The sequence below is a fragment of the Amphiura filiformis genome, unplaced genomic scaffold (assembly GCF_039555335.1).
Source record: "Amphiura filiformis unplaced genomic scaffold, Afil_fr2py scaffold_28, whole genome shotgun sequence".
Lineage (NCBI taxonomy): Eukaryota > Metazoa > Echinodermata > Ophiuroidea > Amphilepidida > Amphiuridae > Amphiura > Amphiura filiformis.
The window spans coordinates 1,161,737-1,233,825 of NW_027305492.1; positions in this window are offsets into that span (position 1 = coordinate 1,161,737).

Genomic DNA, 72,089 nt, shown 5'->3' on the forward strand with positions numbered 1-72,089 from the left:
GGACACAATAGAACAATAGACCATTCAGTGCGTTGTATATAACCATAAGTAAACAATAGCCTATTATGCTTACATAAATATTATCATGATTAATATCGGAAATCTATCCCCGCGGACGACAGTTGATGCTCTTTGTCGAAGGTGGCATATTACACTCCGAGTTCTAGGCCTAGAATTCATATACATGCGCGTATATTGAGGGGTGGGATGGGGGCTTTGTTTGTATGAAACATAAACGATGCATGGAGATTATTTGAATATGAATTAGTTTATTATTCCCGGTATGTACAACCCATACCTCTTACCTAGGCCCCCTCTCCCCTACCTATATAACCACCTCTTCCCTAAGTCTTCTCCCCCCTCTTCGCCTCCCCTACATTCGATATCTCCTCTTTCTTGAGCTCTCCTCCCAATTCCCTTTTCACTTCTGTAGATGCCCATGGGCTCCACAGACTGATGCCTAATTGATGCTGTAGATAGTTACCAAAATCCACCGATTTATACTCCTTTTCTAATTGCTGGCTTAAAATAACTCACTCAGACATGTCAGAAGCTTCTCTAATTTCTTGTATACTGTATTCTGGGTTCATATTACAAGACATGTCCATAATACAGTAGAAAACGGTTAAAACTTGTGTCAGATCCAGTAACTCAGCATGCCAAATTTAACACCGAAGGGACAATACATCGATCAATGTCAAAACAAACCTGAATATCGATAGATTGACAGTCAAAACAAAGTGCAAAACTTTCTGAACGCCGGAGGGCAGTATAACCACAAAATGAATAGTGAAAGCTCAAATTTGGCATTAACAACTTCCAATGCTCTCTCCCATCTGTTTCTCTTTCTCCCTGCCCTTACCTCCCCCCACACACTCTCTCTCTCTCTTTTCCCCAAACATACTCTGCTTCCCCCTCTATCTTCTTTTTTTCCAGTAAAAATTGCTTCAGTAAAAGTCATTTTGAACAAAGGGCAGTGAATGGGTTCCGCCATTAAATTGGTCACTGATCCATATTAACGCTTTACCAAGGGGGTGACACTAAATTCACGGTTGTTCTATTAGCAACGCAAAATCTATGAAAAATTCAGCTGGTTTACTAGCTAGAAAGTGAGGCCAGTTATCGATCCGTTATAGCTCGTTATGAATAATTCATGTTCGACCCCTTGGATCATGTTAATTGAGTTTGGCAAATAACAACGTTGTTAGTTTTGCGAACTTTGCCTGTTCAATGAGAGTATAGCGCGCCCCAATACATCTGGGCACAAAACAGGCGAAAACGATCCAGTTTAATGAAATGGCAGACGGGTATTCCCATCAGGCACCAGTGATATGTTTTTCAAAGAAAGTCTACTAATTTGATATGAAATGACATTTTGCAATAGCAAAGTCAAAATTAGGACTTGCTGTCAATAATATGAAGGAAATATGTGACAGAGGCAAGGTGGGAAATACAAGTAGTATTTAAGTTATAATAACCTTTGATACCCGACCTGACCTTCCATCATGGCGCCTTATTCGTCTTTATGTATTTCTATTATGCTCTCAAGTAAAATAAAATACCAATCTGCTCTGAGCAGAGACAATGTTACTTGGCTCCCAGCATGAATTATTGATTGTATACGGAAGTAAAGAAATGCACAGTGTATGTGCATGATGTGCAAGCATACTCCAAATATTTACGGTAAATCTGAATAGTGGTCACATGTCAACATATCATGTGTTCGGGAAATCACGTGGCAACATTTTAAGATTTCAGGCTTGTTTACTAGTTAATTGCCATTTGTACTCTTTATTATTTATCTTTGTTAATTAACATATATTTTAAATGCTGATAAATCGTGGTTGGCTACCCACGATATCTGTTAAATTCAATGTTTTATGAATATAATTCTACCACGCAGAGGGGGTCACGAAGCAGAATTTCACATCACCTGACTTAACTACATTTCGAAGCTCTGCTCTTCAAATTCATGTAAATTTCAAAGTTTATACATTTAATATATTTAATATGATACTAATTTTTTGTTATAACCAACTGGTACACAAAATATACTAGCTTATTACCTATACAGAAAGGTGATTATCAGCCTTCACTCAGCAAATTGACATGCCCGGCATATGCAGCCATTCTCCGTCTGGATAACATGACTGTCGCCCTCAATACGTCTGGGCGCAAATTTAAATAACAATACGCTATTTACATATCAATGCGGCCTCATGCTAATTAAAGCTGCCCCATCCAGGAGTTCATCTATGGTTTTACCCAACAGGCGAGTATAAATAAGTGACCACAATACAGTCATGTGTAAGGCACCTAGGTTTCATTATCATTGAGTTATAAGACTTTTTATTTTCTCGGAGAAGAGCAGGTAGGGCAAGTACTTGATTATATTTCTACATGTTCATACTACATACTCTGAAAATAATTTTAGAAAATTCGCACGGGTCAGTATTTTTAAAATCACATTTTTGTTCCTAAAATGGGGGTTATAGCTCCCTCAACGGGCACTCTCTCCACAGGGCTACATGTAAAGACCAGTTATAGACAAATGACCCTAAAATAAAACGGACTCGTTAATTTTTCCTCAAATTTTGCATATGATGCAGATTAAAATCTGGAATGTAATACAAGTGGTGTCGTTACTGCTCTTCTAAATTCATTTTTAAAATGTCCGCCCCAGACCAAGGTGAAGGGCAGTCATGTGTAAAGTGGTACCATTGTACTCACGTATCCCAAATGTGCGCTTGTGCGGGTCTGAAGTCTATAATGGAGGCTTTAGTTGTCGATATAATCTTTTTTATCACCCACCTGACTTTAGACGCTTCATTTAAATAAATTGAATGCCCCTGCTGATCGACTTCACATCAGAATGTATTAGCTGCCAGGTTCACATTTCTATAGTATTCTATAATGGTAATCGCTGCGTATACATGTGAGTGTAAAAAGGTTTTTGTCACAAATGTCCATTTATCTTTTATTTTAAGAAGAAGATTGGCATAGAAATAGCGGCGGTGAAAGGGGGTGGGGAAGATTCTCCCCTGTGAGAAGTCTTGAGAGGGGACTGGAGGAAAAGGGGTAGGGATATGGAGAATTAGGGGGCCTACAGGAAGGAGAAAGAGAATAAATAAAGAGAAAGAAATAATGGGAAGTAAATAAAATAATAGAAAGATAAGGACATATTTATATTGGAATGACAGGGAGAGTGAGAGAGGACAAAAAGAAAAGAAAGACGGGGAAGAAGGCAAGAGAGAGAGAAGGATAGCGAGGGAGTGATAAAGTTAGTGTAGGCCTAGGAAAGAATAAATACAGAGAAAGAAAAGAAAGGCAAATATATGTAATAATTATTATTATAAAATTTAACACATAACAGCACTAAGCAGCCATTCGATGACATCAATGCCGTTGTGCGTTACGTAATTAATGAGCCCAGTCAGATGTATTTCGCACCTGCCAAGCACAAGTCACCCAATTTCGAAAACTGGACGTTGAATGTACACTCTCATGAATATTGATTGGCAACATTTTCCAATATGTCAGCGCTCTAATCAGAAACAATAGACCCTGCAGAGCGTTGGGATTAAGGACATGAATCGATTTTGTTTATAACACCTACAATTACAATAGTCGCCCCTTTTGTAATGTCGAATGCAAATATTTCGATGGCCTATATTTTTTTAGAAATATCCCTAGCTTATTGGGTTTTCTAAACCACGTTTTTCAATGTAGATCGACATACTCGATTTCTCTCCTCGTGAATATTGCACTGCGAAATTGAAACATTTCTTTTGTATACTTAGATCAGGTAACTTCTAACCAAATGATTTCTTCTTCACACCATTATATAAGAAACTGAAATGAAAACCGAATCTCCGTGATACAAATGTTTTTAACAAAAGGTAGAAACAAAGGTATCAATATCTTGTGAGTCAAGAGGTTAGGCAGGATAATAGGATACCACGTGACCAAAACTAAAACTCAATATTTGAAATGAGGCATTGTCTGCAAAAGCGATCGTTTATAAATTCAGCTTAAGATTCAGAAAATGTGTAGTTTTACCTATCTATGATGTACCATTTGTGAGTTATTACCAAAAAGGTCAAAGGTCAAGGGCTGACCTCTAGATGGTCAACATTTTTAAGTTACTCCGATTGTGATGAAACTGGTGTCAAAATCTTCGTTTTGATAAATGATCTGAAAGAATGCTAGTTAGCAATATGTTTGATGTTTTGTAACTTTCAATGACCATAGAAACCCATTGAACTTGAAATGTTTTGACGTGTACATAGGTAATGAATCATCCTACATATTGCTAATTAGCATTATTCAAGATCGTTTATCAAAACGTTTTGAACAGGAACGGTACACCCTAGATAGTTAAAACTATACATTTTCTGAATTCTTATGACCAGAGGTAATTTTTTCAACACAATTTGATGAAATTTGACCCCATGTAAAGTTGAATGACCTTTCCACCACCCATGGGGCAATATTTTGTTTTGGGAACAACCAAATTTGTGTACTAGGGACTTTAAGGATTACGAAGGAATATGTTAGAAAAATACATCATTCACCCAGCAAACACAAAACATTTTTGACATCATTGGCTAAAGATTAGAAAAGGTTGCCAGAAAACGTTTAAATGTCGGGTTAGATAAAGGGTATATAAAGGGTATAAAACGTTTTCATAACATTCAAAAACGTTTTGTGATAACTTACTGCAAATATTCTAACAAAAAATGTTTGCAAAAATTATTTTACGATAACATTCTGAAAACATTTTAAAAATATTTTGGTTGCGTGTTTTCATACAATACGTTTTAAAACGTTTCTTGACCTTTATTTAACCCGACATTTAATGTTATTAAAACGTTTTTACCAAAACCAAAAATCCAAAATATAACCTGTTAAAAATGTTTTTTAAACGTTTTGTGTTTGCTGGGCAGGTGCATGGGAAGCCACCATTTTCACTAGACTAACTATTGTTATGCAATATGACAGATTTGAACCAATCGTCTTTCATTTTCATGCGGAGAATGATTAAAGTACTTTCCAAAGTATGTAACCAGCTCAATGTCGTGAGGAAATAAGCCAAGGTCATCTGTGCACTGAATAAGTTTGTGTAAAATTAGAAATTTTCTAATTAGATAGGGTGAAGTAAATTAAATAAATAATAAATAAATGTCGGTGTTTTATATAGCGCCCTTTCCCAGATCTCAGAGGGATCAAAGCGCTGTAATTTCGCTGCCATGGTGAATCATCACAATCAGATCGCATTAACTAGGCTGGTTGCAGCCGAACCTGGTGCAAACCTATCCGGACTTATATTGTAACATGGTTAACATGGGTATTTGTCGATGTCCAAACCTGGAAGTGCTCGTGTTGTTACGCAATTTGCACATAAACGTTGGTAAATATGATTGAAATTGTCCAATTTTAGCGATATATTTCTTCAATTTTTATTTCATTTTCAACCATGGTAAATACGTGTGAGGCGGCCGAGTGTTATTCTAATACAGATAAGCTTAAAAAGAATTGCGTTCAAGCGAAGCTAATTGATTCTATTCATTGCCGTAAATAATTGCTTTAGGGAAGATTGCCAAACTCGAATCTATTTTAAATATATATTATTTGTCAGTCAATGACAAAGCTGATTAAAGATTACAAGTATTTTACACCCCAGTGGGCACGTCAGCAAAATGACGTCAATACAACGTCGGAACGTTATATAACGGTTGTAGGATGGTTGTATATGAAAGTGTTTTGACGTAAATTGGTTGGTTTAAGGGCGTACTACACCCATGTATTGGTTTGATTGGTCTAAAAAATATTTTTCCATTTATAGCAAGGCGATATATGCACGGATCATGTGAAATAAAAAGATTATGAAAACACATCGTGAAAGTGTAATTTTTCACCTATTTGTCTTAAAGTTGACAGGTTGTTAAGGACGCTTATTTTTGTAGCGATCCACGTAGTCTTCTTCACAACCGGTTTCTGCCGTTACTCACACGTATTAGACTCGCTCCCAGTCCTATAATACGTCTATGTCAATCTTCATAGGGATGGGCGATACCAGCTTTTGTTACCGATTGTCGATCCAGAGCAGTCAGGGAGTGGGCCCGAATTTTAGAAAAATAAAATAAAATGAAAAAAGAATGGCCGCGAAAGAAAAGAACGGAGCGCTTGCGCGACGCAGGGGTTGTCTGAGGGGGATGAGGTAAGAAACTTGTGCAAAATGAAGATCTAATTGAAGCGATTTGGTGGACAATTTTAGCAATTGTTTTAAACATAAATCGGCGAAAGCCCCCTTTCTCTTCTCTTCGGGCCAGTCGGCGCTCCCCCTGAATCCGTGCCTGAAATGAGTCGGGATGCGCTTGTTCAGGGGATGCGGGGTACGTGTGGCTGTAGGCCTACCACATTAACGAACTAACTTACTCTTCGTGGGATTACGAATCGTAAACACAAACAACACAGGTGATAATAAAACCAGTATAGCAAACATCACTTTAATCAACTAGATGCAACAAGTTTACAACTTTCTTTTTAATTAAAGCCTTCATGTACGATCGTTTTAAATTTTTAGATTTTTCTTTTTTCTTCCAAAATGATAAAATAGTTAAAAGGCCCATTCAGTGATTTGCTCATCCAGACGATCGTAAAAATCATCAAAATTCAGATTTCGGTACCTTTGTCATTGTCATAGGCCTAGATGTGCGAAACATAGCCTATGCGAGTGGTTCAGCCGAAAGACATTTTACACGAATCTGTAATTTAGATACTGATAGTATCTAAATTAGCTGCTGTGTATTTGAATGGGGCTTCAACCAGTGGCGTAGCTGGGATTTTTTTCCAGGGGGGGGGGGGGCAAGCCTGTATGGGCCGGGGGCCCAAATCCACCAAACAAAAATTTAGCCGCCCTTCCTCAACAGCCCGAAAAGGTTGACCCAATTTTTTCCGGTGGTTTGAGAAAGTGAAGAGAGGGAGAGAGAGAGAAAAAAGAGATTATAGGTGCTAGCGCCCTAAAAGCAACACATTTTGATATTATATAGTACCATTCTCCCCCACTCCTCTCCTTTTTTCCTCTCTCTCTCTCTCTCTCTCTCTCTCCTTTTCCTCTTTTTCCTTGAGCTAGGAGGCGAGGGCCCAAATAGCGCCAAGGGGCGGGGGCCCAAACAGAAACAGGCAATTTTGGCAGCTACGCCACTGGCTTCAACTTCGTCAGTACTGCTGGGTTTTTTTCCGTTTTTTTGCCAAATTTGTCATTTCAAAAATACCAAATGACAATTTGAATGACTTATCCTTCAAACAATTTTAATTTTTTTACACTTGCGCTGGGATCACTGAATGGGTCTTTAATATGCAATCATTATGAAAGTTCCCAATACATTTGGAGGCGAAAAACATTGGGAATTTGCAAAAAAACAACATCATAAACTTCACCTCTATCACTCGAAATATCTCGCACATATCACGCATGGTATGCCGCTGAGTATATCCCATAGACAATCCTGGGACAATCCATTGGAATTAAATCACTACACCACACAATTTATTCGCTACCTGAAGTCCCGGGGGTGGGGGGGCACTTCAATATGAAATGGTATATAGGTGTAGGGCTGGCACTTTCGCACTAAGGGGCATTCGGTGAGAGCAAAATGTAAAAAATATGGGGTCATTGGGTGAGAACATGACCTTATTTTTAAATGGAATATTTGGGTGAGAGCCGAAACAGCGCTGCAAAAACCTCGAAAATCGAATTTCTAGTCCTAAATGGCTTCAAATTTCATTGGTTTTTTTCTTCAAAATAAGTAACAAAATCAGTGATAAATGAAAGTTGCTGTTCAAATTGAACTTGTAAGGGTCTTTGGGTGACAGATCAAATGGAAAAATCAGGTGGTGGTCGCATTGCATTCTCTAAATTCAGTAAATTTTCATCTTCAACCGTGTAATTGAATGGGATTATTTTGAAATTTTAAAACGATTGAAATATCACAAACAAATAGGCCTATGTTAATAAATAATATAAATACAAGCTAAACCGGTGGGGTTCGATAATGAACCCCACAAAACTAACCAAGTAGTGGTAGGCCTATATGGAAAATGCCATACGGCCGGGCGGTTTCACAAGTTGCCGGCTCGATCATGCCATTCGCCGCCTGGGGGAAATAGGGGGTCTTCGGGTGACAGAGCATGTGTTTGTAAAAAATATGGGGTCTTTGGGTGACAGCGATGCTGAAAAAGGGGTCTTATCCAGCCCTACATACGCGTCACCTCCAAAGTTGCCGAGTGCCCCCCCCCCCCACGGCGTGAAGTCGAGAATGAAAGATTAGAATATTTGCTTATAATTATTTGTTTTCAATTTTCGAATATTTTTGTTTTCAATACGTTTCATAATAATACATTTTATTTTTTCTATATTCTGTCAAAAGTAGCCTACCGGTATCGTATGGCCGATACCAATTAATCGTATCGACCCACAGTACCGATCGGCGGTATCAAAGTATCACGTATCGCCCAACCCCAAAATACAAAATTTTAATGGCGACCTCCACAAACTCGGAAATATCATCTGGCCGGAATTGTTTCAAGTTAAATAGACAGGATTGTCTTCTCTGATGTAAGTAAAAATGGTGGCATATTAATTATGCTCCAACATACATTGTGAACGTTCCCACTTTAGTTGATTTTGTGCAACACGTTGCGACAAATTAACATTTTGGTGCCAAACACATGTACTTGTGATAGCGTTTACATTGTATTCAGTGTTTGTCTTTTATTGAGATGGCGACCGTAAAAATCGCCTAGAACTAAAAAACAAGCATTATCTTATCATTAAGAATTTACTGTTTCAAACCTGAAACAGATGTGCTGGCTAGCGAACACAAATTTTGCATATCATTGTCAACTGGAAGGGGAAAAAAGAAGTTTATTTTCTTTAATAATGATAAGTGATGCCAAGCATGTGTTTTCAAAGCTGTGCATAATTAATGCATTTCCAAAAAATATATATTTTGGTACTTTTAGGGTCTGACATTAATGCTTAATTTGTGCGTGTGACTGGTTTCACGGTAGCAATTCTGAAATTTTAGATATACTCCAATTTGTAAAAGTGCCCCATGTACCACTTTTGGGCATGTCCCTTTAAAAGCATGTAAGCTACATCGATACCGATGCCACCAATAGAACGAGAAGATTTGCCCCTTCATTTTGCATACCACTTTGACCATTTTTTTTTTCTCATTTCTTCACAAAATGCAAAAAACCCGCAAAAAAATGCGATGGGTGTAGTACCCCCTTAACGTTGTGATAACATCATTTTACGACCATGTACAAATTTTGTTATTACAACGTTAAACCAACAAAAATTTGCCCACGGTCAACCATTATACAACATTCCGACGTTGTATTGACGTCATTTTGCTGACGTGCCCACTAGGTTGGAATCACCGAGGGAAGCCGGTGAAACCAAGCTGTACCACTGCCATCACATGTACATCAGCGATCGCACGGGGACCAACAGAATATGTCGACGGCTCTTTCAGGCATATCGCTATGTCAATAGATGGCACAATTTATTTACCGAGAATTAAAACCAGAGAACCTGGACTCCCTATACCGCCACGTACAGTAGCACCGTCACCTATGGGGGGAACTTATTGGGGGTAATCGGATTCTTGGAAAAGGTGCGCGGAAATGAACAATGCAGGGTGCATCAAGTGCGTCTCTCAAATGCGTCTAGAATGTGATGTCGCGCTCACATGACAATGATTAGCGCATTAAGAGGGAAACCGAATACCCCCAATTTTTGCTCCATGCGATGCGGGTATCAAGATGGTGGTTGAGTCTGGATTCTCTGGTTATAATTATGTGATATTTCCAGTCATGTTTAACGTCTACCGAGGGATTGATGACACAAAATCAACTGTTTCGCATCAAAAAAACATTTGTCAGAATATATATTTAAATTGAAATATGTTGAATAAATAATACTGTATGAACGAATATTTAACATCGAATACATGTATGAATCAGCCTTAAGCTATATAACTGTAAATTTTTGTTCTATTGTTTCCAAACAACACACATGTATTTGCTATCTTAAATGGCAGTTGAAACCCTAGTGATAAGACTTTGCAATAGATTATGGGAAGTTGTTTAATCATCCTTTCTTCCAACAATAATGGGTTTCTTTCATGTGAAAGATATAAATGTCAAATTAAGGTTCAGTGCAACCAATGACCCTAGAAAAAAGCGTCATCTCTATTTGGCCATTTTAAGAAAAAGACGATTGAAGATTTACTCACACTATATAACCACATGATCCATCATTATGCTAAGTATGAACCCTGAGGGCGCTGTAGTTCTTGAGCTAGAGAGCTACACATATTGCCCCTACAGCCCATGACCTTTGACCTCTGGGTTGGGGATACCCTAGGATGATGCTAGGGTTCATGAGCCATCACTATACCAAGTTTGGGCCCCGAGGCTACTTTGGTTCTTGAGCTAGAGGAGTGCAAAAAAGTGGTCTTGAGAAGAAGGAGAAGATTAAACGCAACAAATACAATATCTATGCCACGTTGCACGGACATAGATAAAGATGAACAAAGAAGTCACTTGGTACCCGGGTCCCCCGGGATTCGAAACTTAGATCCCCTCGGGTGCCAACCACACGATCACTGGTCGGTAGAGCATATAGCACTTAGGGTCATCGCAACACGTAGGTTCATGTAATAGAATGTCTCCGGTAAAAACACATGTGGCATTCATGATGGCCACGGGGTGATTGTACAGTTTAGCCTAATATCGATATTTGCACAAACATGATTTTGAGATGTTTGGTATTTTTATTTCAGGCTGTATTTTAGAATTGATTTGTCATTAGCAACCACCAGTGATCCGTCTGGTGTCATGGACAAATCCAATGGACAATGTAATCCTCTGACTATGCATTGTCGGAATTCCGCTGTGGGACTGTATCTGTGAATGTGACCTGTGTCAGATACACCTTTAAGACCACCTTTATATTGTGTACCTATCAACATTGCAACATAAATGTCATCATTGTCATCACACACTATCCCAAGTGGTATTATAAGCTGACTACCTGTCACATCCTCATCTATCTTGGGTGTGAAGCTAAACACCTCATTTCCGGAGTAATCTATTGCTACTACCTTACTGTACTGTACTGAATCTGATGTATAGTAATGAATCAGGATTTGATTCTTGCTATTGACAACCATACTTGGATTATGGCCTGTTGAATATTTGATCTTATTGACTACCCGACCATCTGGACATGTATGAATTGTGATCATCTCCCTTTCACCCACAAATAAATGCCCTTCTCTATCTATAGCAAGACACTTCCACTTGGAAGACGTGTTGGAATCATCATCGGGTGTGAAGCAGTGGAGGTATTTCCCTTCTACAGTAAACACATGAACAAATCTACAGAAGACACTTACAACAAAAATGTATCCTAGCGGTGATACACATATGTTACAAACGTGGCTTATTTGTCTGTCAGAGTCCGTTTCAGTTGACCTCAGTTGCATTTTGCAATTCCCATCACCATCAAGCAGATAGAGTTTTTCCAAATCAGACACGACCATATCCCCATTTGGACAGCAGGCAATGCGATGACAAACGAGTTGTTTCCCTTGATGTTCAAGATGGATTTCTCTCTCCAGTGACCAGCAGCAAGCATCTAATGCTAGGGAAAGTGAAAGATTAAGTTTAGCTGTTTTCTTAAATTAGGATCAATTAAGTCATCTTTTTCTTTCAAATTAATTCTTTTTCCCTTGTAGTAGTAGTAGTAGTAGTAGTAGTAGTAGTAGTAGTTGTAGTAGTAGTAGTAGTAGTAGTAGTAGTAGTAGTAGTAGTAGTAGTAGTAGTAGTAGTAGTAGTAGTAGTAGTAGTAGTAGTAGTAGTAGTAGTAGTAGTAGGGCAAGGATCAATTACTACACTGAAATCTCAGAGACTCAAGACAAGCGGTTCCGTATATATGATAGGAAATGAGGTACATCCTAGCGGTACCTTATTTCGTATCATAAATGACGAACCGCTTGCCTTGGGTCACTGAAATTCCAGTGTAGCAATTGGATTCCTTGCCCCAATAATATACCTTTTGTTAACAGTGTGTGATTAGTTTTTGAGAAAAATGCAAAAATAGACACAAATTTATCGAGGGGTGTAGTACCCCCTTAAAGAGGAAACAACTAGCCAGGGAGGTAGCAGTATACAAATGTTAACTGTCTATGAGTGTGATGGTCGAAATATAATAATATTTGTTTTATAAATTCTATTACTAAAATACTATTTAAGGTAGGAAATACATTTTTTTCATCAACATAACACCATGTTTTGCCGTGATATACTTCACATTTTGGGTCCACCCCATAACTAAATCGGCGAGTCCAAGAGTCAGCGCACTATGATGGTATACAAATATTAACTGTCTATGAGTGTGATGGTCGAAATATAATCACGAGGTGAAAGATGGATTGTTCCATTCCACGAGCCGGAACGGCGAGTGGAATGGAACAATCCATCTTTCACCGAGTGATGATTATATTTCGACCATTACACGAATTTAAGACAGTTAATATTTGTTTTATATCACTCATGCATAAATTCTATTACTAAAATACTATTTAAGGTAGGAAATACATTTTTTCATCAACATAAGACCATGTTTTGCCGTGATATACTTCACATTTTGGGGTCCATCCCATAATTAAATCGGCGAGTCCAGAGCGAGCGCACGGCTTGGCGCAGGCGCACTACGGCAGAGCACTGTGATAGTAAAGACTATCACACGGAGAGGGTGATGGTAAAAATGATAAATGGTAATCAACCAATGAACTGTCTAGAATTTATGTATGAGTGATATAATAAAGACTATCACACGGAGAGGGTGATGGTAAAAATGATAAATGGTAATCAACCAATGAACTGTCTAGAATTTATGCATGAGTGATATATTATCAATTACTAAATGATTATACTAGGATTTAGGCAGGTGACCTTGTCCTTATACATATCATAATGTTCTTTTACAATGGTCTTGCCCTTGGCAAGTTGGAAACTTCAATAATTTTAATATTGATTATGTTTCCCCCACAGAGTACTGTGGTTCCCCATAAAATGTTGACCTTGTTATAACATTTCATGAATAAATCTTTAAGGTTACGGAATATCATGATTGTTATTAGTACCTCTCTTTTTGTTTCTTGCAAATCACCTAATGGACTCAAATTATAAAATATCTCTACAAAGTGTTCTTGAACCACCTTAGTATATCATTTTGCCATATATTTTTTGGTTTATTGTTACTAAGGAATTATATGAATATTTGAGCCAGGCATACCAACTTGCTACTTGCTTTCAAGAACTTGCTTTAATTGAGTTAAGACACCGCTTATCTTGTGAAACGGTATTGGTAAATCAAGCCAACACATAATATTATTTTTAGGTAATTCCCATTTCATTTTCCTACCCAGATCGCGTAGTACTCCTTTAAATTTCATTTCTACATTACGTCATTTAATGGGCGCTTCTGCCCATGTGCTATTCAATTAATTATCACCGTCAGCCAATCAGCGCGCCGTACGTGCTAGCCGGCTGGGCTCCCACATGTCATTCTCGTCTTTTGCTGCAGGTAATTATACACAGCTTTTCTTAGTCGTATTTTTAAATTCATTATTTTTAGAGTATTAAAATTGTTTCGGAATTAAATCGTTCCAAATTACGTCAGGATATCGTGTATAGAACGCGTAGAGGTGGTTTTGAGATCGTGAAATCAATTTTAAAATGTGTTTTGGACGATTTTCATCATACGGAAGTTTAGTGATTTGGTCATGTTGTTTCGCACGTGTATACGGCATGCATAGCGCCTGCATCCAAATTTCTTGTCGTTTATGTGTTCAAATGCACCTCCAAAATCATGATTTCTCATTATAGTATTTTATAATCGTAGGTCCTAAACCAGGCAGCATACCTTTGCCCTTACTATGGTGTGCAATTCAGCTTTCTAGGTAAAGTGGGAAGTGAGAAAGAGCTGGATTAGTTTGGTGTTGTGAATTATTTTATTTGTGTAATTAAATATGGTTTCCATTACGGTGTGCTTGCTTACTCGGCGACATGGCGTACGTGCAGGTTTATGTCTTCGAGGTCAAAGGTGCGTGTACAGTACGGGTACATTACTGGGAGTGCATATACAATGTACATGTGCTAATTGCATCAATACGGGGTTTCCCCGTTTTATATTTCGGATCTTAGATTTAATTAATCATTTTAGACGTGGCATGTTGTGCATAATTAATAGGGATCATTATATTTTCGCGTTGTATTATTTTCGTTTGGAAAATAATACTCACACTCTCTCTCTCTCACTTTTCACAAATTATTATGTGTTTGCAATGTTGCCTGACCTTTGACATTATTCATGATTATTATCTAATATGCAATACGGCCTCAACCAAAAGTAGTCTTGTAACGAAATTACAATTTGTTTCAAATCATAGAGGCTTTAACATTTAGATCATAGTTTTTATGTACAAGTCACACCCAAATGCTACTTCAAGATTTTATTATGAGATTGTCATGTACAAGGCCTATGATCTTATTTAGGCCTATGCATTGTGTGAAAAAGTATATTTAAATATTCATATATATTTAAGTCAATATTAAGCGTTCATGGAAAGATGTGCTAAGTTGATATGGTATTTTTTTTGTTATTAGTTATATTATTTTTGATTCCAACAGACATGTGTTATGGTCCCGTGCACGTGATGTTTGTTTTTCAGTGCTTCAGCAGGTTTCCTACGTATATAAAAAGATGTTCCCCGGGGGAACCATTAGTGAGGAAAAAGACATACAAAAGGATTGCGGAGTAAAGGGGTAACATCGCGTGGGGCGATCTTATGCCTAAAAGACATACCAAAGGATTGCGGAGTAAAGGGGTAATATCGCGTGGGGCGATCTTATGCCTAAAAGACATACCAAAGGATTGCGGAGTAAAGGGGTAACATCGCGTGGGGCGATCTTATGCCTAAAAGACATACCAAAGGATTGCGGAGTAAAGGGGTAATATCGCGTGGGGCGATCTTATGCCTAAAAGACATACCAAAGGATTGCGGAGTAAAGGGGTAACATCGCGTGGGGCGATCTTATGCCTAAAAGACATACCAAAGGATTGCGGAGTAAAGGGGTAACATCGCGTGGGGCGATGTTATGCCTAAAAGATATACCAAAGGATTGTGGAGTAAAGGGGTAATATCGCGTGGGGCGATCTTATGCCTAAAAGACATACCAAAGGATTGCAGAGTAAAGGGGTAATATCGCGTGGGGCGATCTTATGCCTAAAAGACATACCAAAGGATTGCGGAGTATAGGGGTAACATCGCGTGGGGCGATCTTATGCCTAAAAAAACATACCAAAGGATTGCGGAGTAAAGGGGTAACATCGCGTGGGGCGATGTTATGCCTAAAAGACACACCAAAGGATTGCGGAGTAAAGGGGTAACATCGCGTGGACCGATGTTATGCCTGAGAGATACCTCAACTAAGTCTGAGGAGTATTGTGGCTTTTGAGAGGATATCATTTTGGTGAGTTATATGTTTTATAATCAAGAGAGGATATTATTTGGTGAGTCATGTATATTTTTATTATGCTATAATTTTAGGATTATGATGATACCTTGCCAAGACATGCATGCCATGTGTTTGCAAGTGTCATTACTATTAGCATGCGCTGAGCGGGGCTACTATGCCCAATTTTTCATTTAGTACCAAAATAACTTAGATTTTTGTAGGCCTTTCATGTTAAATTGTATTAACACATTTTTTCCTATTGATTCATATTCTCGTCTTTTGCTGCAGAGAGGGTGCTAGCTGTGTAGTATTGCAGAGGTAGTGGTAGGAGTAGGAAGCTAATGTATAGGATAGGGGTGTGACTGAGTCTTGTATGTTGTAGTCTGGAAATAAGTAAATAAAGTACTGTTGAAGTTAAATTGGAACGACCTACGTGAGGAATTATTTAGATGCGCTTCTGTTTGTAAAAGGTATCAAAGGTGGGGTTCTGCCCCCACGACTTGCCCACGTCTCATACAAAAAATTTCGTGTTCCCATTTTTGGGAACTGGTGTCAACCCGGCCACCTGACATTCATATACCAACTTACAGCTAACCAGGTATCTATGCAAAAACCACATTGAGACACTCGTGCCCTCTTCCCAACCGGCCATCCCGCCACACTTGCTCTGAACTTGTTGTCGTGTTTGTTACTGAACTCTATTTGAACTTGCCTTCCCTTTTTGACTATAATTTGTGTTTAAACGCTACAGCATGCAGTTTACGTTCTTTGAATTTATATTTTGTTGTCCGTCCCTAAAGAAGAGCAGTTTATCTGCTCAAAACGTCGCGGTTGTATTTTTCATAACTTTTGTCGATTATACCTGTGATTTTGGATTTTTACTAATGCAGTGCCCGTGTACACCTGCATGGTTTACACACTGCACTGCACTAGTTTTTATCTATATTTGATTTTATCTTGTTCTCCACATCAAGTTGGCATACATGGCTCAAATCTTTCAGATTTTATATATTCTTAGTATCCTCTTTATTCATCTTTTGATCCTTGGTGTGTTTTGTACCTCATTCGTTGGAGACATCATTACCTACTTTGTCAGGAATTATAGTTATTCGGATGTGTGTCTCATAATAAACTATAATTTATTCTATTCAAGTAAAGTACTTGAATAGAATAAATTATATTTTGTTATACCAGCTTTACAAACTGTACTTCGTCAGGCTCGCTAAAATGCCTCAATTGCTAAGACACATTTTTGTGTAGCCCATAATTTAAATCACCTATGGCAGCAGTTTTGCCCTCCCCTAAGTCGGACCTCCCAATCAACCGGGCTCATATACTATCATGTCTATGTGGAACGGTCCGTGTCTTTTTATGTTTGTGTTATTTTGTCACTTCAAATTGCCTTTGCCTACTATATAGGATCAAAAGCCTGGCCACTAAGTAGGCCCTACAGCTGTGAGCCTGAAGCATTGTGCACTTTCTGTTAGAAGCGTGAGAGTTTCTATACATGAAGTACATAGTCCAACGTTGATATTAAGATGTGAAGCCATTTTGGATTGGACTCCTGGTGACCACTAAAGGTCACAAAAAGTCAGACAAGGTAAAAAATAGAAAATTCTCCGATCTTGTTCTGATCACAAGGATTAAAAATGTACAGTTTGTGCTATATACGACCTATTGTTATTGAGTCATCCTCAGGTAAAATGTCACGTTTCAATGTGCTTGTACAGAGGTAACATACTCCGATTTGGGGGAAATGGTGGCAAATTGTTCGTGTACCTAAATAGAATCAGAAAAAGAATACTTTTGCCTATCTACTGTGTTAACCTAATAACCTGTAGTCAAAGCTAAAAAAATGTTCACAATTTTTTATCAAGTAAAATTTGATAGTTGTTACACCCCCCCCCTAATTACCCTCACCCCCTAGGTGTTGCCCTGTTGACAGTCAAAAAGGTATAGTTTCTGTAATTTTCCATAATTTTTCGCCTTTTTCATTGATAATTATTCTCGCCGCCCCTTAAGTCTCGCCCTTTTATCTTTAGTTAGTCTTTTGCCGCCCTTTATCTTCCGCGCCCCAAAGGCCCCCCCCCATACGCGCATGGTGTTATGAAGATCGTGCACGCATTCGACTAATATTTCCATCGTAATAATAAAACACCGGTTCCTGCGTTTTATTCAAAATCTCGGATTTTGATCAAACTACAGCACCTATAGTCTTGATTTTTGCAGGGTATGTTAGTTTAATAAAGTACAATATAATAATGTAAAAAACAGAATTTTGAATAATATTGATGGCATTCTCCTCAGCAAATGTCATAATATGGCTTTAGTCTTTAATTGTTTACCCCTTTATGACCTTTCATGACTGCTAAAAGTCACTAGGTGTCAAATTCAACATGGCTTAGCGTCTTAAAATCAATATTGGACCATGTCCTTTATGTGTGGAAACCCTCATACAGAAAGTGCACAATAGCTCCCAGTTTTGGAGCTCGGAGCTGTTTTTGTTGGATAAGCAGTTTACAACAGCTCGCTTTTTAACTTTAAACGAGAATAAATAGGCTACATACCCATTAAAATGAATGTAATTGTAGGTCGTTGTCTAGGATCACAATTCCAGCATTGTTGCATGATATCTGACAGATCTTTGGGGCAACCTTCAGGTATGGATGGCTTGACTCCATTGCCAACTTGAAAGACCACCCTGTGCCATTCCATATCTTGAAATGGTGGCTTCCGTGTGCAGATCTCTAGTAGCAGCATCCCATATGCCCATATATCAGCTGGTTTTGAGAAGATAGCCCTTCCACGTTCATTTCCCACATGAATTTCTGGTGCCATGTAGCGATAGGTTCCCTTCTGGCTGGATGTTGTCTGAGACTCTTCTATCTCACGTGCAAGGCCAAAATCACACAACTTCAAGAGGTTTTCTTGAAAGAGAAGACAGTTTTCGGGCTTGATGTCCCTATGCAAGAAGTTCTGTCCATGGAGATATTTGATTGCAAGTGCTGACTCTGTTGCCCACTTTTTCTGCAGCTCATATGGAAGAGGTTTTGACGGATCTTTTAGGTAATCATGCAGTGAACCATTGGGTGCATATTCCATCAGAATAAGATGAGCACCCCCAGTTTCACAAATTCCAAGCAAGTTAACAATATTTGGATGGATGAGTTGACTCATAACTTCAACCTCCTTTTTTCCCAACTCATATACTACTGTTTTGCCAGCAGCTTCTGTGTATCCTTTGTACGGCTTTTTAAATGAAACACGGTTGACAGACCCAAATCCACCTTCTCCAATGCGTTCATGGAAGTTGATATTACTAGCATCCAGTTTATCAACTGAAGCACCCATGTTGATCTGCGCAATGAATAATAATAATACAAATTTGCTATATAAAACATACTTGAAAATTTAGGACTTACGTTTCAACACAATAAGTTGCAGCCTGAAATGAAAAGAGCGGTATTGTATTCAATCTATGATTGCAGACATACACAGGTGATGAGTGCAACCTGCTTGTAGTGCAGGGCGGTCATATTCAAAAATTGTATTCATTTATTGCTATTGTAGTTAATCCGATTATAACGTTACTTCTACGGCGAATTTGCCAGCGAAGTGGTTACGTCCCGGGGGGCACTGGAGGTGACGCGTATATAGGGCTGTTTTAAGACCACATTTTTCAGCATCACTGTCATCCAAAGACCCCATATTTTTTAACAAACACATGCTCTGTCACCCGAAGACCCCTATTTTTCCATTTGATCTGTCACCCAAAGACCCTTACAAGTTCAATTTGAACAGCAACTTTCATTTATCACTGATTTTGTTACTTATTTTGAAGAAAAAAACAAAGAAATTTGAAGCCATTTAGAACTAGAAATTCCATTTTCGAGGTTTCTGAGGCGCTGTTTTGGTTCTCACCCAAAGATTCCATTTAAAGGTCCGTAACCCGATCGACAACATCATCCCCCCGATTTTTGTCATTAATGTGTTTTTGTTTTTTCTCATTACTATCCTGAAATTTGACTCTCCAAGTCGATGTATTTCCGGAGAAATCGGAGAATTCACACAAAAATAGCTTCCTTCCTGGCTACCAATTTCTTGAATTATGGACAGGCTTATCGTAGATAATTATAGTCTCCTCAACAGCTAGTTTGGTTTCGCATCATTCACATTGTATGAAAAGAGCGAACCGCAATAACTGCTGAAGAGACTTCAGATCGACCACGTTACTATAAAGGTATTAGAGAGCTTGCGAAATGGAGTTACTTTAACTTTAACTTTAACGTCTAGAGGATTATAGAGGATTATGTATTCGAAACCACTCTGCCATTAAAGCCGCTTGAAGTTAAAGTTAACGCCATCTATAGTGTGCCGTAAATTATGATGAAAATACGTCATAATTAAAACAATGGTTTGCATATTTCCTCATAGACTACATAATTACCACTTATGTATTGTCTAGTTAATAGACCAATTATTGGAAATCTAATTTGGTTTGGGTAAAAAACATGCCACATGATGCTAACAATTACTGATTGAATTAGATCAAACTAAATTTTGTTCCAAACGTCACACTTGATATATACATTTGTGTGTGCTCATGACGTACACCAAATCAGCTTGCGGAACCAAGTTTTTGGCTTGACTTCAACGCCAAAGGGGATTAAGTTCAGTAAAATGGACTGATTTTACGGGACCCAGCAGTGTAGTGAACTTCTACGAATTGCAGCTACTGTGAACATTTTTTTACAACGTTGCGTGTCTTATAATTACACCTCTATATAACCAAATATGTTTGTACTGTTCAGGTATTTTATTTAATTATTATTTTATTCATTTAGGCCTACATTATGTACCCAAATTCAGCAGAAAGCTGGTCTAACATGTGCCACGCTATTATACGCATATTATAGGCCTATGGGTATTGTATGTCAACCAAATTATTCATTATTAAAAGAGGAGGCCTATTTGTTACAAAAAATAAGAATGTCAGAAAAGGAGCATCCAGAAATATGTTGGTTGAAATTCAAAATTCTGGGAGTTTTTAAAGAACAAAATGAGGATCATTCGGGGAGATGATATTTAATTCGATCAGAATGCAAAGAGTCCTTGCCCTACTAAAAGAAAACTCCTGGCAACGCCACTGGGGAGTGGGAAAGTGAGGATAGATGAATAGATGGAGGGAGGGGATGATATGGAGAGGTGGTGATGGTGGTGGTGGGGGCTAGGGAGAGCAAACAGATAAAATGGGCTTGTGTCCTGATGGAAATATAAAATTGACAAAGCTGACGTTTACTGGAATAATAATTGAGCTTTTATTATAATAATCCGGGACAATAATATAGGCATATCACAAGAATATTTAATTGAAACATGTTTAGAAGTATAATATTAGCGTATAGCTCATAACATAGGCCTAATTCCCATTGCATTGGTCATCGCCAAGAGATGTAATCCATGTTTATTCAAACTAAGCGCTTATTGTAATAAGTGTTACCAACAAACCACTTCAGCAAACAAAAGGGAGAAATTTGATGCAGTCGCTTTTACATACCCTTCTTTTGATCACCCATTGATACACTTCCAATAGTTTAAACAACAAGGCGCTGTTGGTACAGAAACCAAGCTGACGTTCGCGTTGAAGTGAAGTTGAGCAAGAAATCGAATCGATATTTTTGAAGTTGCCGTTAAAGTTCCAGTAACTTCATTCCGCAAGCTCTCTATTTTAAGTTTAAAAACTTCCCTCCGAAACAGGAGGGTGAAAGTGCATAGGAACAATGCCGGAAACTACGTCACGCTATTGTTCGACTTAAACTACATCATTTTTAACCCCTTTTCGTTTCCGTTAATACAGCTTTAGTCTCCTCCACCTTCGCAACACGGTACGTGGAGTGACTGGAATCACAATGACAGCGGAAGAGAATACTAGCTGGTCAGACAATTGAATTCTATCAAGCATATTATAATACCTGAACAATCACCCCCCCCGTCATTTGATCGATTTACTACAGAATATATTGTATACACAAAATATAATTTTAAAATTGTAAACCTGTTAACTTATATACTTGTGTACTAAAGTATAAGGACACGTGAATAAAATCATGTAGAAGACAAAATGGCCGCTAATCCGCCTATTGTCTAGACTTAAACTACATCTTCCGGTTTGTTAGGTAATACTAGGATGCCATGCCCTGTCCGAAATTAGAAGCTGCCCGCGTGGCGCAGTTGGTTAGAGTATCGTATTTTGAACCAGAGGTCCCCGGTTCAAATCCCAGTAGTGATAGTTTTTTTTCTGCTCCATTTTTTAAACCCAAAATTATTTACATTCATTTGAAATGTACATATTGCAAGGGGAAATACATTTGGTTTCTTTTTTTTCTGAATTGGTATGAAAAAGAGTTTTTAAAAATCTAAATTTTCCGTTCACTATTTACGGGCATTTCCAGCATTGTCGTCGGGACTCGTGGCATTTCTGTTTTGCTTTGTTATTCAGCTCTATTGCCATTATGCCATCATTTATATACAAAAATCATCATGAACGATATACAGACGAACACGAAATGACTGGTTCATACTGCAGTTACTGTCCGTTTTCCTATACACAATACACAGTGCTCTCACCATTGACGCGTGACCCCTACAAATGATGTACGTTGTAAGAATGGGCACTTGCCTAGTTAACATCACTGTGTGAAAAATAACCAGCAAATATTTTAGCTATTCTCCAAACTTCTAGCAAATATATTTCTCTAACATGACCTAAAATTACAGCTACCATGCTACGTTAGATGTTCAGAAATAGTCGCACTTTTGTAAAATATGAGTGAGGGCAAGGCATAGCTAGCCAACTCCCCGTGTTAATTGAATGGAGATTTGACCAAAAATATTGGTATCGGACCGCTCACTTCTGAAGGATGCCACAAAAAAAACGGTACAAGCTACATTTTAACTATTCTAAATAGGTTCTAGAAAATATAGTTTTGTAACATGTCCTAAATTTTTAGCTAATTTAGATGTTTGGAGAGGGTCGCACTTTTGTGTTTTAGGAAGGATATGTAAACGACAGATAACACCAAAAATATGAAGAAATTATTTCCAAACCGTGTTAAGTCAACAATCATTATGTTGCTCATTTTCAAGAATGCTGGTTTAAAAAAAGCACGCCATTGTCTCATTTCGTGAACAAAACCACATACCATTGTTTCCTTTCGTTTCCTTTATAATCGGTTACCCAACTGAAGCTATGAATACCAGCTTTATTGCGATATCGCACATGAAAACAGACACTTGTGCACAACCAGAGAAGATCCGATTTAATCAGTTGAGCTGTTTCAATGAGTGTTATCTTGGTTTAATAGCTTTTAATGGGGTTAAGTCCTGCAAAGGTCGAGATGAATTCTACTGTAGACATGACTGCATCATGTGTGGGGAAATGTCACCGTAGTAGTATTGAAATGTGTACCTAGTACAGTGGAGCTTGTGCCAGTGCAACCACGCCACGCACGCATGGCACATCACGAACGGGAATTACGGCACATGTTATTGCTTCCCTTCCCAGAATGCAATTCACGCATACCAAGTATTGGGTTGCAAATTTTGCTATTTATTCACATTTACGTAGAAAATACTCTCGTTTGTTTCACAAAGCTGGACAATAAAGGGGACAATATTTGATATTATATGTAATTTTAAAGACAATCCATATCCAAAACCAATAGGGTTACCCCCTTTAAATAAAATGTCATGTTCTCACCCAATGACCCCATATTTTTACATTTTGCTCTCACCGAATGCCAAAAATCATGCTCTCACCCAATGACCCCATATTTTTTACATTTTGCTCTCACCGAATGCCCCTTAGTGCGAAAGTGCCAGCCCTACATCTATATCTATTTCAAATTGAAGTGCCCCCGGGGAGTTACGTAACTCCCTGGTAACTGGATCACGCACCTTTTGGAATAATAGGGACATTGCGATTTTCCAAACGCAGCACGTAGAACGTACGTTTTTACGTACGTTAATACAGTGTTAAATATTGCTAGTCTCGGTTCCAAACTGTATTGTGCTCATTAGTCACGAAGGAGAACGAGTCAGCTTGAATAAACTTCAATAAAGACTATAATATTTGATCTAATCTAATCTAGGTCGATAGAGGGCATAGTGATTGAAAAAACAACAGTAAGGTGAGTCTCTTCTTAATTTAAACCGGCCGCTTTTGATTTTGACTAAAATTTTGACCTACATGCTGATTAAACTTAATTGTTGTTTTTTTGTGCTCCCCAAATATTATAGTTGCCCCAAAACATATATTTTGGTAGATTAAAGATCACTACATCCATACATCATGACTTTACTTTCAAAATGAGACTTTTTCGTCCTGAAAATTGGGTGCGATGCATGGACTTAGACATGAGGTAAAATCAGCATATTTCAACGTAGCATCTGCGTTTTATTCTACGTTGGAATCCAAAATGGGATATCGCAATGTCATTTTTTGTCCGCAAAGAATCACACACATTTCAATGGGCAATTCTGCGTATGAATATTGCGTTTAAATTTTTCAAAAAGGATTATAATAATAATTAGACTTTCCTTCGTATGATCATTATCTTTGACTGTCTTTAACATAATGTGAAATGGACAAATTTTGTGCATTTTCAACGATGTATCTACGTCGATTTTGCACGTGGAATATCTTCAAAAATAGCTAAATACGTGACTTCGCTTCGATACAGGAGAGTGGTTTTGAATAGATCAACGTAAGTCCGATGTCTACGTTTGGAAATCGCAATGTCTCTATTAGTATGCCATAGACTTTGTGTTGCGATCATTTCGATCGTGGTGTAGAACTCAAAAGCGTGATCCAGTTGACATGGTGATAATAAGATTACGCGTAACACTAATTCGCCAGCGAGGTGGTTACGTAACTCCCTGGTAACTGGATCACGCACCTTTTGGTATACGCCGTAGAAGTGACGTAGTTAATCGGATTAACTACCATAGCAATAGATGAATACAAGTTTGGCTATATCGCCCCGCACTACAACGTTCATGCGGTACCGATGCATTGAACCATAGATTGCACCTGTAATATTAGTCTATTTGAAAAGAGCGATATTGTATTCAATCTATTATATGATTGAAGATAGTGCAACCTGCTGCAGTGCAGCGCGGTAATATTCAAAAATTGTATTCATCTATTGCTATGATAGATAATCCGATTATGACGTCACTTCTAAGGCGTATTGGTAGTACATGCCATAAACTTTGTGTTGCGATCATTTCGGTCGTGGTGTAGAATTAAAAAGCGTGATCGAGTTGACATGGTGATAATCGGATTACACGTAACACTTCGTTGGCGAATACACCGTAGAAGTGACGTCATAATCGGATTAACTACCATAGCAATAGATGAATACAATTTTGAATAGACCGCCCTGCACTACAAGCAGATTGGTCTAATCACCTGTGTATGTCAGCAAACATAGATTGAATACAATACCGCTCTTTTCAAAGATACTTATCTTACAGCTGCGAGTGATCAGCCTTTCTTTGACATCTATGGTTCAATGCATCGGTACCGCTTGAACGTTGTAGTGCAGGGCGGTATAGTCAAAATTGTATTCATCTATTGCTATGGTAGTTAATCCGATTAACTACGTCACTTCTACGGCGTATAGGCATCGCAATACGAGGCCACAAAGGATTCATTCTAAGATTGGAACGGTTATTCGGTGGTGTATATCAGCATATGGGTGTCACATACACGGAGGTATCATATTCGTGGAGGCGCAATAGATTACATAACGCATTGTAACTTTGTGCCGATTTGATTATCCGCCAAGCTATTCATCGAGAGGTACCTTTTGTTCAAGACAAAAGAGTTCCGCCATTAAATCGGTAACTAACCTGAGAGCGTATTAACGCTTTACCAGGCAGGCTACAGTCAATAAGTGATCAAAAGAATGTCATGTGAAAGCGCCCACTTGAGTGAGAGGTACCTATTGTCCTGATTCAACCCAAGGGTGTGTCTGAGTGTTCGCTAGCACACAAAATCACACTATACCGTCGTAACAGAAAGTACAATTATTTACGACCCATCTTTATTTAGGCGCCTAATTTAAATCAATTCAATAGAGTTATTGATCGATTACCGTAACAACGTGCCATGGCTGCTATGTATATAGGTCTATATTCTGTGTCACTATCTATAATTAACTCCTTCGCAGTAGGCCTATATGTTGTTATCATGGTTATAGGCCTGTGCAATAAAGTCAAATGGGTTTCTTAATATCACGAATAATCCATTTTAAAAGCCAGTAGAGGCAATAGAGGTAGTGAAGGAGGAGTCGAGGGGTGAAAAGTGGAGAAACGGATGTGTGATCGAGATTGTAGGGAGGGGAGGAAGACAAAAAGAAAAAGAAAGGAAGAGGGGGAGAAGGAGAGACGGAGACGGAGAACGATGGCGTATAGATCTGGGGGAATAAATCCCCCAATATTTTGCCAGGGGGATGGTCCATACAATCACCCCCCCCCACCCCACCCCATGTTGACGCCTGTGTGTGGGTTTCTGTCGAAATCAACCTCATATTTGGCCATGTTAGCCACAAAATGCCAATTTTTTAGTGCTTCGCGCGAATTTATTCCACTTTTGTCCCATATTTCAACAGTTTAGTTTCAATAGGCCTATGGTAACATTTTTCGCGCGTGTAGGAAAAGTGTAGGCATAAGAAAGAATAAGTGCAGAGAAAGGAAAAGAAAGGGATGAATAAAGAAAATAATAATAATTATTATTATAGAAATTAAGCATATAACAGCACTAGGCAGCCATTCAATGATGCCAAAACCTTTATGCGTTACGTAATTAAAACACCCAGTCAGAAACAATAGAACAAAAGACCCTGCATGGCGTTGGTCACATATCGTTTGGGTCAACGCTCTGCAGGGTCTTTTGTTCTATTGTTTCCGATTAGAGCGCTGACATATTGGAAAATGTTGCCAATCAATATTCATGAGAGTGTACATTCAACGTCCAGTTTTCGAAATTCCCAGTAGAGGTCCAATTTATTCAATACTGTACTGGGCCAATATAATATTGCCAATATATTCCCATTATGCAACCGTAAGCAAACGGTAATGGTCCAATTTTGGTCCTTTTTATTTTATTTCATTTTGGTCCACGTCTAGCTGTGGAATATTCTTCTATTCATTCCTCGATTATCCGGTTGGTTCAGGCATTATTGGTCAGTTCCACCTGTTGAACCAGATCTCCTTCTTTATAAAGGAGACCTACAGGTTACTTGCACTCAGCACAATTGAATTTGTGTTAACTGATGTGCAAAGTATTAAAGGTCGATAACAAACCAAGCTCACAAAACTGAGCCATTGATAAATGAAATATATATTCTATGGTGTCATCAGATAAAAACTATGCCTTGCTCACGTAGATTTTTTACAAGGCAGTAAATGAAATATTCGGAACAAGCGCAAACTCACTGCCTCTTCTTTATAATAATAATAACATGTGGCCCTTCAAAATGAAGATGATACTGATCAAATATTGTATTTTGATAGTAGAAAATGTCAAGGTTTCAAAACCACGCCCACATTAATGCAACATTGGGCCAATACAGGGCCGGCACTCGGGGGCCTACAAGCCCGGCCTACAAGTGTCTGCCGCAACTTTACCGATGTTCACGTAATATAAGGTACAAAGAAAAAAAAACTTTGCCCACTAGTGAGACGAAAAAACAACTTCGCCCACTAGTGAGATGGAATTTTTTTTGCCTCACTGGTGAGTAAAACAAATTTCTCCCACCCAACTTTGTATAAAGGTATACATTATAATTAAAAAATAAATAAATAAATAAAAAAAGGCGGTGAAAATAAATCCTCCCTTTGGAGGCGATAAAAAAATACAAAAAAAATTCTGCCTGACCCAAACTCCCATGCACCCCTGAGAATCTAATGGTGCGTCCCCTGCGTGATCTAAATACAGAAATCCGACAATAAATGGGCCTCTACATGCACAATAAATTATATTAAAGTTTGCAACAACAAAAATTAAAGTTTGTAATAATTATTCGAGTTTGTAAAAAATCATTTGAGTTTGTAAAAATTATCAAAGTTTGCAAAATTATTTTAAGTTAGCATGTTCCTCATGGTACACCGTACTGAACATAACATATCCGTGGGCATATGACCGAAATTGCCTAGCAATTGACGTCTCATGTCAACGCAGTCTATAGTGTGATTAGAACATTATTGTCTGGTGATCATTATAGTATGATCAGTACGAAAATCCAGATTTTCAAAAATTAAAAGAACCACTTTTTAGCGGGAATTTTCGTAAGTTACACAGCTGAAGTTATGAAAGGGTTGAAAGACTACAATATTATGGCATAAACAAGAATATGTTCGATTGGTCTTTATTCCTATAGGCTGAACCCTTAAGCATTGGTAACCAATTCTTAGGGGCATTTATCCCTCAGACACCCCTGCTGCACATCCATTCAAAAAAGGGTGCAACTTTTAGAGACTTTGAGGTGCGTATGCACAAAAGAGTTAGACCGGGTCTAAAGTTAGACCTGGTCTAAGTGGAATTTAGTACCAGGAGAAAGGACCTTTTAACATTTTCTGAAGTTAATTTGTATTATTTTTGAATTTTTAAATCTTCAGATTTTGCTAGCTACTCTAGGAAGGAAATAAGAGCAAAGCACCATTCCTGATGGAACTTAATTCCACTTAGACCAGGTCTAACTTTAGACCCGGTCTAACTCTTTTGTGCATACGGGCCTGACCTGAGTGTGTAGGCTCTACCTATTTCCCAAATTCCTGAATCCATCAAAAGTGACCCCTGATCCAAAACTCCTAGGAATCACCGTTGACGTCATTTACGGCACAACCGTAAAGTTTACTATTCTCTACAAATAGGCATATTAGTACCTAGCCTTGTTCAAGGCCTTCTAAGATTTCCTCCCTGCTGCGCTTGAACCATTTTGGGGCTCATGAAGTTAGTGAGGGCCACAGATTCCGGCTATTAATGACCGTGCGTATGCTGAAAAGTCGAACTTGGGCTTAGCTACGAACTGACAAAACTGCCTATGGGCTCGTAGGCTCAACCCGAGTTCGATCGTTCAACTTACGCATGATTATAAGTAGCCGCAGTCTGTGCCCTCATATCATGGATATCATGCCCCACCCAAAAGCATCTTGTAGATTAGAAACTATAGGATTCAAGTGCTGTGTCATGAGGGAGGAAACTTAGAAGGCATTGAACAAACCGTTAAATTTGACTTTTTTGTAATGTGTTACATCTTCCACAAATAGGAAATAGCCGTATTTGTCTTGACATATTTTGTTTAAAGACTACCGGTACCACAGAGCCTTATAATTTATTGAGTATCGCGCTACTCTAATTTTAACGGGAAAACGTTAGAAATAGAACTGCCAGATATTTTACCGTAAAAAATACGGAACATTTCTAACAGTGAAAGTGACACATGTCCAGTAGGCAGCACTGACATCACATAGCCATCAGCTATCTTCAGCATCTAATAGGTAAGCAATTATGCTTATTATTAAGAAACTGTTTTCTCATTTTTATATTTTGGTAAGTTCCGATTTTAGGCAACAATTTGTGCAAATATGCGTGTGTGAATCTTAAAAAGTTCATTTTGATGCCTTACATGGTAAATATCTCAAAAAATAAGGCCAATATCAAAAAATAACAAAAAAAACGGTTTTTGGAATGGTTAAGAAATCAATCTGAGGTCAGTCGCGATCAAAGGTCAAATGACGTCAAATGTTAAAAGTTACCCCATTGGGCATAAACTTGGTTCAAAGAATCTTTGATATGATGTGAACATGAACAAGTCAACCTAAGGTCACATGTGGTCAAAAGTCAAATAAGGTCATATGTTAATATGGGCCCGATTGTGTTAAACTTGGTGCAAATCATCCTTGATATGAGGGGAGCATGAAAAAGTTCTGAGGTTACTTGAGGTCAACGGTCAAATGGGGATACATGCTAAAATTTGCCTGAATGGACTTCATCTTAGTGCAAAGCATCCTTGATATGAGAAGAACATGACAAGGTCAAAAGTCAAATGCTAAAATGGGCCTAAAATTGGTGCAAATAATCCTTGATATGAGGTGAACATGAAAAGTAAAGCCGAGTTTATCCGAGGTCAAAGGTCAAACGAGTTCAAATGTAAAAATGGGCCCTTAATGGGCTTTAACTTTGTGCAAATCATCCTTGATATGAGGGGAGCATGAAAAGGTCAACCTGTGGTTACACAATGTCAAAGGTCATATGAGGTCAAATGTGAAGGGAACATGAAAAAGTCAACATGACGTAAAGGTTAAATGATGTCAGAAGTCACTTACTAATATTCGTGGTTCTACATGTATGCGTGTGATCAGAGCAGTGGTGTAGCTGGGATTTTTTCCAGGGGGGGGTAAGCCTGTATGGGGCGGGGCCCAAATCCAACAAACGAAAATGGGGGTAGGTGCGAGTGGTGCGACGCTCCCCCATCGGCTCCCATCGAAAAGAAAGTGTACTTTCAAAGAAAAGTACACTTTCAAATATATCAGAGAAAAATAATAAAACAAAGGTAAATACGTTTAAATTTGACAATACAGTGGCCCAAGAGAGAAAATGGTAAACCGGGTTATTACTGAGAAAAATTTGCTTTTTTATTACTAATTTGGTCTTAATAGAAATGAATTTTGGCCATAATTCTTTGTAAGTTCCTGGTTAAAGTGCGCGCGAAGCGCGCTAAAAATTACCAATTTCAGACTATTTTAACCCAAAATGAAGGTAAATTTTACGTAAAGGCCAGTGCGCGCAAAGCGCGCAAAATTGAGCAACATTACCATATTTCGGTCCAAAACATGGTGTTTTGGGGAACATACCTTAGGCTATTTTAGGGGCCTGGACCCGGTACCCATCTGGTCTAATCGTAAATCCGGCCCCAAGTTTGAAATAGCTCAATGGTAAATGACTTAATCGGCCAATTTTGTGTCGATACTGAAAATTTTCGGTTGGGGCATGCTACAAGAAACATGTCGGACACAGCCTTCTTGACCACCTTTTTCGACTTTTCTTTTTGGGTTGACCATTTTATTGTTTTAGTCAATATACTGTTCCTACAGGTGCTTTTGTGCAATTAGCATTTCAAAAGATTTATATTTCTTTGTCTTTAAGAAGTCATTACAAGTATATTGTCGAGTATATTGATAATAATCGTTTGGCCCTACATATCGTAGGCCTATGGATTCCCTCTTTCTCTTTCCCTTCTCTTCCCCATCTTTTTCCTCTCTCTCCATCCTTTCTCTTTTTTCCCCGCACTAGGGGGGCGGGGGCCCAAATAGACAATTTTTGCCAGGCTTATTGACAATAATCGTATGGTATTGCATATCGTATGGATTCCCCATCTCTTTTCCCCTCCTCTCCCTATCTCCCCCTCTCTTTTCCCCTTCTCTTTTTTCCTCTCTCTCTCTCTCTCTCTTTTTCCCTTCGCTAGGGGGCGGGGGCCCAAATAGCGCTAGGGGGCGCAGGGTCTGAGGGGCGGGGGCCCAAATAGGCAATTTTGCCAGGGGCAATCGCCCCCTACCCCCCGACAGCTACGCCACTGGATCAGAGAAGATCTTCTCTGGTTTGATCAAGTAAAATAGTGTGAATAAATTATGATGCATCAAATGGCTTCAATTGGAATTAATTTCCTTAATTTTGGAAAATTTTCCAACTTCCTCAGATACCTCCCCTGCATAGACAATAGTGGATAAACAAGTCGCCGATTTCGTTTTTGTCACCCGGTACTTTATGTTTAACACAATTATTTTATAGGCCTACAATTATAACAGAAAAAACTTGTGCCAAAATGGTCCACCAAGTGACTTTAATTAGGTCTTCAATTTGGAAAGGTTTCTCACTTCTTAGGGGGACACAACATATATCCCCAACACCTGAGCGCAACGCGATCGGCTATCAATTGTAGGCCTATACTGGTACGCTACGGTGAACTGATTCAACTCTCTTTCTGGGTTGTTCGGACCGGACCAGTATACGTAGGCCTACTAGCGATCTTGCAAACTTTATCATGTTTATTAAAATAAAATTACTGATCATAGCGAACCTTACAGTAAATTATAAATAACGGGTCCTATTTTAAATTAGATGGGCCTTATAGCGGGCCTTATTTTTAATTAGAGACAGCGGGCTTTATTTTAAAATAGCGAATTTTATTTTCAATTACAGATATGAAGCGGGATTTATATAAAATTAGAGATAGCGAACCCTATTTGGAATTAGAGACAACGAACCTTATTTGAAATTAGTGATAGCGAACCTTATTTAAATTTAGAGATAGCGAACCTTATTTAAAATTAGAGATAGCGAACCTTATTTAAAATTAGATATAGCGAACCTTATTTAAAATTAGAGATAGCGAACCTTATTATAAATTAGAGATAGCGAACCTTGTTTGAAATTAGAGATAGCGAACCTTATTTAAAATTAGTGATAGCGAACCTTAGAGATAGCGAACCTTAGAGATAGCGAACCTTAGAGATAGCGGACCTTAGAAATTAGAGATAGCGAACCTTAGGGATACCGGGATTGTTAAAATTAGAGATAGCGGACCTTATTTTAAATTAGTGATAACGAACCTTAGAGATAGCGAACCTTCAATAAATTAGTGATAGCGGACCTTTTTTTAAAATTAGAGATAGCGGACCTTATTTAAAATTAGTGATAACGAACCTTAGGTATAGCGAACCCTAATCGAAATTAGTGATAACGAACCTTAGAGATAGCGGACCTTTTTCGTAATTAGTGATAACGAACCTTAGAGATAGCGAACCTTAGAGATAGCGAACCGTAACCAAAAAGGGGGGGTCATTAGGTATAAGCTGATGACAAAAGGGGGTTATTGGGCAGCAGATTTGCATAAAAAAGGAGGTATATTGACAGGCACATGACGCGTATCAATATATGTGAGTTTCTCTCCACCTCCCTTGATATTGCGAGAACTAAAGAATAAAACAAAAATAACCATCCATTTAGATTTGTTTCTATATAGGCCCCTATTTCAAAAAGTATTTCTTCATTTCAAAATATTGTTGACATGCATCATCAGCAGTCTCATAGCATCAAAGACACCGATTTTATACCTGTTACATTATGTTTCAATGACCACACATTAAAATAATGAAAAAGTTCGCCAATTCAAAAGTTGCATTATAACTAACAGTGACTAAGGTCGATTTACCAATCGCCGGATTATCGATCAGAATGAAGTGCCCTATTCTGAACCACTGTAAAAGAACTTTCGACATTAGCAATCTCTCCATTCATGTGTGATTACTCATCCATCAGAACACCTGTTATGAATCTGTAGATGATCCATGTCAAAATTCTTTTCAATCGAAGAATGCTTTTTGAATATTCTTCCGAACTGGTGATTTCGCCACCGGATAGCATATTTTTGTATTCGGTGATGTACGTTGACCCACTCCGTCTAGTGTCACACTACACCGGATCGGTCTTCCGTCCGTACAAGAAACGGATGCATGGTATTTTAGTAAATCCGTTAGTGTTCGACCAGGAAAATGTTCGTTTTATGTACTTCATATGTCCTGCTATTATCCGCCAAATGCGTTTCGTGTTAGGTGATGTTTGTTTAGTCCGTCGACACTCCGTTTCAAGTTTTGTGCATGCACAAAACTTGAAACGGAGTGTGCCGGATACAAATGTTGGGAAGTTGTCCGATGTGTGTTCGTACTGTCCTGTGCTTGTTTTTGATTTTGATTTTTGATTTTTTATTTTTTTTATTGGTATAAATGGCGCTTGCAACCTATTGATTATTTGCGCCAGTCCTGTGTTTGTTCGTTATTCTTTCGTTTATATACCGCAGGTGTTTGGGAGGTTTCGCAGGCGCTTGTGCCGGATGTATGCCTATGGCGAACATGTGCATCGATCATTGGGGGGGGGGGCACTTTCTGAAGGGTGTGGGACGCAATATCAAATTCCCCCAGTACTTTTAGTAGTGACTGACAAGTAGCAAAAAAGGGGAAAGGAGAGAAAAAAAAAAAGAAAGTGAGAAAAATTGAAGAGAGAAAAGTAGAGAAAAAGTTAAATTGCACGTAATTTAGTAGGCCCATGTCAGTATTGGAGGAGGGGTACTTTCTGAAGGGTAGATGACGCGATATCAAATTCCTCCCAGTTTTAGTGATTGACAAGAAAGAAAAAAGAAGAGAAAAGGTTAAATTGCACGTTATTGAGTAGGCCCAGTATAATAGTAAGCCTATGTACATGAAGTATAGGCATGTGATTATTATAGGCAGTGCTTAAAGGTGGGTCCTTGGCCCAAAATCCTGTGAAAATTACTGCCGGCCCATGCAGGGCCCGTGACATTTTGTCACCAAAGTGAGTATTTAAGACGGACTTGGGTCTATTACTGACTTTAACATATCAATCCATGCATGCTTTACCTGAAATTACGAGTCTGAAGACTTATATCCAAGTGTCAGTGGACCAGTGTAACATTTTAAATTTTGCAAATTCAGTTCGGGCCTTTTTTGTTTTTTGTTTAAGGCAATAATAGTGTAAAAAGTATGCACCAAAAAACAATTTTCCAAATTTTCAATTTTTAAAACTAAATTTTTACACAATAGGCCTAATAATGTAAATACAGTCCCCATGTAAATGGCTTCAATTGGACCTTCATTTTGAAAAATGGTCAAGTCTTCCTTTTTGCTTTTCCTTTGGACATCCACGTGTTATGTTTAAAACAGTTGTTTACATTATACAATAATGGTGAAAACTTTTCAATGGCTTCAATTAGGCTTTCGTTTCACCAATTAGCGGCTTTTTCAAACTCAAATAGTATCCAATAATAGTGCTAAAATTGATCCACAAATGGCTTCAATTTGGCCTTCATTGTCCAAAGGTTTCTCACCTCTATTTCCCCGGACGCTGGTTGCCCGGATATGTAAGATTTGTAGCCCTTTTTGTACTTTTTAGCCCGTTTTAGACCATTTTCGTCAAAGTTTTTCCCCTTAAAATTGTCTTTCCCCGCTTTGTCCACCCTCTGAAAAAGTGCTTGCTACGCCACTGCCTCTGAGGGGCCTCAAACCCTCTCAAACACCCTCTCTTCCCCCACTTTTCTGATAGGGTCGACGTCCCTGCTGGTGCCACATATGACGGATTCGCCGGTCATATATCGGACGTTGAACGATCGGATATAAGACGCCTGCAGGATTATTAGCGGCCACAACGCATAGAGAGACGAACGAGAATCGGACCCCCAAATCCGGTCATTTGTCGGACGTTGAACGATCGTAAGACGCCTGCAAGATTATTAGCAGGCGGCGGATGACACGATCGAGCCGGCAACTCGTGAAACCGCCCGGCCGTATGGCATTTTCCATATATACTCGGTTAGTTTTGTGGGGTTCATTATCGAACCCCAACGGTTTTAGCTTGTATTTATATTATTTATCAATATAGGTTTATTTGTTTGTGATTTGTCAAGCGTTTTAAAATTTTAAAATAATCCCATTCAATTACACGGTTGACGATGAAAATTTACTGAATTTAGGGACTGCACGTCATACACCACCTGATTATTAGCGAGCACAGCGCATAGAGAGACGAACGAGAATCGGACCCCAAATCCCACCGAATCTCCTGCCGGACTGGTGGTTTTTCCACCGGATAAAATATTTTTGTATACGGTGATGTTCGTTAACCCAGTCCGTCGTAGTGTGACAGAGCCATAAAATAGATCAGATTCAATCCTTATTTCGGTGTTGAAATATTGGCGTCACTTCTAGAAATGGTAACCTGAGCTTGATTCATTTTATTTGAAATCAATGCTGTTGCATCCCATGCAGTACCATTTTACACCCCTCCCTCTGCAATATATATTCCTTGCATATTCTTTGTTTACTATGCTAATTTTACAATTGTTTTAAAGAGTAAATGTTATCGGTTACATTTAAAGATGTTTCAGCATATCACATCAAAGGTCCCATTGGACGCCACATTCCTTTTTTGACGGAATTTTTATTGACATTAGGTGCCGTGAGTTTCATTAGTTTACCCTCCCTATAAAGTAGACGTATTAGTCCTGAGAGAAAAGTTGCATGACCTGTAAAGTTTTCTTGGTATCGAGAGCATTAAAAGTAGCGGATACATTTGCTTAAATAAAGGTAGGCCTATATATACCTATTTATATATTGAGTGTAGAAATGACAATTACCATATTAGCATATAGAGGGGTTAAATTGATCAATAAGGGGTATATTATGTGAATCGTGTCGTAAGGCTGAGTTCACATAGAAGTATACAGTATACGGTATTCGCTATACGACATATGCTCATTCACTCACGCCGAGTTCTCTTATACTATCTGCACTCAGCCTGATCGAATGAGCGTATTTCGTAAAGCGAATAGCGAGTATGTCAGTTTACCCGTTTTCTTCGTCTTATCAAATGCTTGTAACTTTACTTCTTGAGGTCACATTGCAATCAATGAGGTGTCATAATGTGCAGAATTAGATAGTGCATCTATTAAAAAAATGAATTTACCCACATATGGTTTAGGTTTTTAAAATTAGGACGGTATATGCCGCACTAAAATCGAACAAGCACGATTCCCACTATACTATACTATATGCAGGTATACGGCCTTTTCGAATAGCTCTTATGTGACCCGGTACTATGAAATTACCTTGCTCGATTTAGGCTATACGCGTGCACCTGCAAACCGTGCATCGTAGGGGAAAGTGGGGTAATCCCGGGCACCTTTCGTTAAGGCTACACAGGTACAAGATTAAATAAAGTTCATCAGTGAAAATCATATCAATGCAAAGTAGGAGTAATGTTCTAACTAGTAACCAGTTTTAATAACTCAACATCTATAGTTAATAAGTTATAATTAAAAACAAAATGGAAAAAAATGATGGGGTAATGCCGGACACGGGGTAATCCCGGACACATGATTGTTGCTAAGAGGGAAAGTGGAGTAGGATGATAATCCCCTGAATGTATTAGGTACTTCTGTTACCTCAAGCATGCAACTATGGGGGCTGTTGTTGTTGTCTATATTTTCGAAATAACAAGTGTCCGGCATTACCCCATCTGTATAGAGACGCATGTGTGTCCGGGATTACCCCTCACGGTCTCGATTTATTTTTTCAGTGCTTGTTCTACTAATCCATTTTAAGATACCAGAATTCATACATCCAGCTAACAATCAAGTATCAAACATAATTTTCAGCCATACTTAATCTGTGTCCCTTGTCGCTTTAACTGTCACCCAGCTAATAAATCACTGTTCAGATAAAAAGTCAAAAATGACAATTTCTGTTTTTTCGTAATTTTCACAAAGAAAGACGAGACCCAAAGCGCTGGTAGTAGTACATGTGAGGTACACCTTGAGGTAGCTAATACCCTAAGGTAGTATAATAGTGCCACCCTTCTCCGTTTAGCTGCAATCGACGTGTCCGGGATTCCCCACAGTCCGGCATTACCCCACTTTCCCCTATACCCGAATAGTATACTTCTATGCGATCATAGCCTTATGTGACCCGTTACAATGAAATTGCCTTGCTCGATTTGAGCTATACGCGTGCACCTGCAAAACGTGCACCGTATACCCGAATAGTATACTTCTATGTGATCGCAGCCTGATAGATGAACATGATAAAGGCAACAACAAAGGCCTGGCAAAAGCGACAACGATTTAAGGGGGAGTTGATGTACAGGTTATTTTGTGATTACTAAGAAAAAAGGGGAGAATGAGTCCGAGAGAAGAAAATGGAGGAGGAGGAGGGAAGGACGGGGAAAGGGGAGAAAGAGAAGAGAAGGAAGAAGTCTGACTTTATGTAGACTGTTACACAGTGTCAACACCCTATATTATAAATATTTTTTCCATACTCCGTTGGTGAGCGACGGGCGATTGGTATTTCACCGAACCGCGAGAAAAGGAGTCCTATCTGATTGGCTAGAAATCGATAGCTAGATCGCTCCCTGGTATAGTACAAACTCAAAATGTATTCAATTCTATTGAAATCAATACTCTATTATTGACACAGATAAAGAAAGTTTACATATGCATTGTGTTATAGACACAGTGATTGATAATTTTAAATTCTCAAAATTAAATATATCACAATTTTTATTTACGATTTAAAAATCGTTACTTATAAAAAATGCAGTAAAATATATCCACATCAAACAGCAATGGTCGATAATTAGTGTATTTAATTTCAAGGTAGTGTATTAAAAACAAAATCTGGGTTTTACCTGAAAACAAATCGAATTTTCTTGTAACATCATATGGGGTACTAGAGCATGCACAAATCGTAATAATGTGTAGAATAGAAACTTGGTGGTATCTCATATGATAGTCGTATGGTGTAAATGGTATGCTTAGCCTGAGTCGCTCGGCCTATCTCGAACAAAATCGCCATGCGTAGCTATTGAAAAACGAGAGGATTCGCCGTACTATCACGGCAATTTTTGACACGAAGATCAGAGGATGATTTAAGGAAGCCCCATCATGCACTGCAAACGTGTTATCACTAGAGTTTCAACTGCCACTTTACTTTTCAAATCCCATTGAATTCTGTGCAAAAGATGTTGTTTAAGAATTGTGCGTGTGTCATTATTACTTGGTCGATTTCAGAACAAAAGTGATGTATGCATAAAGGATAATTCACACCTTCTGTAGGTAACATAAAATGTGAAATCGACTAGCATTTTGAAGGCGTTTTTATTGTAAATATATCAGTCCAAATTCAAATTTAACCATGCCCGTCAATGCAATGTGCGAGCAGTGGTGTCATGTTCACTCACACAGCTGTGCTAACCGCAAGACAACACAGTGGCGTGGTGGGAAGTGCTTAAATCATCCTCTGCACGAAGATATAGGGATGATGACGCTGTGCGTTACGCTTTGAGGATGTTTACAGAATCTAACCCCCTATTTTGATTGGTAGTGGTACAGCTATCAGTACAGCACAATCATTAAGACTGTATTATGGCAACTTATATTATATTAGCTGGCTATTGCAGGTCTAAATATGTTCTCAAGAGGGATATTGTTATTACACTTTGTGATAAGGAAATAATTATGTTGTTGTTTTTAAAGGGGCATTTCGTATTCCATAGCCTCAACCTGGGCCTCAAGGAAGAACAGATGATGAATTGTGTTTTCAACTGATTGAGTGTCACAGGTTAAACAAAAACAAAAATCCCCACTTTTTTTTTCAAAAAAGGTGAGATTTTTTATACCACTGGAAACCTCTGGCTACATATGTACCAAAAATGTTTTGCGATAAATTCGTTTATCGTCAAATTTGAATAATGTTCTGGTATACCAGAACGAAATTACAACACAGTGGATTATGTGTAATACACATTACACATAATCATGCATAAACTCGCAAACGCAAAATCAGAATCAACTGATATTTTGGGAATAAGTTTTCATCGTGGATATCTACTGAAAAATATCAGCGGATTGAGATAATTGATCAAATTTTCAGCCGCATTCTTCATTAACTTGTGGAATACATCTCTTTTGATGTACGGTATTCCACAAGTTAATGAAGAATGCGGGTGGAAATTTGATATATGGGTTTATTACTCAGAAAATCAAAATTGCAAATGAGAAACATGTAATAATGACTTAAGCAGTTTGGTTATGAGGGTGACGATATGTTGCATTGGCGCAAAATATGCTCTATGCCAGATACTAGTACTGTAGAAGTATAAATGCAGACCATGTCAAAGTACAGTTAATGTGACCCTTTCATAGATTGGAATATGCATTTTTATGGTAATTGTTATTCAATTATTAGGTTTATCATTTTATGTCATGTACAACGCTTACCTTGGCTGGATACGTTGAGATTGAATCCAAAAGTTGTACTGTGTTTACTTCCTTATCGAAAACTTAACCAATCTGTCCATGTCCCATTGCTTTGGTAGACATTTGAAAGCAGTGTTGCCCAAATGTAACTGACTGTGACAAAACAATACTAGTATTCTGCTGACAAAAATATCCCCTAAATCCCAAACTTATAGTGTATTTTGGTTCAAATAGCCGTGATATTTGCAGCATTGAGAAATTAGACTTCAATGTTGTATATAGCTGCTTACTCTGTGGTCATGGTGGTAAAGACACGACTAAAGTAACTCATATCTAACCCAATTGTGTGGATTAGGTGAATATATGGCAACTCAAAATGGCGCCCAAATTCAGTCATCCATGGCATCAGACACTCATTTCCAGTCCAAGTGGCTTTGTGACAGGTTATCTGTGGGTTTAGCTGACTTTGGTATTCATTACAAGAATGGTGCCTTTGACATTGAGACTATTCATTGATCTGGATCTGTTTATGACCAGATCGTAATGAGCAAAACTTGCTTAATCAACTGTGGCACACTTGACACTGAATAGGGAATTTCCTAATAGTTTATTTTCACTAAAGTAGTAAATTTCACATCTTTTCTGAAGTTGATAAATGCACAAAATGATATGGTATGCATTGGCTCATTTATTTATTTTTCTGATATTTTTATATTGATTTTCATGTTATTCAGCAGTATTTTTTACAGACTGATTAAATTAGTGAAAATATATAGCCATCATCAATGAGTTGGTTCAGTTTATTTCAGTACCAGGACCTACAATCCGCGAAATTAATAGTTGGCACACCTGCACTAAACAATGGAAATGCGTGCCCTATTAAAATTGGGGAGGCGAGGGAAACATGCATGCAATATATGTGAAGTACAGACTCCCCTATATATCACCTTCCCCACTCCCCATCATTCAATGTTGGAGGGTCTCACGGACCTGTTGACAACATGGCTTGGTCCAACATTGAATTGGGGGAGCGGGGGCAGAGATATACCAAACAAGAGCTATATAGAAATTGTCATGCGAGACATGACACACAAGCCGACCTATTAATGGGTCAAGTTTGAGCAATTTAGAAATTTGACCTTTGACCCCTAAACTTTGACCTTTTGGGTCATAAATATTTTTAACATGTTTAGAATGTCGTAAGAATAATTCCTGTTGAATTTGAGCTCGATTGGACCAATTTCGAAATTTGACCTTTGACCCTATAACTTGACCCTTGGGTCACGGATGGGGTCAACTGCTCTTGCATTGTGCTTAGGATGTCATAAGAAAGATTCCTGGTGAATTTCAGCTTAATCGGAACTTATACATGGATTTTGATTTTTTTTAAATTTTTGATTGACCTTTTGACCCCTTTAATGACCTTTGACTTCAATGAAACAAAACCGTATGAACACCGACAAAATGCATTGTTCCAATTTTAGTTAAAAAATTCTAGCATGTTTAGTTCTCGAGATAAAAATTCTTGAAGTTATTCAGCTAAAAACAGGAAGTGACCCTTAATGACCTTTGACCCCAAAATAAAAATACCATGCATACATCAGGGAACACTGATTCATGTATGATGGTTATATTATTCTGGTCTGTTTATCTTTTGAGATAAAATTTTTTTGAACATTTTTTTTTTTTTGGTTTTTGACCGGAAGTGACACCTCAATGACCTTTGACCCCAAAGCTGTTGGCATCCTAAAGACCCTGGCTAGTAGCGATGCATGTGTGCTAATGGTGACTCTCTGCTATGTAATTTGTAAAGACAGTGATTTTTTGAATATTTTTAGCTTTCAGACCGGAAATGACCCCCTTAATGACCTTTGACCCCTTATCTGTGAACACTCTATAGACACCGACCAAAGTCAAGTCACAGGACCTAAGCATGTCACCATCACATGTTATTTGTGGAAGAAGATACATTTTAGCCATTGTGAGCAGGTCAAAGGTCAAATGGAGTTCAATGTCATGTAACATGTGGGGACATGGTCAGTGGTGTTTGTGACCAAGTATGATCAAAATCGGTCAAACCATAGCAGAGCTAGGGCGAAACGTGGCAAATCACGCAAAATGTCACGTTTTGCTAAGAAAAAGCAAAAAATCACGTTTTTGACCATTGTAGCTAGGTCAAAGGTCAGATGCAAGTCAAAGTCATATGACATGTGCGGGCAATGCCAACGGTCCTTCTGACAACGTTTAGTTAAAATACGTCAACCCGTGACTGAGTTATACGTACGAATGTGGTCGACAGAAAGAAAGAACGCCAAGAAGACAGTACAAGCCGACGTTCGTCGTCGGCTTGTAAAGACAGGCAAACTGTGCCAACCTTTTTTTCCTGGATTGTCCGAGTCAAATCCTAAATATTGCATCTGTTTTCCGTTTTTACTCAATAACTTTGCAACGGAATGTTGTATTATCTTCATATTTCACACAAAAACATATATATAAGTGATAGGGCTTTATGATAAATAAAAAAATTGAAAAATGTATTTGTTTCTTTAGGGGTGGTCATTAAAAACATCGCTAATGCCTGGTTTTGCGTCTTGGCTTGGGTCTGAATTACGCGAGAACTCTTTGACAAAAAAAGAAAGAATGATTTTTAAATGCAGTATTACATCGAATTGCTTCTAATTCAAATGATAAATAAAAAGAACTGAATGAGCAATTTTCAATCAGATATTATTACATAAAATTAATGTAATTGCACCCGTATCATAGATAGGGCAATTTTACGTATGTATATAAAAACATCATCAGTGCGGAAATTACGATGATATTTGTACAGTGCCGTAAAATATAGGTAGACATACAGAAAAAAAGACGGACATTGGCAAAGATTAATAGAATGACAAATATAATATGATGAAGAATATTGTAAAATAATAATGAAAAAGAAATCTAAATACATTCAGGGGCTCGAAACCGTGTTCCACTGCGCCTGTGGCAGATGCCGTATCCATTGCGCCACAGAGCTGTGTAACTTCAATAGGCTTAAACTATAATATAATGCTATTCAAGATGCATGTATATAAATATACGCTCTACAGACGATATACAGTCCAAAAATTACATTTTACGGCATTTGTTTCATTAACTGAATATTTATCATATAGCAGGTGTTGGCTGACATTGTGCTCCACATTTAGTTCATTTTTGTCCGGGATAAATGACTACGGGACAAAATCGGACGGTATACACGTCTTTAAAGAGTAAAGAATTTTAATATAATATTACTTTCTTTTTTATCTTTACAAACGTGTATATCGTTCGTTTTTGTCCCAAAATCATTTTACCCCGGCCCAAAACTGAAATATATGTGGAGCACAATGTCAGCCAACACCTGCTATATGATAAATATTCAGTTAATGAAACAAATGCCGTAAAAAGTGTGATTTGTTTGACTGTTTATCGTCTGTAGAGCGTATATTTATATACATGCATTTTGAATAGCATTATATTACAGTTTAAGCCTGAAGTAACACAGCTCTGTGGCGCAATGGATACGGCCTCTCCCACAGGCGCAGTGGTACACGGGTTCGAGCCCCTGAATATATTTAGATTTCTTTTTCTTTTCTTTTTTGTTATAATTTTACAATATCCTTCATCATATTATATTCGTCATTCTATTAATTTTTTCCAATGTCCGTCCTTCTTTTTTTTCTGTATTTCTACCTTTATTTTACGGCACTGTACAAATATTACCATAATTGCCGCACCGAGTTGTTTGTCAAAATGGAAACTCGGATGGCTTTCAAAACAGAGCATCACGTGTCCATGGCCATGAAGATTGAACTAAAAAAGTTTGAAATTGACAATCACAATGCCTAATATGTCCATTATATACGATGAGAGATTTTTCAATTGAATACCTGAGTGGAAGAAGGGCCCAACTCCATCAAAACTGTTTTTGATATTAAGAAAAAACTTAATATTTTGAAAAGTTTTATAGACAGAATGTTTTCATCTTTAGGGGACCTTCAATACATGAACATACAATATTACATACATTGGAAATTATATATGATGTTTCCATGGCAACGGTACAGGTCTTAATACGAGCTGGAGTTGGGCCCTTCTTCCACTAATATACTGCAAGTACCAGTTCCGTAAGCAGATGTGTTATAAATAGCTACAGAAATCCATTAATTGCACAAGTAGAAGCATGTAATATGTTAGCAAGAAAGTTTATTGTAGTGAAAAGCAGATTTCATGGATGAACAAAAATCCTCTTTAACCCATTTATTTGTGGAAGAAGGGCCCAAATCCATGGAGTTGGGCCTTTCTTCCATGAAAACTCATGATTAAGTGTACATGGAAGACCATTTAGATCGTGGATTTTGGCTCATCTTTCACACACAAGGAAGAACAGTCTGCTGGCAATAAAATGATGGGTCTAACTCGTAACTCATTTTTGTAAAAAATTGGAGTTGGGCCCTTCTTCCACTCAGGTATTCAATTCAGAAAAAAATATTTGAACCGTATTTTACGAAAAATGTGAATTTTAAGGTGTTACAATCCAAACCGGAAACAAGTTTCGTTCCTTCAGGTTGCATGAGATATGATGTGCATATAAATGGTAAAAACATGATGCTTTTATAGCACTTAGGAGAAAGTCATATTTTCAAATTTCTGCAGATATACAGTTTTGTTGGTTGCATAGGCCTATACATTTTTAAACATTGAATATTAAAAAAGGATTTATTGATTATCGATAATCGATAATAACTGATTATCGATAATATTTTGATTAATTTTAATTCTTGCATATTGACACGAATATGGGGATTAATCCCTGTAAATTTGGGGGCCATATGCTTAATGGTTTATATTTTATAAGCCAAAATATGAAATTAGATGCATTTTTGGAAGAATCGGCAATCATATAATATTCTTTGGACTAATCCCTTATTTCACAATATTTTTTATCAATATGAACTTTACATATTGATATGAATGTGCGGATTACTCCCTGAAAATTTGGTGGTCATACCTTTTATGCTTTTTATTTTATAAACCAAAATATGAAATTAGATGCATATTTTTGGACGAGTTATCACACACCGTCATCGTCCCTATATCTTTGTGTCAAAAATTGCCGTGATAGTACGATGAATCCTCACGTTTTTCAACAGCTACGCATGGTGATTTTATTCGAGATTGGCCGAGCGACTCAGGCTAAGCATACAATGTGAGATTTTGAGAGTCTGCCACACTGTTTCTATTCTATGTTTTTACGATTTTCGCATGATCAGTATATGGCTGGCCGTAACCGCCACAACGTGGAGCTGCTACGCGTAGCTTACTTTTCGCTTCGCGGAGCTAAAATCATATTGTTGAATGTTGTTGACTTTAAAATAAACATGATGCAGTCATGTCTACAGTAGAATTCACCACGACCTTTGAAGGACTTAAACCCCATTAAAAGCTATTAAACCAAGATAACACTCAATGAAAACAGCTCAACTATGTTACTTCAGATCTTCTCTGGTTAAATACACACTGCACTTGTGTCTGTTTTACCTGTGCAATGAGCAATGAGCTGGCATTATAGTTTCAGTTGGGTGAATGATTATAAAGCGAACGCAAGGTAACAATAGGCCTGTGTGGGCTTTTGTTTACGAAATGACACAATAGTCTGCTTATTGTTAACCAGCGTTCTTGAAAATGAGAAGCATAATGGTTTGCAGACTTAACACGGTTTAGAAATAATTTCTTCATATATTTTGGTGTTATCTGTCGTTTACATATCCTTCCTAAAACACAAAAGTACCAATATTTCCAAACACCTAAATTAGCTAAAAATTTAGGACATGTTACAAAACTATATTTTCTAGAATTTCAGAGAATACTTTAAATATTGGCCGGTAATTTTTTACACAGTGACGTCAACTAGGCAATGGCCTATACTTCTAACATACACTATTTGTAGAGATCACGCGTCAATGGTATGGTGAGCGCACTGAGTATTGTGGAAAACGGACAGTAACTAGTACAGTATGTATGGCCTACTAGTATATAAAGTAAATCCGAACTGGTTTGCTGAAGGTCGAATTCCGCAGGCCACGCCGCGCAAGTTGTACAAATTAGCTCCCGGCGATACACTGCAGATCGCAGAATTGTGTGCATGGTTTACCACCACTCTGCCTAGCTATATAGTTATGTACAATACTGTATGAGTTTCTTATGAGTGCATGTCCATCTTAATAATAAGTCGGTTCGTACTTTTCATAAACTACTTTTTGAATCATAACTTTCGTGACCGAGGATATCTTGCAACTACGTGAAGCTCGTCTGGCAAATTCTTAATGAATAAATTCGCTTCACGTAATGAGTAAGTCGTACTTGATTGGTCAGTTTTACCTCCGAGTAATGAAAAACTCTAACATGATTGGTCAATTTGGTTCCACGGAGCAAAAAGTCAGCTACGCGTAGCAGCTCCACGTTGTGGCTGTTGCGGCCTACCATATCAGTATCCCATATGATATTTCTATTGCAAGAAAATTTTATTTGTTGTCAGATAAATCACAGGTTTCGTTTAAATGTACTAACTGGAAATTAAATTAACTAATTAGTGAGGACCGGTATTTTGCTGTGGATATGTTTAACTGCAATTTTGATGTAAAAATTTGAAATCCACTGTAAAAATTGTGATAATATTCAACTCTTTGAGAAAATATTTATATAAAGGAAGGCATGTAAAACCCAGGTGCAATACAATGTACATTATTGACACACTATCACTCTCTTTATCTACGTCAATAATAGAATAATCGATTTCAATCGAATTGAATACATTGCTCCATTTTGAGTTTGTAGTTGACTACTGAGCGACCAAAGCGATCGATTGCTAGCCAATCAGATAGAAACTCCTTTTCTTGCGTTCGGTGAAATACCACTCGCCCGTCGCTCACCAACGGAGTATTAAATTTATATTTATCGTATAGGACGTCGACACTGTGTATCATAGCTTTAAACTTCGAAAATAATCGGCAATTATATAATATTCTTTTGACTTATACCTTATTTCACAATATTTTTGTTAATATTAATTTCATATATTGATATGAATGTGAGGATTATTCCCTGAAAATTTGGTGGCCATACCTTTAATGGTTTTAATTTTACAAGCCAAAATATAGGTGTTGGCTGACATTGTGCTCCACATTTAGTTCAGTTTTTGTCCGGGATAAATGACTACGGGACAAAATCGGACGGTATACACGTCTTTAAAGAGTAAAGAATTTTAACATAATATTACTTTCTTTTTTATCTTTACAAACGTGTATATCGTTCGTTTTTGTCCCAAAATCATTTTACCCCGGCCCAAAACTGAAATATATGTGGAGCACAATGTCAGCCAACACCTGCTATATGATAACTATTCAGTTAATGAAACAAATGCCGTAAAAGTGTGATTTGTTTGACTGTTTATCGTCTGTAGAGCGTATATTTATATACATGCATTTTGAATAGCATTATATTACAGTTTAAGCCTGAAGTAATACAGCTCTGTGGCGCAATGGATACGGCCTCTCCCACAGGCGCAGTGGTACACGGGTTCGAGCCCCTGAATATATTTAGATTTCTTTTTCTTTTCTTTTTTGTTATAATTTTACAATATCCTTCATCATATTATATTCGTCATTCTATTAATTTTTGCCAATGTCCGTCCTTCTTTTTTTCTGTATTTCTACCTTTATTTTACGGCACTGTACAAATATTACCATAATTGCCGCACCGAGTTGTTTGTCAAAATGGAAACTCGGATGGCTTTCAAAACAGAGCATCACGTGTCCATGGCCATGAAGATTGAACTAAAAAAAGTTTGAAATTGACAATCACAATGCCTAATATGTCCATTATATACGATGAGAGATTTTTCAATTGAATACCTGAGTGGAAGAAGGGCCCAACTCCATCAAAACTGTTTTTGAGATATTAAGAAAAAACTTAATATTTTGAAAAGTTTTATAGACAGAATGTTTTCATCTTTAGGGGACCTTCAATACATGAACATACAATATTACATACATTGGAAATTATATATGATGTTTCCATGGCAACGGTACAGGTCTTAATACGAGCTGGAGTTGGGCCCTTCTTCCACTAATATACTGCAAGTACCAGTTCCGTAAGCAGATGTGTTATAAATAGCTACAGAAATCCATTAATTGCACAAGTAGAAGCATGTAATATGTTAGCAAGAAAGTTTATTGTAGTGAAAAGCAGATTTCATGGATGAACAAAAATCCTCTTTAACCCATTTATTTGTGGAAGAAGGGCCCAAATCCATGGAGTTGGGCCTTTCTTCCATGAAAACCATGATTAAGTGTACATGGAAGACCATTTAGATCGTGGATTTTGGCTCATCTTTCACACACAAGGAAGAACAGTCTGCTGGCAATAAAATGATGGGTCTAACTCGTAACTCATTTTTGTAAAAAATTGGAGTTGGGCCCTTCTTCCACTCAGGTGTTCAATTCAGAAAAAAATATTTGAACCGTATTTTACGAAAAATGTGAATTTTAAGGTGTTACAATCCAAACCGGAAACAAGTTTCGTTCCTTCAGGTTGCATGAGATATGATGTGCATATAAATGGTAAAAACATGATGCTTTTATAGCACTTAGGAGAAAGTCATATTTTCAAATTTCTGCAGATATACAGTTTTGTTGGTTGCATAGGCCTATACATTTTTAAACATTGAATATTAAAAAAGGATTTATTGATTATCGATAATCGATAATAACTGATTATCGATAATATTTTTGATTAATTTTAATTCTTGCATATTGACACGAATATGGGGATTAATCCCTGTAAATTTGGGGGCCATATGCTTAATGGTTTATATTTTATAAGCCAAAATATGAAATTAGATGCATTTTTGGAAGAATCGGCAATCATATAATATTCTTTGGACTAATCCCTTATTTCACAATATTTTTTATCAATATGAACTTTACATATTGATATGAATGTGCGGATTACTCCCTGAAAATTTGGTGGTCATACCTTTTATGCTTTTTATTTTATAAACCAAAATATGAAATTAGATGCATATTTTTGGACGAGTTATCACACACCGTCATCGTCCCTATATCTTTGTGTCAAAAATTGCCGTGATAGTACGATGAATCCTCACGTTTTTCAACAGCTACGCATGGTGATTTTATTCGAGATTGGCCGAGCGACTCAGGCTAAGCATACAATGTGAGATTTTGAGAGTCTGCCACACTGTTTCTATTCTGTTTTTACGATTTTCGCATGATCAGTATATGGCTGGCCGTAACCGCCACAACGTGGAGCTGCTACGCGTAGCTTACTTTTCGCTTCGTGGAGCTAAAATCATATTGTTGAATGTTGTTGACTTTAAAATAAACATGATGCAGTCATGTCTACAGTAGAATTCACCACGACCTTTGAAGGACTTAAACCCCATTAAAAGCTATTAAACCAAGATAACACTCAATGAAAACAGCTCAACTATGTTACTTCAGATCTTCTCTGGTTAAATACACACTGCACTTGTGTCTGTTTTACCTGTGCAATGAGCAATGAGCTGGTATTATAGTTTCAGTTGGGTGAATGATTATAAAGCGAACGCAAGGTAACAATAGGCCTGTGTGGGCTTTTGTTTACGAAATGACACAATAGTCTGCTTATTGTTAACCAGCGTTCTTGAAAATGAGAAGCATAATGGTTTGCAGACTTAACACGGTTTAGAAATAATTTCTTCATATATTTTGGTGTTATCTGTCGTTTACATATCCTTCCTAAAACACAAAAGTACCAATATTTCCAAACACCTAAATTAGCTAAAAATTTAGGACATGTTACAAAACTATATTTTCTATAATTTCAGAGAATACTTTAAATATTGGCCGGTAATTTTTTACACAGTGACGTCAACTAGGCAATGGCCTATACTTCTAACATACACTATTTGTAGAGATCACGCGTCAATGGTATGGTGAGCGCACTGAATATTGTGGAAAACGGACAGTAACTAGTACAGTATGTATGGCCTACTAGTATATAAAGTAAATCCGAACTGGTTTGCTGAAGGTCGAATTCCGCAGGCCACGCCGCGCAAGTTGTACAAATTAGCTCCCGGCGATACACTGCAGATCGCAGAATTGTGTGCATGGTTTACCACCACTCTGCCTAGCTATATAGTTATGTACAATACTGTATGAGTTTCTTATGAGTGCATGTCCATCTTAATAATAAGTCGGTTCGTACTTTTCATAAACTACTTTTTGAATCATAACTTTCGTGACCGAGGATATCTTGCAACTACGTGAAGCTCGTCTGGCAAATTCTTAATGAATAAATTCGCTTCACGTAATGAGTAAGTCGTACTTGATTGGTCAGTTTTACCTCCGAGTAATGAAAAACTCTAACATGATTGGTCAATTTGGTTCCACGGAGCAAAAAGTCAGCTACGCGTAGCAGCTCCACGTTGTGGCTGTTGCGGCCTACCATATCAGTATCCCATATGATATTTCTATTGCAAGAAAATTTTATTTGTTGTCAGATAAATCACAGGTTTCGTTTAAATGTACTAACTGGAAATTAAATTAACTAATTAGTGAGGACCGGTATTTTGCTGTGGATATGTTTAACTGCAATTTTGATGTAAAAATTTGAAATCCACTGTAAAAATTGTGATAATATTCAACTCTTGGAGAAAATATTTATATAAAGGAAGGCATGTAAAACCCAGGTGCAATACAATGTACATTATTGACACACTATCACTCTCTTTATCTACGTCAATAATAGAATAATCGATTTCAATCGAATTGAATACATTGCTCCATTTTGAGTTTGTAGTTGACTACTGAGCGACCAAAGCGATCGATTGCTAGCCAATCAGATAGAAACTCCTTTTCTTGCGTTCGGTGAAATACCACTCGCCCGTCGCTCACCAACGGAGTATTAAATTTATATTTATCGTATAGGACGTCGACACTGTGTATCATAGCTTTAAACTTCGAAAATAATCGGCAATTATATAATATTCTTTTGACTTATACCTTATTTCACAATATTTTTTGTTAATATTAATTTCATATATTGATATGAATGTGAGGATTATTCCCTGAAAATTTGGTGGCCATACCTTTAATGGTTTTAATTTTACAAGCCAAAATATAGGTGTTGGCTGACATTGTGCTCCACATTTAGTTCAGTTTTTGTCCGGGATAAATGACTACGGGACAAAATCGGACGGTATACACGTCTTTAAAGAGTAAAGAATTTTAACATAATATTACTTTCTTTTTTATCTTTACAAACGTGTATATCGTTCGTTTTTGTCCCAAAATCATTTTACCCCGGCCCAAAACTGAAATATATGTGAGCACAATGTCAGCCAACACCTGCTATATGATAAATATTCAGTTAATGAAACAAATGCCGTAAAAGTGTGATTTGTTTGACTGTTTATCGTCTGTAGAGCGTATATTTATATACATGCATTTTGAATAGCATTATATTACAGTTTAAGCCTGAAGTAATACAGCTCTGTGGCGCAATGGATACGGCCTCTCCCACAGGCGCAGTGGTACACGGGTTCGAGCCCTGAATATATTTAGATTTCTTTTTCTTTTCTTTTTTGTTATTATTTTACAATATCCTTCATCATATTATATTCGTCATTCTATTAATTTTTGCCAATGTCCGTCCTTCTTTTTTTTCTGTATTTCTACCTTTATTTTACGGCACTGTACAAATATCACCATAATTGCCGCACCGAGTTGTTTGTCAAAATGGAAACTCGGATGGCTTTCAAAACAGAGCATCACGTGTCCACGGCCATGAAGATTGAACTAAAAAAAAAGTTTGAAATTTACAATCACAATGCCTAATATGTCCATTATATACGATGAGAGATTTTTCAATTAAGAAAAAAATATTTGAACCGTATTTTACGAAAAATGTGAATTTTAAGGTGTAACAATCCAAACCGGAAACAAGTTTCGTTCCTTCAGGTTGCATGAGATATGATGTGCATATAAATGGTAAAAAAATGATGCTTTTATAGCACTTGGGAGAAAGTCATATTTTCACATTTCTGCAGATATACAGTTTTGTTGGTTGCATAGGCCTATACATTTTTAAACATTGAATATTAAAAAAGGATTTATTGATTATCGATAATCGATAATAACTGATTGTCGATAATATTTTTGATTAATTTTAATTCTTGCATATTGACACGAATATGGGGATTAATCCCTGTAAACTTGGGGGCCATATGCTTAATGGTTTATATTTTATAAGCCAAAATATGAAATTAGATGCATTTTTGGAAGAATTATCATAGCTTTAAACTACGAAAATAATCGGCAATCATATAATATTCTTTTGACTAATCCCTTATTTCACAATATTTTTTATCAATATGAACTTTACATATTGATATGAATGTGAGGATTATTCCCTGAAAATTTGGTGGCCATACCTTTAATGGTTTTAATTTTACAAGCCAAAATATGAAATTAGATACATATTTTTGGAATTGATTCGGACAATCCGCGAAATTAATAGTTGGCACACCTGCACTAAACAATGGAAATGCGTGCCCTATTAAAATTGGGGAGGCGAGGGAAACATGCATGCAATATTATGTGAAGTACAGACTCCCCCCTATATATCACCCTTCCCCACTCCCCATCATTCAATGTTGGAGGGTCTCACGGACCTGTTGACAACATGGCTTGGTCCAACATTGAATTGGGGGAGCGGGGGCAGAGATATACCAAAAGACAGGCAAACTGTGCCAACCTTTTTTTCCTGGATTGTAGATCCCAAATTCATTTCAAGTGTATACATGCAGTGCAGTACAGGAGTTGTATTTTATCCCGGGGGGGGGGGCACTCAACTTTGGAAGTGACGGTATGTGCCTGTCAATAGGCCCCCTGTTTTGAAGTCGACTATACCCGATGACCCCCTTTTTTTAAAAGCCATACCCGATGACCCCCTTTTTAGTTGCGGCTACCCAATGACCCCCTTTTTTGGTTGCGGCTACCCAATGACCCCTTTTTTTCTAGAATAGAATCATCAAAATGCAACAAAAAATGCCGAAACTGTCAAATTTTGCTCCATTTTTTCAAAATTATGCCGAAATTTTCAAAATTTTGCTCCATTTTTCCAAAATTTTCTACCCGATGACCCTTTTTTTAAATCTTATACTCGATGACCCCATTTTTTCAAAATATTGTACCCAATGACCCCCTTTTATTTTTTGTTTGTACCCAATGACCCCTTTTTAAAATAACGCTTTGTACCCGATAGGCCCCTACTTCGCGACTCCGGTAGGCACATACCCGTCACTTCCAAAGTTGAGTGCCCCCCGGGATTTTATCAGTTTCAAAGTGAAATGGATCATTAGTTTCCAATGGGACACCAAACATAAAGGACAAGGTTTTGTTATTAAGGGTACTGATACATGATTCACAGACAAGTGACTCATTTCGGAATGCAATCATGCATTATATTAAAAGAAAAATAGTTTCCACGGCTTCAATGGGACTCGAACCAGTGATCCTTTACTTTGTTGTATATCATGAATCCAGGTCTTTACCGCTAGGCCACTGAAGCAGTTGGACGGAGAATTATAATATAAAACATAAATCTCATAATGCTGTGTTTAGCATTGTTTAACATAAAAATAACACATTTTGTAAAGATGGATTAGCCGTTTTACTACGTATTAATAGCACGAACGTTTGGAGAAGATCTCAAACAAATAATGAAGACACTGATACAATGATGGAATTACATAAGTCATTTCAATTACTAGTACAGGGGTGCTCACTGACTTTTGTTTGAAAAATATCACCCTTAAAGCATTGTAAATCTATCCTATCAATATTTTTAAGCAGCTCTTAGTTTTTGTATACATTTGATTTGGAGTAAGCAAGAGCTAGCAAGATACACTGAATTACATTCAGCTGCTGATGCTGTGGGTTGTACAAGGGATACCAGTTTGTCTCATATCCCTGGACCTTGCATGGTTGTACATCTTAGTTTAAAATTGTGAATGTCCTTTTACCCAAGGACGTTTACCTAAATTTCTACCAGGGTTGCTTGATACTGCTGGTCTTTAGCTAGTTTGATTTTTAGTTATGTTTTGGTGTCTGACAAAGTGGCACATACACCACAAAACAGTAGGCCACTGGGTTAAAAGTGAATGCATTCCACTGAATCTATTAATCATATCAAAACATAATACACATATTGTATGCGTTACAATGAGTGTGAATGTATAGGAATTGCTGGTCTTAGCTAGTTTGAGCGGGATTTTTAGTTAGGTGCCAAAGTGCACGTACACCACGAAAACAGCAGGCCACTGGGTTAAAGTTAATGAATTAACTATGCCTACTATACGTACAATAAGTACGGCAAAATATTCTGATTCAATTTCTAAATACATGTATAGGTATTGCAGGAAAATTAAACATTTCAAAAACAATTCTAGCAACCATTATTCATTGATTTTCGTTAAGATGCATTTTTCTCACAGCTTTTTGATGAAATTCAGATTTTCTCAAGCTGATTGTCGTAAACAAATAAAACAATTACCTACGGCGATATCGGGATTTCCCCTACTTCTATTAGCAGCAAGTAAACATGCCTTGAAGGGTTTCCCACTTTCGATCCAAGGGCGAATTTCCGCGTTTGCGATTGGCTAGTTTGATATGTCGTCAGCAATAATTGGCCTTATATGGCAAATTTCGTCATGAGCTTTGATTTAAGGGAATCCTCATTTGCCGCTAAAGTGATGTCTCGAGCGAGTATTTTGTCAACTTCTCACATGATTTAAATCATAAATTTACCTTGGGAAATTAGCTCGTTTTATCCATCATAAAAACAATAGAAAACAAGAGCTATATAGAAAGTCATGCGAGACATGACACACAAGCCGACCTGTTAATGGGTCAAGTTTGAGCACTTTAGAAATTTGACCTTTGACCCCTAAACTTTGACCTTTGGGGTCATAAATATTTTTAACATGTTTAATGACCTTTGACCCCCAAAATAAAAATACCATGCATACATCAGGGAACACTGATTCATGTATGATGGTTATATTATTCTGGTCTATTTATCTTTTGAGGTAAAATTTTTTTGAACATTTTTGATAATTTTGGTTTTTGGCCGGAAGTGACCCCTTAATGACCTTTGACCCCAAAACTGTAGGCATCCTAAAGACCCTGGCTAGTAGCGATGCATGTGTGCTAATGGCGACTCTCTGCTATGTAATTTGTAAAGACAGTGATTTTTTAATATTTTTAGCTTTCAGACCGGGAATGACCCCCTTAATGGCCTTTGACCCCTTATCTGTGAACACCCTATAGACACCGACCAAAGTCAAGTCACATGACCTAAGCATGTCACCATCACATGTTATTTTAGCCATTGTCAAATCACGCAAATTGTCACGTTTTGCTAAGAAAAAGCAAAAAATCACGTTTTTGACCATTGTAGCTAGGTCAAAGGTCAGATGCAAGTCAAAGTCATATGACATGTGCGGGCAATGCCAACGGTCCTTCTGACAACGTTTAGTTAAAATACGTCAACCCGTGACTGAGTTATACGTACGAATGTGGTCGACAGAAAGAAGAACTAGACTTAGCTGTGGTCTAAGACCACGAACACAGACCACGAACACAGCCGTGTTGTAACCCCCAATGACCTTTGACCCCAAAATATATGAAAACCCCATAGACATTGGCTAATGTCAATGCATGGGTGCATGTGGCATCACTTTGCTATGTTATTTGTGGCAGAAGGGGCATTTTGAAGGTTTTTCGTCTCAGGCCGGAAGTGACCCCTTAATGACCTTTGACCCGAAATAAAAAAATACCACATATGAATTGGGTAACCATAATTCATGTGTGAACATACCGTTACTGTCCTATGTTTTTCTTAGCAAATAAGAAATTTTGAAGGTTTTTCGTTTTATATCGGAAGTGACCCCTTAATGACGTTTGACCCCAACTCTGTGAGGACCCCATAGACACTGGGTAATAACAATGCATGTGTGCAAGTGGTGTCACTGTCCTACGTAATTTGTGGGAGAAGCATTTTAAAGGTATTTCGTTTTATACCGGAAGTGGCCCCTTAATGACCTTTGACCCTAAATAAAAAAATACCACATATACACAGGGTAACTACAATTTATGTGTGAACATACCGTTACTGTCCTATGTTTTTCTTAGCAAATAAGAAATTTTGAAGGTTTTTCGTTTTATACCGGAAGTGACCCCTTAATGACCTTTGACCCCAAATCTGTGAGGAACCCATAGACACTGGGTAATAACAATTCATGTGTGCAAGTGGTGTCACTGTCCTACGTAATTTGTGGGAGAAGAAGCATTTTAAAGGTATTACGTTTTATACCGGAAGTGGCCCCTAAATGACCTTTGACCCTAAATTAAAAAATACCACATATACACAGGGTAACTACAATTTATGTGTGAACATACCGTTACTGTCCTATGTTTTTCTTAGCAAATAAAAAAAATTGAAGTTTTTTCGTTTTATACCGGAAGTGACCCCTTAATGACCTTTGACCCCAAATCTGTGAGGACCTTATAGACACAAGATAATAACAATGCATATGTGCAAGTGGTGTCACTGTCCTACGTAATCTGTGAGAGAAGAAGCATTTTGAGTTGAAATCACGTTTTTGACCCCTATGACCCCTGCGTGACCTTTGACCCCACGAATTTCATATGACATGTAGGGTCATGGTCAATAATGGTTGTGACCAAGTTAGGTTAAAATCGGTGTAAGCATGTAAGTGCTAGAGCAAATGAAGTGGTCGGCAGAAGAAAGAAGAACTAGACTAAGCTGTGGTCTAACCCACGAACACAGCCGTGTTGTTACCCCTAATGACCTTTGACCCCAAAATATATGAAAACGGCCATAGACATTGGCTAAAGTCAATGCATGGGTACATGTGGCACCACTTTGCTATGTTACTTGTGGCAGAAGGGGCATTTTGAAGGTTTTTCGTCTCAGACCGGAAGTGACCCCTTAATGACATTTGACCCCAAATAAAAAATACCACATATGAATTGGGTACCCACAATTCATGTGTGAACATATCGTTACTGTCCTATGTTTTCTTAGCAAATAAAAAATTTTGACTGTTTTTCGTTTTATACCGGAAGTAGCCCCTTAATGACCTTTGACCCCAAATAAAAAATACCACATATGAATTGGGTAACCACAATTCATGTGTGAACATACCGTTACTGTCCTATGTTTTTCTTAGCAAATAAGAAATGTTGAAAGTTTTTCGTTTTATACCGGAAGTGACCCCTTAATGACCTTTGACCCCAAATCTGTGAGGACCCCATAGACACTGGGTAATAACAATGCATGTGTGCAAGTGGCGTCACTGTCATACGTAATTTGTGGAAGAAGAAGCATTTTAAAGGAATTTCGTTTTATACCGGAAGTAGCCCTTAATGACCTTTGACCCTAAATGAAAAAATATCACAAATGCACAGAGTAACTACAATTTATTTGTGAACATGCCGTTACTGTCCTATGTTTTTCTTAGCAAATAAAATTTTTTGAAGGTTTTCGTTTTTACCGGAAGTGACCCCTTAATGACCTTTGACCCCGAATTTGTGAGGACCCCATAGACACTGGCTAATAACAATGCATGTGTGCAAGTGGTGTCACTCTCCTACGTAATCTGTGAGAGAAGAAGCATTTTGAGTTGAAATCACGTTTTTGACCCCTATGACCCCTGTTTGACCTTTGACCCCACGAGTTTCATGTGACATGTAGGGTCATGGTCAATGATGGTTGTGACCAAGTTAGGTCAAAATCGGTGCAAGCATGTAAGTGCTAGAGCAAACGTAGTGGTCGGCAGAAAGAAGAAAGAACCTGTAAGAAAAAAGACACAGCCGTGACTAACGTCACGGCTGTGTAACTAGACTTAGCTGTGGTCTAAGACCACGAACACAGCCGTGTTGTGACCCCTTAATGACCTTTATCTGTGAACACCCTATAGACACCGACCAAAGTCAAGTCACATGACCTAAGCATGTCACCATCACATGTTATTTTAGCCATTGTAGCCATTGTGAGCAGGTCAAAGGTCAAATGGAGTTCAATGTCATGTAACATGTGGGGACATGGTCAGTGGTGTTGGTGACCAAGTATGATCAAAATCGGTCAAAGCATAGCAGAGCTAGGGCGAAACGTGGCAAATCACGCAAAATGTCACGTTTTGCTAAGAAAAAGCAAAAAAATCACGTTTTTGACCATTGTAGCTAGGTCAAAGGTCAGATGCAAGTCAAAGTCATATGACATGTGCGGGCAATGCCAACGGTCCTTCTGACAACGTTTAGTTAAAATACGTCAACCCGTGACTGAGTTATACGTACGAATGTGGTCGACAGAAAGAAGAACTAGACTTAGCTGTGGTCTAAGACCACGAACACAGACCACGAACACAGCCGTGTTGTAACCCCCAATGACCTTTGACCCCAAAATATATGAAAACCCCATAGACATTGGCTAATGTCAATGCATGGGTGCATGTGGCATCACTTTGCTATGTTATTTGTGGCAGAAGGGGCATTTTGAAGGTTTTTCGTCTCAGGCCGGAAGTGACCCCTTAATGACCTTTGACCCGAAATAAAGAAATACCACATATGAATTGGGTAACCATAATTCATGTGTGAACATACCGTTACTGTCCTATGTTTTTCTTAGCAAATAAGAAATTTTGAAGGTTTTTCGTTTTATATCGGAAGTGACCCCTTAATGACGTTTGACCCCAACTCTGTGAGGACCCCATAGACACTGGGTAATAACAATGCATGTGTGCAAGTGGTGTCACTGTCCTACGTAATTTGTGGGAGAAGCATTTTAAAGGTATTTCGTTTTATACCGGAAGTGGCCCCTTAATGACCTTTGACCCTAAATAAAAAATACCACATATACACAGGGTAACTACAATTTATGTGTGAACATACCGTTACTGTCCTATGTTTTTCTTAGCAAATAAGAAATTTTGAAGGTTTTTCGTTTTATACCGGAAGTGACCCCTTAATGACCTTTGACCCCAAATCTGTGAGGACCCCATAGACACTGGGTAATAACAATTCATGTGTGCAAGTGGTGTCACTGTCCTACGTAATTTGTGGGAGAAGAAGCATTTTAAAGGTATTACGTTTTATACCGGAAGTGGCCCCTAAATGACCTTTGACCCTAAATTAAAAAATACCACATATACACAGGGTAACTACAATTTATGTGTGAAAATACCGTTACTGTTCTATGTTTTTAAAAGCAAAAAAAAAAAATTGAAGTTTTTTCGTTTTATACCGGAAGTGACCCCTTAATGACCTTTGACCCCAAATCTGTGAGGACCTTATAGACACAAGATAATAACAATGCATATGTGCAAGTGGTGTCACTGTCCTACGTAATCTGTGAGAGAAGAAGCATTTTGAGTTGAAATCACGTTTTTGACCCTATGACCCCTGCGTGACCTTTGACCCCACGAATTTCATATGACATGTAGGGTCATGGTCAATAATGGTTGTGACCAAGTTAGGTTAAAATCGGTGTAAGCATGTAAGTGCTAGAGCAAATGAAGTGGTCGGCAGAAGAAAGAAGAACTAGACTTAGCTGTGGTCTAAGACCACGAACACAGCCGTGTTGTAACCCCCAATGACCTTTGACCCCAAAATATATGAAAACCCCATAGACATTGGCTAATGTCAATGCATGGGTGCACGTGGCATCACTTTGCTATGTTATTTGTGGCAGAAGGGGCATTTTGAAGGTTTTTCGTCTCAGGCCGCAAGTGACCCCTTAATGACCTTTGACCCGAAATAAAAAAATACCACATATGAATTGGGTAACCAAAATTCATGTGTGAACATACCGTTACTGTCCTATGTTTTTCTTAGCAAATAAAAAATTTTGAAGGTTTTTCGTTGTTTACCGGAAGTGACCCCTTAATGACCTTTGACCCCAAATCTGTGAGGACCCCATAGACGCTGGGTAATAACAATGCATGTGTGTAAGTGGTGTCACTGTCCTACGTAATTTGTGGGAGAAGAAGAATTTTAGAGGTATTTCGTTTTGTACCGGCAGCTGCCCCTTAATGACCTTTGACCCTGAATAAAAAAATACCATATATACACAGGGTAACTACAATTTATGTGTGAACATACCGTTACTGGCCTATGTTTTTCTAGGCAAATAAAAATTTTTGAAGGTTTTTCGTTTTATACCGGAAGTGACCCCTTAATGACCTTTGACCCCAAATCTGTGAGGACCCCATAGACACTGGGTAAAAGCAATGTATGTGTGCAAGTGGGGTCACCGTCATACGTAATCTGTGAGAGAAGAAGCATTTTGACTTGAAATCACGTTTTTGACCCCTATGACCCCTGCATGACCTTTGACCCCACGAGTTTCATACGACATGTAGGGGCATGGTCAATGATGATTGTGACCAAGTTAGGTCAAAATCAGTGTAAGCATGTAAGTGCTAGAGCAAATGTAGTGGTCGGCAGAAGAAGAAAGAAAGAACCTGTAAGAAAAAAGACACAGCCGTGACTAACGTCACGGCTGTGTAACTAGACTAAGCTGTGGTCTAACCCACGAACACAGCCGTGTTGTTACCCCTAATGACCTTTGACCCCAAAATATATGAAAACGGCCATAGACATTGGCTAAAGTCAATGCATGGGTACATGTGGCACCACTTTGCTATGTTACTTGTGGCAGAAGGGGCATTTTGAAGGTTTTTCGTCTCAGACCGGAAGTGACCCCTTAATGACATTTGACCCCAAATAAAAAATACCACATATGAATTGGGTACCCACAATTCATGTGTGAACATACCGTTACTGTCCTATGTTTTTCTTAGCAAATAAAAAATTTTGACTGTTTTTCGTTTTATACCGGAAGTAGCCCTTAATGACCTTTGACCCCAAATAAAAAATACCACATATGAATTGGGTAACCACAATTCATGTGTGAACATACCGTTACTGTCCTATGTTTTTCTTAGCAAATAAGAAATGTTGAAAGTTTTTCGTTTTATACCGGAAGTGACCCCTTAATGACCTTTGACCCCAAATCTGTGAGGACCCCATAGACACTGGGTAATAACAATGCATGTGTGCAAGTGGCGTCACTGTCATACGTAATTTGTGGAAGAAGAAGCATTTTAAAGGAATTTCGTTTTATACCGGAAGTAGCCCTTAATGACCTTTGACCCTAAATGAAAAAATATCACAAATGCACAGAGTAACTACAATTTATTTGTGAACATGCCGTTACTGTCCTATGTTTTTCTTAGCAAATAAAAATTTTTGAAGGTTTTTCGTTTTTTACCGGAAGTGACCCTTAATGACCTTTGACCCCGAATTTGTGAGGACCCCATAGACACTGGCTAATAACAATGCATGTGTGCAAGTGGTGTCACTCTCCTACGTAATCTGTGAGAGAAGAAGCATTTTGAGTTGAAATCACGTTTTTGACCCCTATGACCCCTGTTTGACCTTTGACCCCACGAGTTTCATGTGACATGTAGGGTCATGGTCAATGATGGTTGTGACCAAGTTAGGTCAAAATCGGTGCAAGCATGTAAGTGCTAGAGCAAACGTAGTGGTCGGCAGAAAGAAGAAAGAACCTGTAAGAAAAAAGACACAGCCGTGACTAACGTCACGGCTGTGTAACTAGACTTAGCTGTGGTCTAAGACCACGAACACAGCCGTGTTGTGACCCCTTAATGACCTTTGACCCCAAAATATATAAAAACGCCCATAGACAGTGGCTAATGTCAATATATGGGTGCACGTGGCACCACTTTGCTATGTTATTTGTGGCAGAAGGGGCATTTTGAAGGTTTTCGTCTCAGACCGGAAGTAACCCCTCAATGACCTTTGACCCAAAATAAAAAAATACCACATATGAATTGGGTAACCACAATTCATGTGTGAACATATCGTTACTGTCCTATGTTTTTTTACAAACCGTTCAAACCCAAGGGAACGTCCTTTATTATTATAATACTAGTTCTTTGTTATTATTTACCTAATCCTCTTACGCCGTCTTGGCAATGGATGCCTGGATGTTTATGATGGGTTTTGATCGGTTGGCTGTCACTCAATTAATATTTAGTTATAATTGTTTACAGTTATTTTATAATTTTCAGTGGAGAAATAAGTTTGATAATATTATTAAAAATAACACGATATAAATGAATGGGATGAATGTTGTTGTTTTTTCATGTTTTTTTGTAATCAATATTATTTTTAAATATTATATTTAATATTATTAAATTATTATTATAAATATTAATCATTATTTTATTATTATTACTATTTATTATTTAATATCACTATCTTATTTTTGAATTTGTAAAAATACAATTAAAAAGTAGGCCTACACTGAATTCATTTCAGATTTTTTCTTTATCTTTTTCTTTTTATAGGCCTTTTCGTTTATTTGTACAGCTAAGTATAATATATTATTTGTTTATGTTCTTATTTTTGTTAATTTCTTCAGGTAACTTTCATTTATTTATCATTCATGGATTAATTTAAATTTATTTAGATGGCACTGTAGGCTAGCATAGTAGCATGATTTTAATTTTATAAGTTTGTCATGATTTATTAAAATGACGACTTTGTTTATTATTTTACATGATAAATCTCTAGTACTAAATAATTCCTGTATTTTTTTTTTGAAATCATAATATCATGATTCATTTTCATTTATAATAAATGTATTTTTATTTATTTTTAAATGTGCTAAAATAATGTCAGCTGACCGTGGGTGATGGTACTCAAGTACTTGTGGCTTTTGATACCACGGAATAATCGAAGTCAAGTGGTGACTTCCATATAAGGCTCATATATAATGGACGTTCCCTTGGGTTTGAACGGTTTGTGTTTTTTTAGCAAATAAAAAATTTTGAAGGTTTTTCGTTTTATACCGGAAGTGACCCCTTAATGACCTTTGACCCCAAATCTGTGTACACCCCATAGACACTGGGTAATAAAAATGCATGTGTGCAAGTGGTGTCACTGTCCTACGTAATTTGTGGGAGAAGAAGCATTTTAAAGGTATTTTAGTTTTATACCGGAAGTGGCCCCTTAATGACCTTTGACCCTAAATTTAAAAAATACCACATATACACAGGGTAACTACAATTTATGTGTGAACATACCGTTACTGTCCTGTTTTTCTTAGCAAATAAAAATTTTTGAAAATTTTTCGTTTTATACCGGAAGTGACCCTTTAATGACCTTTGACCCCAAATCTGTGAGGACCCCATAGACACGGGATAATAACAATTCATGTGTGCAAGTGGTGTCACCGTCCTATGTAATCTGTGAGAGAAGAAGCATTTTGAGTTGAAATCACGTTTTTGACCCCTATGACCCCTGCGTGACCTTTGACCCCACGAGTTTCATATGACATGTAGGGGCATGGTCAATGATGGTTATGACCAAGTTAGGTCAAAATCGGTGTAAGCATGTAAGTGCTAGAGCAAATGAAGTGGTCGGCAGAAAGAAGAACTAGACTTAGCTGTGGTCTAAGACCACGAACACAGCCGTGTTGTGACCCCTTACTGACCTTTGACACCAAATTTTATGAAAACGCCCATAGACATTGGCTAATGTCAATGCATGGGTGCAGGTGGCGCCACTTTGCTGTTATTTGTGGCAAAAGGGGCATTTGGAAGGTTTTTCGTCTCAGACCGGAAGTGACCCCTTAATGACCTTTGACCCCAAATAAAAAATACCACATATGAATTGGGTAACCACAATTCCAGTGTGAACATACCTTACTGTCCTACGTTTTTCTTAGCTAATAAAATTTTTTGAATGTATTTCGTTTTATACCGGAAGTGACCCCTTAATGACCTTTGACCCCAAATATGTGAGGACCCCATAGACACTGGGTAATAACAATGCATGTGTGCAAGTGGTGTCACTGTCCTACGTAATTTGTGGGAGAAGAAGCATTTTAAAGGTATTTCGTTTTATACCGGAAGTGGCCCTTAATGACCTTTGACCCTAAATAAAAAAAATACCACATATACACAGGGTAACTACAATTTATGTGTGAACATACCGTTACTGTCCTATGTTTTTCTTAGCAAATAAAAATTTTTGATGGTTTTTCGTTTTATACCGGAAGTGACCCCTTAATGACCTTTGACCCCAAATCTGTGAGGACCCCATAGACACTGGATAATAACAATGCATGTGTGCAAGTGGTGTTACTGTCCTACGTAATCTGTGAGAGAAGAAGCATTTTGAGTTGAAATCACGTTTTTGACCCCTATGACCCCTGCGTGACCTTTGACCCCACGAGTTTCATTTGACATGTAGGGGCATGGTCAATGATGGTTGTGACCAAGTTAAGTCAAAATCGGTGTAAGCATGTAAGTGCTAGAGCAAATGTAGTGGTCGGCAGAAGAAGAAGAAAGAAAGAAGAAAGAACCTGTAAGAAAAAAAAGACACAGCCGTGACTAACGTCACGGCTGTGTAACTAGACTTAGCTGTGGTCTAAGACCACGAACACAGCCGTGTTGTAACCCCCAATGACCTTTGACCCCAAAATATATGAAAACCCCATAGACATTGGCTAATGTCAATGCATGGGTGCACGTGGCATCACTTTGCTATGTTATTTGTGGCGAAGGGGCATTTTGAAGGTTTTTCGTTTCAGGCCGGAAGTGACGCCTTAATGACCTTTGACCCGAAATAAAAAAATACCACATATGAATTGGGTAACCATAATTCATGTGTGAACATACCGTTACTGTCCTATGTTTTTCTTAGCAAATAAAAAATTTTGAAGGTTTTTCGTTTTATACCGGAAGTGACCCCTTAATGACCTTTGACCCCAAATCTGTGAGGACCCAATAGACACTGGGTAATAACAATTCATGTGTGCAAGTGGTGTCACTGTCCTACGTAATTTGTGGGAGAAGAAGCATTTTAAAGATATTTCGTTTTATACCGGAAGTGGCCCCTTAATGACCTTTGACCCTAAATTTTAAAAAAACACGTATACACAGGGTAACTACAATTTATGTGTGAACATACCGTTACTGTCCTATGTTTTTCTTAGCAAATAAAAAAAAATTGAAATTTTTTCGTTTTATACCGGAAGTGACACCTTAATGACCTTTGACCCCAAATCTGTGAGGACCCCATAGACACAAGATAATAGCAATGCATGTGTGCAAGTGGTGTCACTGTCCTACGTAATCTGTGAGAGAAGAAGCATTTTGAGTTGAAATCACGTTTTTGACCCCTGTGACCCCTGCGTGACCTTTGACCCCACAAGTTTCATATGACATGTAGGGGCATGGTCAATGATGGTTGTGACCAAGTTAGGGTAAAATCGGTGTAAGCATGTAAGTGCTAGAGCAAATGTAGTGGTCGGCAGAAAGAAGAAGAAGAAGAAGAAGAAGAAGAAGAAGAAACTAGACTTAGCTGTGGTCTAAGACCACGAACACAGCCGTGTTGTGACCCCTTACTGACCTTTGACCCCAAATTTTATGAAAACGCCCATAGACATTGGCTAATGTCAATGCATGGGTGCACGTGGCGCCACTTTGCTGTTATTTGTGGCAAAAGGGGCATTTGGAAGGTTTTTCGTCTCAGACCGGAAGTGACCCCTTAATGACCTTTGACCCCAAATAAAAAAATACCACATATGAATTGGGTAACCACAATTCAAGTGTGAACATACCGTTACTGTCCTACGTTTTTCTTAGCTAATAAAATGTTTTGAATGTATTTCGTTTTATACCGGAAGTGACCCCTTAATGACCTTTGAACCCAAATCTGTCAGGACCCCATAGACACTGGGTAATAACAATGCATGTGTGCAAGTGGCATCACTGTCCTACGTAATTTGTGGGAGAAGAAGCATTTTAAAGGTATTTCGTTTTATACCGGAAGTGGCCCCTTAATGACCTTTGACACTAAATAAAAAAATACCACATATGCACAGGGTAACTACAGTTTATGTGTGAACATACTGGTACTCTCCTATGTTTTTCTTAGCAAATACATTTTTTTGAAGGTTTTTCGTTTTATACCGGAAGTGACCCCTTAATGACCTTTGACCCCAAATCTGTGAGGACCCCATAGACACTGGATAATAGCAATGCATGTGTGCAAGTGGTGTCACTGTCCTACGTAATCTGTGAGAGAAGAAGCATTTTAGTTGAAATCACGTTTTTGACCCCTATGAGCCCTGCGTGACCTTTGACCCCACGAGTTTCATATGACATGTAGGGGCATGGTCAATGATGGTTGTGACCAAGTTAGGTCAAAATCGGTGTAAGCATCTAAGTGCTAGAGCAAATGTAGTGGTCGGCAGAAGAAGAAAGAAAGAACCTGTAAGAAAAAAGACACAGCCGTGACTAACGTCACGGCTGTGTAACTAGACATAGCTGTGGTCTAAGACCACAAACACAGCCGAGGGGTGACCCCTTAATGACCTTTGACCCCAAAATTTATTAACCCTCCATAGACATTGGCTAATGTCAATGCGTGTATGCATGTAGCATCACTCTGCTATGTTATTTGTGGCAGAAGAGGTATTTTGAAGGTTTCTCGTCTTGGACCGGCAGTGACCCCTTAATTACCTTTGACCCCAAATAAAAATACCACTTATATATAAACACAATTCATTTGTGAACATACTATCACTGTGCTGTTTTTCTTGGCTGATAAAATTTGTTGGTGTTTCGTTTTAAACCGGTAGTGACCTCTTAATGACCTTTGACCCAAATAAAAATACAACATATACATTGGGTAAACACAACGCATGGTTGTTCCCAATTTCGCTAAAAAGGGGTTATTTGTAAATTATGTTTGCAAACATTTTATGTTCGTGATGTATAGGGTTGTTTTTGACGATGGTGTGCTCGATATCAAAAAACAGGGTATATTTTGTTGAATCCAGAATATAGGCCTACTAATAGTCGTATTTTTGCTTATTTTGACCATGTATCTGATCGTATGCTTTGTATTCTTTGTACTTGGGCAAGCTTCCCATACCGAAAACAGAATTCGTATCGCTCTGCATTTAGTACGTGTTTAATATTAGGCCTATTAATACAATAATACAATACTCATCACAACAAAAGTAATTAGAATCTTCAAATAATTGTAATGCACGGTGTAAATTGGACATCGCCTCAAAATGACCTTTTACATTTTGCTTCAGTGGTAAGCGCTTGAGGATGGCCCTCTTTAATTGATGGTATGAAGATGTTTTAGGGTTCATACTACTAAATCCGCCTGTGAAGCGGTTTCCGGCAAAAGTTTATCACGCCTATAGTCCCAACTTTGCATAAAAATTATGCAAAATCGGTACAATATTAACACTTTTAGTGTTGCAAATCGTGTTTTGCTAGAACTTGTGAATGTGATCTCTACTAATTTGAACAGAAAACGCGAAAATTTGAGTGATGTTTACGATGATGAGCGCATGAACACACGAGGTCAAAACGCGGTTAGCAGTCAGACGTAAACACGGGAAAATCAGGCCTTTTTATATAGCGCTATTTTTCTCAAAAAGTAGACCTAAAATTTGGTGTCATTTTCAGATATGTTATGCAGAATTTTGTTCTGATTAAGATGATATCAAATATATATTTCAAAGTAAGACGTAACTCGACTTAAAGCCTACAACGTGATCCCTATTTTGCACGTAAAGTCTATGGAAAGCTATTTTGTGGTATGTACCATTTACGATGAAGAGCCCAGTGAAGAGGCGGCGATAAAGGAGTCCCGGGAAAGTAGTTAATCACCGTAACCTTCCGAGTCCAAAATGTGTAACCCGTAACATAGTTCTTTTTAAAAGAAGACACTGAGCTAAATTGTTACAATTTATACGGATCTGAGTTAATTATTTACTTGATGCAACATAAACGAGCGTTTTAGCATCAAAAGGAAAGGACAATTATCTATTATAGAAAATTGATCAATACTATCGAAAGAACCTTTGAAGAAGTATTTTGAAAGTATTCGGTCAGACATCGAAAGTGACCCCTTAATGACCTTTGACCCCGCCGAAAAAAATACCACGTGTACACTAGGTGACATCAATTCATGTGTGAATATACCGTCAGTGTGCTATGTTTTTCTTAGCTAATAAAATTTTTTGAAGATATTTCGATTTATACCGGAAGTGACCACTTAATGACCTTTGACCCCAAATCTGTGAACACCCCATAGACACTGGGTAATAACAATGCATGTGTGCAAGTGGCGTCACTGTCCTACGTAATTTGTGGGAGAAGATGCATTTTTAGCTGAAATCACTTTTTTGACCCCTATGACCCCTGCGTGACCTTTGACCCCACAATTTTCATGTGACATGTAGGGGCATGGTCAATGATGGTTGTGACCAAGTTAGGTCAAAATCGGTACAAGCATGTCAGTGCTAGAGCAAATGTAAAGGTTGACAGAAGAAAGGTAGACGATCTCGTAAGAAACAAAACACAGCTCTCGGCTGTGTAATAAAAGCCCTCGACCATTGCGCGCGACCACGTGTAGGCTTGTCGGCTGCTATGCCGTGCATACATGTCGAATTTGAAGGATATAAGTCTTTTAATTAAAATGACCTCTAAATGACCTTTGATCCCAATTATTTTTACACCACATAGACACTGGCTATAGCCAATATATATGCACCAGGCACATATCCCTACGCCGTGTAATTTGAGAAAAGAAGCATTTTGAAAGTATTCGGTCAGACATCGAAAGTGACCCTTAATGACCTTTGACCCCGCCGAAAAAAATACCACGTGTACACTAGGTGACATCAATTCATGTGTGAATATACCGTCAGTGTGCTATGTTTTTCTTAGCCGATAAAATTTTTGAAGATATTTTGTTTTATACAGGAAGTGACCCTTAATAACCTTTGACCCCAAATAAAAAAAATACCACATATACATTGGGTAAACACAATTCATGTGTGAACATACCATCACTCTCCTATGTTTTTCTTAGCTAATAAAATTTTTGAAGATATTTCGATTTATACCGGAAGTGACCACTTAATGACCTTTGACCCCAAATCTGTGAACACCCCATAGACACTGGGTAATAACAATGCATGTGTGCAAGTGGCGTCACTGTCCTACGTAATTTGTGGGAGAAGATGCATTTTTAGCTGAAATCACTTTTTGACCCTATGACCCCTGCGTGACCTTTGACCCCACAATTTTCATGTGACATGTAGGGGCATGGTCAATGATGGTTGTGACCAAGTTAGGTCAAAATCGGTACAAGCATGTCAGTGCTAGAGCAAATGTAAAGGTTGACAGAAGAAAGGTAGACGATCTCGTAAGAAACAAAACACAGCTCTCGGCTGTGTAATAAAAGCCCTCGACCATTGCGCGCGACCACGTGTAGGCTTGTCGGCTGCTATGCCGTGCATACATGTCGAATTTGAAGGATATAAGTCTTTTAATTAAAATGACCTCTAAATGACCTTTGATCCCAATTATTTTTACACCACATAGACACTGGCTATAGCCAATATATATGCACCAGGCACATATCCCTACGCCGTGTAATTTGAGAAAAGAAGCATTTTGAAAGTATTCGGTCAGACATCGAAAGTGACCCCTTAATGACCTTTGACCCCGCCGAAAAAAATACCACGTGTACACTAGGTGACATCAATTCATGTGTGAATATACCGTCAGTGTGCTATGTTTTTCTTAGCCGATAAAAATTTTTGAAGATATTTTGTTTTATACAGGAAGTGACCCTTAATAACCTTTGACCCCAAATAAAAAAAAATACCACATATACATTGGGTAAACACAATTCATGTGTGAACATACCATCACTCTCCTATGTTTTTCTTAGCTAATAAAATTTTTTGAAGATATTTCGATTTATACCGGAAGTGACCACTTAATGACCTTTGACCCCAAATCTGTGAACACCCCGTAGACACTGGGTAATAACAATGCATGTGTGCAAGTGGCGTCACTGTCCTACGTAATTTGTGGGAGAAGATGCATTTTAGCTGAAATCACTTTTTGACCCCTATGACCCCTGCGTGCCCTTTGACCCCACAATTTTCATGTGACATGTAGGGGCATGGTCAATGATGGTTGTGACCAAGTTAGGTCAAAATCGGTACAAGCATGTCAGTGCTAGAGCAAATGTAAAGGTTGACAGAAGAAAGGTAGACGATCTCGTAAGAAACAAAACACAGCTCTCGGCTGTGTAATAAAAGCCCTCGACCATTGCGCGCGACCACGTGTAGGCTTGTCGGCTGCTATGCCGTGCATACATGTCGAATTTGAAGGATATAAGTCTTTTAATTAAAATGACCTCTAAATGACCTTTGATCCCAATTATTTTTACACCACATAGACACTGGCTATAGCCAATATATATGCACCAGGCACATATCCCTACGCCGTGTAATTTGAGAAAAGAAGCATTTTGAAAGTATTCGGTCAGACATCGAAAGTGACCCCTTAATGACCTTTGACCCCGCCGAAAAAAATACCACGTGTACACTAGGTGACATCAATTCATGTGTGAATATACCGTCAGTGTGCTATGTTTTTCTTGGCCGATAAAAATTTTGAAGATATTTTGTTTTATACAGGAAGTGACCCTTAATAACCTTTGACCCCAAATAAAAAAAATACCACATATACATTGGGTAAACACAATTCATGTGTGAACATACCATCACTCTCCTATGTTTTTCTTAGCTAATAAAATTTTTTGAAGATATTTCGATTTATACCGGAAGTGACCACTTAATGACCTTTGACCCCAAATCTGTGAACACCCCATAGACACTGGGTAATAACAATGCATGTGTGCAAGTGGCGTCACTGTCCTACGTAATTTGTGGGAGAAGATGCATTTTAGCTGAAATCACTTTTTGACCCTATGACCCCTGCGTGACCTTTGACCCCACAATTTTCATGTGACATGTAGGGGCATGGTCAATGATGGTTGTGACCAAGTTAGGTCAAAATCGGTACAAGCATGTCAGTGCTAGAGCAAATGTAAAGGTTGACAGAAGAAAGGTAGACGATCTCGTAAGAAACAAAACACAGCTCTCGGCTGTGTAATAAAAGCCCTCGACCATTGCGCGCGACCACGTGTAGGCTTGTCGGCTGCTATGCCGTGCATACATGTCGAATTTGAAGGATATAAGTCTTTTAATTAAAATGACCTCTAAATGACCTTTGATCCCAATTATTTTTACACCACATAGACACTGGCTATAGCCAATATATATGCACCAGGCACATATCCCTACGCCGTGTAATTTGAGAAAAGAAGCATTTTGAAAGTATTCGGTCAGACATCGAAAGTGACCCCTTAATGACCTTTGACCCCGCCGAAAAAAATACCACGTGTACACTAGGTGACATCAATTCATGTGTGAATATACCGTCAGTGTGCTATGTTTTTCTTGGCCGATAAAAATTTTTGAAGATATTTTGTTTTATACAGGAAGTGACCCCTTAATAACCTTTGACCCCAAATAAAAAAATACCACATATACATTGGGTAAACACAATTCATGTGTGAACATACCATCACTCTCCTATGTTTTTCTTAGCTAATAAAATTTTTTGAAGATATTTCGATTTATACCGGAAGTGACCACTTAATGACCTTTGACCCCAAATCTGTGAACACCCCGTAGACACTGGGTAATAACAATGCATGTGTGCAAGTGGCGTCACTGTCCTACGTAATTTGTGGGAGAAGATGCATTTTTAGCTGAAATCACTTTTTTGACCCCTATGACCCCTGCGTGACCTTTGACCCCACAATTTTCATGTGACATGTAGGGGCATGGTCAATGATGGTTGTGACCAAGTTAGGTCAAAATCGGTACAAGCATGTCAGTGCTAGAGCAAATGTAAAGGTTGACAGAAGAAAGGTAGACGATCTCGTAAGAAACAAAACACAGCTCTCGGCTGTGTAATAAAAGCCCTCGACCATTGCGCGCGACCACGTGTAGGCTTGTCGGCTGCTATGCCGTGCATACATGTCGAATTTGAAGGATATAAGTCTTTTAATTAAAATGACCTCTAAATGACCTTTGATCCCAATTATTTTTACACCACATAGACACTGGCTATAGCCAATATATATGCACCAGGCACATATCCCTACGCCGTGTAATTTGAGAAAAGAAGCATTTTGAAAGTATTCGGTCAGACATCGAAAGTGACCCCTTAATGACCTTTGACCCCGCCGAAAAAAATACCACGTGTACACTAGGTGACATCAATTCATGTGTGAATATACCGTCAGTGTGCTATGTTTTTCTTGGCCGATAAAAATTTTTGAAGATATTTTGTTTTATACAGGAAGTGACCCCTTAATAACCTTTGACCCCAAATAAAAAAAAAATACCACATATACATTGGGTAAACACAATTCATGTGTGAACATACCATCACTCTCCTATGTTTTTCTTAGCTAATAAAATTTTTTGAAG